General features: G+C 53.6%; 4 protein-coding genes across 5 annotated transcripts; all 4 read left to right on the top strand.

The window, feature by feature from the left end:
* Positions 1-11,822: 11,822 nt before the first annotated feature.
* On the top strand, positions 11,823-22,989 carry SLC26A9 (solute carrier family 26 member 9; the record flags this gene model as incomplete). The annotated part of the gene is made up of 20 exons (XM_080632793.1): positions 11,823-11,947; positions 12,566-12,705; positions 13,003-13,113; positions 13,377-13,552; positions 13,775-13,939; positions 14,472-14,624; positions 14,968-15,050; positions 15,297-15,444; positions 16,139-16,252; positions 16,643-16,720; positions 17,304-17,399; positions 18,664-18,770; positions 19,271-19,340; positions 19,589-19,681; positions 19,859-19,975; positions 20,494-20,796; positions 21,001-21,055; positions 21,445-21,590; positions 22,271-22,348; positions 22,942-22,989. 20 exons carry the CDS (start codon positions 11,823-11,825, stop codon positions 22,987-22,989), a joined length of 2,406 nt encoding a protein of 801 aa, XP_080488919.1.
* Positions 22,990-25,308: 2,319 nt separating this feature from the next.
* PM20D1 (peptidase M20 domain containing 1) lies at positions 25,309-34,539 on the top strand (the record flags this gene model as incomplete). Its single annotated transcript, XM_080633129.1, has 13 exons — positions 25,309-25,510; positions 26,291-26,377; positions 26,633-26,865; positions 28,052-28,138; positions 28,909-29,042; positions 29,480-29,599; positions 30,128-30,203; positions 30,414-30,475; positions 30,719-30,797; positions 31,894-31,965; positions 32,687-32,855; positions 33,524-33,623; positions 34,410-34,539. 13 exons carry the CDS (start codon positions 25,309-25,311, stop codon positions 34,537-34,539), a joined length of 1,551 nt encoding a protein of 516 aa, XP_080489255.1.
* An 8,156-nt stretch (positions 34,540-42,695) lies between these two features.
* On the top strand, positions 42,696-56,341 carry SLC41A1 (solute carrier family 41 member 1; the record flags this gene model as incomplete). The annotated part of the gene is made up of 10 exons (XM_080633109.1): positions 42,696-43,073; positions 47,427-47,534; positions 51,287-51,358; positions 51,638-51,782; positions 51,877-52,023; positions 52,741-52,888; positions 53,277-53,356; positions 54,062-54,196; positions 54,767-54,915; positions 56,156-56,341. 10 exons carry the CDS (start codon positions 42,696-42,698, stop codon positions 56,339-56,341), a joined length of 1,548 nt encoding a protein of 515 aa, XP_080489235.1.
* Positions 56,342-59,690: 3,349 nt separating this feature from the next.
* RAB29 (RAB29, member RAS oncogene family) lies at positions 59,691-67,461 on the top strand. Of its 2 annotated transcripts, XM_080633030.1 has the most exons (5): positions 59,694-59,825; positions 60,410-60,481; positions 62,124-62,305; positions 63,454-63,575; positions 64,225-67,461. In XM_080633030.1, exons 1-5 carry the CDS (start codon positions 59,702-59,704, stop codon positions 64,340-64,342), a joined length of 618 nt encoding a protein of 205 aa, XP_080489156.1. In that variant the 5' UTR covers positions 59,694-59,701; the 3' UTR covers positions 64,343-67,461. The 2 variants fall into 2 exon arrangements, with proteins under 2 accessions (XP_080489157.1, XP_080489156.1); XM_080633031.1 differs by lacking the exon at positions 60,410-60,481 and having other exon boundaries at positions 59,691-59,825.
* Positions 67,462-68,456: the final 995 nt, after the last annotated feature.

The following is a 68,456-nucleotide window of genomic DNA, read 5'->3' as shown; positions in this document are numbered from 1 at the left end:
CCCCACAGGGCTGGGACAGGCAGCCCCATCCGCCCTGCGGCACCGAGTGCAGGGTGGGATGGAATTCTCCTATGGAACCTGTGATCATTATAACCAAGGCGCTGGAAAGTGGCTGCAAAAGCTGGGAGGTAGCTTAAGAGGTTGCAAAGCAGACTTTGAGAAATTGGGTTTTTGATGCTCCAAGGGATGCTCTGGAGCCAGGCTGAGAGGGCTGGGATAGTGCAGCCTGGGGAAGAGAAGGCTCCTGAAGAGGGGACCTTAGAGCAGCTCCAGTGCCTAAAGCGGCTCCAGGAAACCTGCAGAGGGGCTTTGGACAAGGGCCTGTAGGGACAGGCCAAGGGGAATGGCTTTAACCTGCCAGAGGGGAGACTGAGATGAGCTCTTAGGCAGAAGCTCTTCCCTATGAACATGAAGAACAAGATCATGGCATCAAGCAAAGCCGTTCCTCTGCCCTCCAGTGTCGTGGGGCAGCAGGGATGCAACCGCATCCAGAGGGTGCCAGCAAGAGGTTCTGCAGGGCACAAATGCTGTGCCTGGATGCTCCTTGTCCCTCTCATGTGCCAGGTTTGCTGTTGTGGCTGCACATGGAGCAGCATCCAACGCACACCAGCCCCTCTTCACATGAGCACCGCTGCTGCTCTTTGTTATTTGAATGGCTCTCCTTTGTCTCCTCAATCAAGGCTGCTTTATTCCACCTCAACAGCGAGCGCACTGCAGGTGACACTCATGGGGTTTGTGTGACTTTCCCCTGCCAGGGACGCACAATTAGGCCTGGCTTAAGCACAGTCAAGAGGGAGCAGACACCGTCCTTCACTCTCTGCCTCATCCTCCACCTGTCCATGGCAAATATTGATGCTTCTCCTTCAAAGCCATCCCATGGGCGCTGCTGTTGCTGTGTCCCCGCTGCACTGAGTGTCCACATGCGGGGCCATACGGGGCCGTGGGGCTGCGAGCAGCACGTAGGGAGGACTAGGGGCTGTGGCCAGGCACCCGTCAGCCAAGCACATGCTGAGGTCAGCAGCGAGCTGAGCCTCAGGACACGGAGCTGCCGGGCAGGTCTGCTCCAGCGCGGGCCCTGTGGGGCACCAGCCAGGGGATGCTGTGCTTGGAGCAGCTTCCACCCCTCCTTGGGGTCAATGGGCATTAAGCAAAGCCCTCCAGAACTGCTGAGTGCTGTGGAGGGCGTCCTGAGCACAGGGGTTGGAACTGGATGAGCTTTAAGGTCCCTTCCAACCCAAACGGTTCTGTGAATGATGACTCTATGGGATGCTCAATGCCCCTGTCAGGCAGCTCGGCATCCCGAGCTGGCTCCTGGCCGCGTGCCACCAGCACCCAGCAAACCCCTGCCTAAACCCCCTCTGAAACAGGCGAAGCAGCTCTTTCATCTGGAATCTGGCTCCTGATCTCTGACCAGGGGCGACAGGAGCTCCACTGAAGCCATCCTGCCTTGAAAGCGTCTTCTGCAGATCCTGACCTCAGAGCCATGAATAATGACACGTTTTATTTCAGTGACTTATCTCCCATCACCCAGGTTTGAGCATTTGGGCCTTAATGAGTTGCCCAAGGCCACATAGCAGGCGAGGGAACTAACACGATGCTCCAAAGGGACCACGTTCGCTTCTCACCCACTGCCCCCCTGCTCCCATGGCTCTGCACCACCTTGCACGAACACTGGCGTTAAGGAGGGGGAAGCTGTTGCTGAGCTCCTCCTCCCTCCTCCAAGCAGTTCCCACATTTTTAGGCCGAAAAATTCCTCTTTTTTTTTCAAACTGGAAAACCTCCCTTGACTGGAATCCAATTGTTCGAGTGAAAAAGCCTGATTTTGCCTGGCTCTCCTCACTCGGAGTGGGCAGAAAGCCTGGAGGGGGGAAAGCAATGAGTGTGGGGGAAGGCAGAGCCTGGATTCCAGGCGAGCGGGATGCTCCGCACGCCCGGAGCCCGCGGGCTGGGGTGATCCCGCTGCAATCCCTGCGCGTTTGACTGCACCCAGCCCCTGGGAGCTGCCGAGCACCGTGCGCATTGCTGGGCCCTGGGCAGCCCTTGCTGAGCACACGCATGCTCCCCGCTGCAGGCACCGACCTCGCAGCCCCTGCGCAAACAAGATAACGGCCCTTGTCCAAGAGCACCCAAGGCAGAGCCGGGATGCGGGACCTCAGCACCCTGCCGAGGACAAAGAGCCCCGCGATGCTCTGCGGAGTGCCCCTCTGTGGGCAGGGTATTCTCAGGGTGACGTTTGCTCTGGAGGCTTCAGAGGGAGATCAGAGCCAGTGGGGCTGGCTCCAACCAACAGAACCCGCTCTGCTCCTCAAGCAAGGGTGCTCAGCACAGCAAAGCCTTCACTTCGGGATGCACTCGTGTGCTGCGCTCATGGGGATGCGGTCCAGGGCTCTCCCATGAGGTCTCCCTCTGAAGACAAGGGTCAGCACCAATGTGAGAGGGCTCATTCCATAGACCCATCAGGAGGAGAACCCTTCCCTTGCCTTTGGAGACGTTTCTGCAGGGCCAAAGCAGTTTGTAAAGGCCATGAGCAGGTGAGACACAGCAATTCCCTCGTCAGACAACCAGGAAGCTGCAGTGCCTCTCCCCAGCTCTGAGTTCACACCATTAAATAAACTTCATGAAACATCTACATGGGGCTGAACCACAGGGGCAGCTCGGAAGCTCCTAGCACCTTTGAGCATCCCACCGCCGATCCTGGTGCTGTCAGTAACCCCCCTGCGTCCCTGCAGGACACCGTGTTCCTCACTGCTCCCCTGATAAAGCTGCTGAGCCCGGTGCCAGCTCAGACCTGCAGCAAAGGGAAGTGTGAGAAGCTGGCGGCTCCCTTTCAAGTGGGACCTGGGTCTCCATCGCCTGGCACCGCTCCCCTGGGAACAGCAATGACTAGCCCAGCACAAGGATCTTATGCTTCTAAGCAGAAGCTCTTCCCTGTGAGGGTGCTGAGGCACTGGCACAGGGTACCAGCTGCATCCTTGCTCCAGCAGCGGCCACCTCATTCCTGTGGGAATTTGGACCCCAAATCCCTGCTTCCCCTTGAGGCTGAGGCACACCCCCGACCTCGAAAGCTGCTGAAGGGATGGACACACAGGGAAGCAGCAAATCCAGCCCAGAGCCCAGCTCCTGCCCATGCCCGCGGCTGCATGAGCCCTGTTTCAGCGGCAAAACCGAAAGCGAGCAGCAGCTCCGGCTGCAGGTCCGAGGGAGGCGGGAAAGAAAGGAGGAGGAAGGGAGGGAGGAAGGCTCCGTGCAGGTCCCACCACGGTCAGAACCCCTCTGCCCCGGGGCATGCGCTGCCTTTCCCCTCTGCCCCTAACCTCAGGCTTCCAAAGCAGCTTTCTCATTGTTTCCAGCAGTAAATTACCACGGAATTATTGCCCTCATTAAGCGCAATTTATCTGCTAATATTAATCATCTGCAAATAAATCCACACATTCCAGCACTCGGTATGCGCTTATCGGAGCACAGATAAACAGCTCAGCAGTCCCCGCACCCAGGGCTCCCTGTCTGACTCCAAGGAGTCCCTTTGGTGTCTTCCCATCTCCCAGAACTTCCCAGCTTTCTGGGCAGCCCCGGTGCTCCCCAGGCACCATCCATGCCCTGTTGACCACATCCCAGCAGAGTGCTTTGGGCCACACTTTTGGCCGGAGCAGAAGGAGGTGGCATCGGGGTTGTATTTACAGCTACAGCAAGTGGAGTTTGACCAGGAGTGCACCTCCCATTGCAAGACACACCAAAGGACCATCGGTGCTGCATGGGGCTGGCTGTCTGCAGAGGACAAGACCTTGCATCTCCCCGATCACACCCTCTGGGACTTTGGAATAGCAGCTCTTGCAATGGGAGCCTCTCCCCACGCAGCAGCATCTGTCCCCATGCAGCAGGAGGGATACTGGCTTTGAAGGGCACAGAGCAGCTTGTGCAAGGCAATGCCCCGGCCCAAGCACCACCGGGTCCCTTTGGCCAGGTTGGTTTTGCACCCTGGTGTACCTGCATTTAGTGCGTCTGCCAGGGAGCAGCGACGTCCCCTTTCGCCCTTTCTCCATCCTTTGTGGTTAGGATGGAAGCAGGGCTCTGTGGTCCTATTCCAAGCTGAGGCACTGATCTCAAACTGGTCATTCACCCTCCATGCCCCAGCCACTTGTCCAGCTCCGCAGCTCTGCCCACATTGGAATGTCAGTTTGGGAAAGAGAGGGAGGAAAAGGATTCCATTGGTGGAGCTCCGCTAGGAAAAGCACCAGCTCAAAGGTGGGCAAAGAAGTCCCTTTTAGCATCAGCTGCTGGTCCAGGCAGTTTCGCGATGCCAGCACCACCTCTGCGGCACAGATGCTGTTTCCTCTGTTCCTGTGGTGCTTTGTGAGCAGGACCCCTGTGGCTGGGACCTTTGGGTGCTGGTGCTCCCAGGATTTGCCCCGTGACAGGGACCACACTGGGCTGGCCCTGCCATGTCACGCGTTTCCGTCTCAAAGGGCTCCATGCGTATCAGGCTGCCCTTTAAAAATCACACTTGATAGGGGTTATTAATGATATTTACAGGATAACTGCTTGGCAATGATTACCTCTGTGAGAGCGCAATGAATCAGCCCCCTTTCCTCTGCCACCCTCCGGCAGGGTGTTCCTTTGGCATGCTCCGACACAGCGATTGATTGCCGGAACATGAGGTTTCTTGGCAGTAAATGCTGATGCCTTCTACATGCACAAGGTACCAGAGATCAACTCCTTCCACAGCAAGTAACTCCCCACAGATTCCTTCTGGTGGCCTGTTCCTTTGGTGACGTTCCTTGCTGATGTCCCTGTTCCATCTGATCATCCGCAACATCCTGACTGGTACCCAGCTCCTGCACTCCTGAATCCCTCTGGGAGGAGAGGAGGCCACGAGCCCAGGCACAGCTCAGCGCAGTGGTGCCAGTGGAGGCTGGGAACAGAAGGGAATGGAGCCCACACCTTCCACATGTCAAATAGAATCATGGAATGGTTTGGGTTGAAGGGACCTTAAAGCTCATCCAGTTCCAACCCCTGGACGGACAGGGACACCTTCCCCTAAACCAGGTTGTTTCCTCCTCTAGTGGAAGATGTCCCCACTAGGCCAGGAAGCGATTCTTCCCCATTCCTCTCATCCCTTTGAACCTGGAAATAAGACAGAAACTGCTTTCCACTGCCAAGCCCCTCTTCAAAGCCCGAGCTGCGGGGTCCAGCGCTGGCACAAAGCTCTCCATTGTCCATCCCCGAGACAGAGCACAAAGGCCGGGAGACGCTGCCCACCGTGTCCAGGCCAACAAAAGCATCTTCTCCCACCCCGGGTCTGAAGCAGGCGAGGGAGGGGGCTGGGTGATGGTGAATATGAGCTATTGTCACCGGGAGCACAGAGGGACCTGCAAAGGTGATCAAACAGCCCCAGCCAGCGCGGGAAGGGGTGGGGTGGAGGGGGACATCCAAAAAAGCCCTTGTCCCTCTTCAAATCTCCCCTTATCTCCATGACTATCTCCCGGGCTTAGCCTGGGTGCACTCGCTCGCAATTACCTGCCCCAAGCCAATCAGGCGCCGAGCACAGCCCTCGGTCCCCTTCACCGGGGTGGTTTATAAGTGACTCACGGGCTGCTTGGAGCACAGCCCTGGCGCGGCTCCTCGGCTGCACCTCTCGCCACATCGCGGCTCCCCTCCAGCATCGGCCCTTCCTCGGCGCAGGTAACCCCGCTCCAACAATCGTGCTCTTTGTCTGGGTGGGCGTGGGGGATTTGCACAGCTCCGGGTGGGAGCTGCATTATTTGGAGAACCGGTACTTCTATTCCCCCCCCCCCCTTTCTCTTTTTCTCCCTCCTTTTGCAAAAAGGGGGTTTTCCAGCAGCAGATTTACTCAGGAATTAGCAACACCAAGGATCCAAGAGCTTGATTGATGGAGAGGGGCTGGAAGAGCCAAATACGTGACTTCATTATTGCTAGAATAAATCCTGCCATCTTATCCTGGCTGGCTCCTGCTGTGCTCCACTGGGAGGGGGTTTGCCTGGGGTAGGAGAGGCAATACTGATGACAGAGTATTTATATATATATATTACATCTATATTTATACACTGATGTACCACTTCACACCAGTTTTACATATTTATATACCATTTATATATATGTTTCTGGGTCCTTGTTATCATCAGAGCTTTCTGTGCTTGGCACGATGGAAAGTGGTCCCTGCCCCGGAGATGCTGCAGGCTTTGCACATGCAGGCACCTGGAGGCAATGGGCGAGGAGCAGTGTTTGTGAGCTGGAATCCAACCTAGGCAAAGGGTCTTAGCTCCCGGTGCATGGGTGCGTGTGGGCATGCAATCAGATGAGGAAGGAGTATTAAAGCTGGGAATGAGAAGTGCTCCCAGACTGGGCATAGCGTCTGTCGCTGCTCCCAGCATCACTTCATGGGATGTTTGGGTCCCGTTTGGGCAGTGGCCCTCATGCGCAGATAATAGAAGATATCCCCATAAGCCTGCTCCACTGGGTAAACTGGTGCTCACGCAGTAGGGATGCTTCCGCTCTGCCCTGATAAAAGTCGTCCACACCTTATTTGCAAGCAAGCTGAAAAGCTGGGGACCTGTCCTACTATTTCCCTTGAAGATAAGCCCTTGCAGTGACATTTGTTGCTGGCCACACTCTTTCTCTGCCCCGAGCCACAGATTTCCAGTACAGAAACGCTGTCTCATCCTCGACCGCTGGGGAAGGATGGACTGGGTGACCCCAGAGCTGCTTTTCCTTCCCAAAGGAGCATTTGCAGCCCACATCCTGGAATGCTGCAGTCTGCAAACCTGGTAATTCCTTGGGATTTGCATTGCCCACCTACTCTTCAAAGGCAGAGGGCAAGGTCCGTGCTGGAGGCATGTGGAGAGCAGGAGGCTGCAATGGGTCCATCCCTACAGCCCTTCACCCCAGGCTCTGTGCCCACTGCCTGGCCCCAGCCCAGCCCTCCCTCACCCTGGATGCAGCAGCACAAGCAATGGGGAGTGAGGATGGGGTGGGGAACAAGTGGGTTAATCAAAGCACACAAGGAACAGGCTCCATCACCCCTGTGTCAGTGCGGGGCAGATCCCCCATGCCCCTGGCATGTGCTGCATTGAACAGCATACAAAGAGCTGCTGAATACAAGCATTTTACTTCACAAACAGCCTTTGGCTTCACCTGCAGTAGATGGCAGATGTCTGCAGATCCCATTATGCTGGTTACCAAGTGCAGAGCTAGTTTGGTTAGAAACTCATGTGAAGTGGTACATCAAACATTGGCACCGGCCCAGCTACAGCAGAACAAGAGTCCAGCTCCTGCCCGGTGCCTGCACTGGGCTGGGTCACTTAGAACCAGCAAAGAGGCATCTGCCCGATGGAAATCACCTACTGAACACGCCAAATATTTGATCTAAGCAAAGGAAGAAACCACTGATTTAATGCCTGGCTGCCCCGCGGCAACAGTGCAGGAGTGGAGGAACTCGGCTGCTCCCAAAGGGGGATGTTAACACCGAGGCTGCAGCACGGGATGGAAAGGTGGGAGCTGGAGGGAAGCAGGGATGTCTCCTCCCTGCCCTGCACCCGTGGTGTGCGGATCCCTCCGTGCCTCCCCACATCAAGCAGGGCCAGTTAACACCTCCCAGCACCCGTCTCCCTCCTTCTCCATGTCCCCCTCTGCCTGGAGTTCATTCCATCAGCCATCGTGATGGGTCCTTGCGTGCTGCTCGGGGTAAAATGGATCGAAGCAGCTTTGCTTTATGAACCTTATGGGCTCTGGTGTTTTGCCTTTTCTGAGGCTAAAAGCCCTCCTTGGGATAGGATGTTTTCCATAACTGATCTATCTGCTCTCCCAGCACCAGCCTGTGCTAAACCCCAGCTCCAAATGTGAGTATTCAATGTGTGGCACCGCGTGTGCCGGCTGCTCTGCTCCCTGGCACAGCCACCACTGCCCTGCTGCTGCCTCTTCCCCTTCCCCACATCACCAGGAAAGGTGATTTTACCAATATACTTGTGCCAGAAACCTGGGATCCAGACCTGCCGTTCCCACTGCAAGGTGCAGTCTTCCTGAATCAGTTCAGTTGCAGATGAACCCTATTCAGAGCCACAGGGAAAACGAAACTCAATTGGATCAGAGTGATTTTAACTGTGAGGAAAGAGGTGTGAGCAGTGTCTGGAGACACTAACCCCTAGGAACATGCTGGGGGTCCCTTGGCGACAAGCTCGCAGTGTGGACCATCATCCACACTCAGTCCTGCCTGGTCCCTGATGCCAGGAGGTCGGAAAGAGGGAACAACCCGGGGGCACCCAATAGAGGTGAATTACACAGCATCCCCCTGCAATCCCTGAACTGACTGACAGCAAAACCTCCTCTTCCTCCTGCCTGTGTGCTCTGCGGGCCCAGCTCCAGACCAGAGGTGCGAAAGGGGAGGGAAGTGGGTCCGTGACAGGACTGCAGCATCTGACCCTGCAGAGCCCAGCAGTGCAGCCGCCCTGTCCCATACCCCGGTGGGAAGCACAGCGCAGGTTCCAGGGCAGGAGGTGACAGGTTCCTCGCTGACCTTGCAGCACTTGGGCCCTTTCACCACCTTGCCCCAGGGCATCCATAGCACCTGCAGCCAGAGCCGGGAGCGGGAGGCTGGGAATCGCCGTGGATTCAGTGCTGAGGGCACTGATTGAGGGGACCAGGAGTCAAGACCTTGTCCTGGTGTCGCAACCGAACCCTTGCACCTGCGCTTGCCTTGTGCAGGCAGACCTTGCCTCCTGGGGCAGGGGGGAGATGCTTTTTACAGCCGGTTCTTGGGCAACTTTGCTGGGAAAGAGGTGTTTTTGATGAGGATTCCCCCAGGATTTGGAAGGGAGCAGACCTCCATCAGCTGAGCAGCAATCAGCTGGACCTGTGCGTGCATCGCCTTGTGCAAGAAGGGGGATGGAGAAGGGGCAAAGGAGGAAATGTTATTTCCAGAGCACTGACTTTTGCTCCCTAAACCATAGCAGAGGCATTCCCTGAACGTCCAGCTCTTGCACTGGGATCAATCCGGGCTCTTGTATCACATGTAAGGCCGTGAACAGATTGCTTTCCCACTCACGCTCCTCGGGCTGGAGCCCCTTTTCCATGCCTATGCCAGCGAAGGCAAGAGGCTTTATGCCAGTGGCTCCTATCAGCACTGGCCAGAAACCTCAATGTGACTTTCCTCTTCCCAAACACAGCTATCACCAGCGCAGGGATGGAAGATAAGAGCTCAGTGAGTGCACGCGCAAGAACACTGGGAAAAGGTCCATGCCTGGCATGCCCAGGCTGCTTTGAGGCTGGAGGGGCAGGGATCAGCCAGGCAGGAGCCGATGGGTCTCTTAGCTGATGACCTACTGGGACAATACCTTTCACCTACGTCATGTTCTCGGAGCTCAGCAGCTCTGCCTTCATTCGCTGCCTGCTCCAATGTCCTCAGCCTGCCACAGTTTCTCAGTGCATTTATCAGTGGGGCCAAACTTCACATTCCTCAGCATCCCCCACGGGGGAATGGGCTGCCTGGGTAGCTTGGAAGAGGAGCTCTGCACGTGGGGCTCTTCCCCCAGAACTTGTCCTTTCATTGCCACACCACTCTGGAACTGAGCAGTGAACACCCTGGTCCCTGGCACTCTGCTTCTCCCTCCATGCCCATAGCATTGCTCCAGGGACCTGCAGCCTGCCCTGCTCTTACCCCATCACCACCAGCACAGCTGGGTTTGCCTTTTGTTCAAGGAGCAGTCCCCCAGCTCGTTCCCTTTAATTCTGAAATCTCAGAGGTTTAACCTGCTGTTTGATGTAGGGCAAGGCCAGTGATAAGGCAAGGCAAGAACCTGACTCTGTCCGAGACGCTGACATCATTAGCCTGTTTGTTTAAGATGGAATTTAATCATGGGGATATTTTCCCCTTGATACTTGCCTTGTTTATTATTTTCCCTGATTGCCAGCACTTTTGCTCAGCAGGGGAAATTCATTAAGGAGCTGGGATAGAATTGGCTGCTCCAGGCTGGCTGGTGGCAGGCAAGCGATGGAGCTCAGAAAGAACCCAAGAGAGACTTCTTGCCCCAGAAACTGGGGGGGTTTCTCACCTTTCAGATGCCTGTTCCTGAACCTGGACCTGGGCTACACAAGGTTCACAATGGGAACTGGCAACGGAGAGCAGAGCTGTGGGGCTGGGAGCTGGGAAAGGCTGGGTATGCCGGGAACCTGCCCAGCAATAGGAGCGGGAGGCAGAGACAAGGCTCCTGCAGCCTGACGTGGGAAAAGCAGGGAATGACTGGTTATCAGATGGGCTTCTGGTGTGAGCGTCGGGACTGGGAAAGAGCCTGGGACACTGCTCAGTGTTGGCCTGCACCAATCTTCTGAGAGGTAAAGCTTGGAATTGCTCTTGGAAGGGTATCTCTAGCTGAGAGGGAGCAGCAGGGACTCCAGAGCCTGCAGAGGGCACTGGATTCAGCACCTGCTAATGCAGGAAGAGGGACACAGGATCATAGCATGGATTGGGTTGGACACGTCTCCTCTTTGCCTTAGCTGCCCTCCAAAAACATAGGCTGGGGTCTCTCCCAGCACCTGGAATCAGAACCACAGCATTGCTGGAGCTGTTCTACAGCAAAGGCACCGGATTGCCCCCAGGATCACTGCAGGAGTGGGGTCCATGACCTCCCTTTCGGAACCCATTAGCTCCTATTTGCATAATGATCCTATTGACCTAAATTCTCCCAAGTTTCAGCTGCCTGCATCATCCTTCCCTTCCTGCCCTGGACTGTTGGGCCACTGCTCCCTGTTACTCATGTCTTCCAGCCGCTGGTCCGAGGTAACTGCTTATCAGCGAGGGCTGACATTAGTCCTGTGGATGGGCATTTTGCCAGGGCACTCAGTGCCTTCACCGCCTTCAGCAGTGCCAAAGGAGAGAAGAGGAGGATCTCCCGCATTCAAATCACTCTGCAAGCTCTCAGCAACGGGGATGTTGTTTCTTGGTGCATTCTCCTGCCTGAATCACCAGCTTTTTCCACCCCCTCTTCCACTCCTGTGTTGGGCAATGACCCACTTAGATACAAGCCATACCACAAATAATTACCAAGATCCCTGGTTTATACCTGACCGCTTCCTTCCTCCACTCCCAGCCTCTCCAGACTGATTCTCCCCACTTCCAGGGAATCGCTGGTCATAGTAAAATGAGGGTTCTGTGGAATTTATCATCTTTGGTGAGACGCAGACACCAGGCAGGACTAGCGCATCCAGACAGTTCGGCATCTTCCTCACTGAAATGACATAGCAACAGTTATCCTTGGGCGCATCACTTCCTAGAACAAACCAAGGGCTTGTCTCATGGCAAGTGAGGAACGGGACGGCTGCCGGATGCAAATGAGCCCCTTTGGCAGTGGAAATGAGCCCTCGGGTGGAAGCTGCCTTTAGTCAGTATCTACTTTGTCTTGCAAAGCCCGGCCAACCCGATCGTCAGATGGGGAAACTGAGGCACGAGAAAGGTCAAGTGATCTGCCCAAGGCCAAAAGGCAGTGACTGGCGGAGCTGAGCTTGCCACCCCTGCTCCTGGGCCACACAATCCAGGGCGCGCTCCGGTCCCCTTCCCGCTCATTAGCATCACCTCCACAGAGCTGGGGACGAATCCCAGCGCGGGGAGCAGCAGCCCCTGGTGCCGGGAGAAGCCACTCCCAGGACCTGCCCCTGCGCCACAGGGAAACTATTTAGGGTGGAGATGTGTGGGGAGGGCTCGCAGGCGCTGGAGGTGTCCGGTCTGTTATAGCGCAGGTGGGGCCGGCTCCACTCACATTCCTGCCTTTGCTTTTCCCTCTTGTTCCGCGCCGGGAGCAGAATCCAATGATCCAGAGATGAACCAGGCCAGGCCTCGCTACGTCATCGAGCGTCCTGCCTATTCCCTCAGCCTCTTCGATGAGGAGTTCGAGAAGAAAAGCAGAACTTACCCTGTTGGGGACAAACTGAGGAACCTCTTCAGGTAACGGAGCAGGGGCTGGCCGGAGACCAGGCTCGGTCTGGAGCTGGGCTGTAATTCACACCTGGGGATGTAGTTTCCATTTCTATCCTGGGAAGCCTCCATGATGTTCAGGGCTTGGGTGGATGAAAGGCACAGGAGAAATGCAAATCGTATTGAAGCAAGTGGAGCTGGTTACTCACAGCTGGTAGGAAGGGTTTGCACTAAGCGCAGGTGGGAGGCGGGGGTCTTTTCCAAGATCTGTTTAATAGGGATGTCGGGATGAGGGCGGTGGGTTATTTCTTTCAGCTTTCCAGCTGGGATATCCTTTATCAGCTTCCTGATTAAAACCAGCACTGCCTTTCCTTAAAGGAAGATTAATAATTGTGCAAATAAAGATGAATAAGCTGGCTGAGCACTGTCTTGGAAACCTAGCTCTACTGCTTGGGAGAAGGGAGGCAGTAGCGCAGGGAAGCAAGACCATACACGTTAGCTGGCAGAGACAGTGCATGTGCCAGCCCAGAAGCAGTCCGGGCTTAGCATTTGGTGTGGGAGAAAGACTGAGACATTCCGAGGACAACCCTTCCTTGCTGCCTTGCTTCCTCCCTTCTTACTTGCGCTTGTTTTTCCCATCTCCTCCAGATGTTCAGCGTCCAGACTCAAGCTCCTCCTCTTCAGCCTCTTCCCAATCCTCGTGTGGCTTCCCAAGTATAAAATCAAGGAGTACATTTTGCCTGATGTTCTCGGGGGGGTCAGTGCGGGGACGATCCAAGTGCCACAAGGTGAGATGCGATGACTCGGGGTCACCGAGGGGGGACAGCCCTTTGCCAGCTCAAGGAGAAGTCTGCACAAGTCCGGTTTGGGAGGGATCAGCTGCCTTTATTGATGATGTGCATAAACCCAGGCTCTACCTCCAACCTGATTGCCCCTGTCATCCTCTGTGATGCTCTTCCCTGCCCTCTTTGGCCTCCTCTGCCCAGAAGGCAGCAGCCACAGCACCTTCTTGGAGCTGACGCGAGTGTGAGCATGGCAAGGGGCTGACACCATCCTCACAGACCCATTTCCCTTGTGTTTTCCAGGGATGGCCTTTGCACTACTGGCCAATCTGCCTCCTGTCAACGGGCTCTACTCCTCCTTCTTCCCACTGATAACATACCTCTTCCTTGGGGGTATCCATCAGATGGTCCCAGGTACGAGTGCGCAGCAACCGCTGCAATACTGGCTGCGAATACTCAGTGTGTTCCAGAATAGAGATGTTTGGGCACATTTGGTCTGCCAGGGGTTTATGGGATCCCATATTCTGGCTGCACAGCAGGATCTCACCCCAGCGACCCACGGCCAGATCCCGCCACCGGGCTGGTTGTGGTGATGGGCTGGGTGACTCGGTCCAAGCGCCTTCCAGGACAGGATGCTTTCTAGAGAAAGCCACTGACATCACTGTGTTGTGCTGCAGGTACTTTTGCAGTCATCAGCATTATTGTTGGCAACGTCTGCAATGAGCTGGCTCCGGAGTCGGACTTCCAGTACTTCAACCACACCACTAATGAGACCAGCGTGAACACCACAGCCCTGGAGGCGGCCAGGCTGGAGATCTCGGCCACCTTAGCCTGCCTCACCGCCATCATACAAGTAAGGACTTGTGTGGCTCCCACAGGGAGTCAGCCAAGCAGAGCTGGTGGCAGGAGGTGCTGGAAGAGGCCCCATTTGGAGCGGGTGATGCCTCGGAGCAGAGGGTTTGGGGGGATCCCAGGTTTGGTGTGAAAGCCCCAGAGCAGAGCAGGTTCCCACCGCAGGCTCTGCAGCGCCCGAGGCTGGCAGGCTCCTAACAGCACCCTGTCTGTCCTGCCCTAGCTCTGCCTGGGATTCGTGCAGTTTGGCTTTGTTGCCATCTACCTCTCCGAGTCTTTCATCAGGGGCTTCATGACAGCAGCAGGGCTGCAGATCCTCATCTCCGTGCTCAAGTACGTCTTCGGCTTGACAGTCCCGTCTTACACCGGGCCCTTAGCTATCGTCTATGTAAGTGGGTGCCTTCCCTGCACCTCCTTCCCCAGTGACCACCCCACCGCAGGCACCCGGGCAAGGGGCGCTTGGAGAGAAGGGAAGGGTGGAGGGAAGGGGAATACGGATTTCCCATGCTGCTGCCATTGTATTTCCTTACAGCATTATCTGTCTACTAGTTTCTAATTAGAACTAACGAAAGGGGCCTGGGATTTGGGGAGAACATGAACCGTGTTTTACAGCAGGAGTCGTGCACAATTGTGATCAACAGAAACTTTTCCTATGAGCAGGATTCCCCATTCCTGGGCTTTCCGGCATCTCTCATGGATGCACCCTTCACTGATGCAGCTACAACTGCATTTAAGTGGAGAGCACAGCCCCAGGGCTGGTTGCTGATCTCAGCAACAGGGTTTCTAGCACTTCTCTCACCCTCGTCACATCTCGGGGTGTTTGCAGTTGATTGTGGTAACAAGTGATCTCCATTCTGCTGTCCACGTTGTCCAGAGTCTCTGGTTCCCTTTGACACCTTCTCCTCTTCTTTCCCCTTTAGACATTCATTGACATTTGTAAAGGTCTGCCCCAAACCAACGTGGCCTCCCTGGTCTATGCCTTGGTCAGTGCTGTGCTCCTGATCATTGTCAAGGAGCTCAACCTAAAGTACATGAAGAAGATCCGGATGCCCATCCCCATGGAGATCATCATTGTAAGTGACACGTGAGCTGCTCCTTAGGTCCTGCAGGAGCCAGTCTCTCCCCTTACCTGACAGTAGAGCATCAATAGAGTGACTATGATGTGGTCCCCACATGTCTTGGGCCATCCCCACGGAGGATACCTCTGATGCCCGTCTCATCTCTGTTAGACTGCACCTGCATCCTGGTGATGCTGAGGATGAGGAACATAACTCCTCATGGAGAAGTCCTCTCCTTTCCTAGCCCAAATCTGGTGCTAATTCTGCGCTCTCAGACCCAGGAGCAGAGCAAGCTTAGTGCTCCTGAGAGAGCTCACACTCTTTCTGCTCACTGCTCTGTTCTTCTCTGTACTTCCAGGTAATAGTTGCCACTGCCATCTCTGGCAGCTTTAACATGCCTGAGAAGTACGGCATGCCAGTAGTTGGGAAGATCAGCATGGGGTAAGTGCATGTGCGGGTCTGACTCAACTTCCAGTTCATTTTCCTTCCTCCTCCTCCTCCTGCAGCCTGGAGAACACCTCCCTCTTCCCTGCTGTACAACAGCCCCCTTCCAGGACTGCCCGGCAGCACCGCTGCACCTCCTCACACAACCGGCACCATCCATCCGAGCCGTCCATGGGTTATGGCATTCCCAAACACCCACTCCACTCGTGTCACAACTGCTTCCCTTCTCTGCTCCGAGCGCAGGTTCCCAGCACCTACCCTGCCCCTGGTGCACAAGTGGAAGGACATGATCGGCACAGCCTTCTCCCTCGCCATCGTGAGCTACGTGATCAACCTGGCCATGGGGAGGACGCTGGCAGCCAAGCACGGCTACGACGTGGACCCCAACCAGGTAACGCTTGGCCTGGGAGGACACAGGCAAGGAGCTCTCAGGCGTGAAGGGAAAAGCTCACTGCAGGAATGGGAGGCTTTCAAACGTGCTCCGCTCAACGCAGCCGTGCTGCTCCCATGCAAGCAGGCTCGCGTGGCAGCTTGCCATGGAGGGGGGAAAGGACACGGCAGATCCATCTCGTGTGCACTGGAGAGAGCCTGCAAAGGGAAGGAAGCCTCAGGCTGAGCTCTCTGCTTTGCTTTCCCTGCGGAGCTGAGGCTCCAGCCCTCAGTGCTGGCAGAGGCCGCGTGTTTGCAGTTGTTGGAGCACAGCGAGCACGTGTGTTTCTCACCGAGCAAAGGCCTGGATTCCTGGTGTGTCACCCAGAGACTGCGAGAGGCAGGACATTAAATAATCCTCTTTTGTCATCCCTGGCACAGCGGCAGCTTTCAATAGCAGCCACACATACCGCATGGAGCCCTGCCCTGAGTGTGTCAACAGATGACAACGTGTTTATATGGAATCGGGCTGCCAGGTTTCCCTGCTATAGCAGAGCCCACCTCAGCTCTTACTGCAAGGAAGGGTCTGGGATACGCCACAGGGTCCCTTCCCTGGCCACGCGATGCCCAGGCTCAGGCAGCAGCTCTCCTGCCCGGCAGCTCACACACGCTGTGGCTTCTCTCCTTTCTGATGGCCGTGCTCCCTGTCTCCATAGGAAATGCTGGCCCTGGGCTGCAGCAACTTCTTCGGATCCTTCTTCAAAATCCACGTCATCTGCTGCGCTCTCTCGGTCACTCTCGCCGTCGATGGGGCAGGAGGGAAATCACAAGTGAGCACCTCCTCCTCTTCCTCTCTTCCTCACCTGGACCACAAAGCCCTGCAGGAGCTGCGTGTTGCCAGCCTGACATCGCTGCTGCAGCCCTGGAGTGCTCCACGCTGCTGGGGTTAAAGCACAGCTTCCTCCCTCGCAGCCCCATTTCATTCCCGGGAGGATTCTCTGGATTGGTCACTGATGCAGGGCTGTAAATCTCAGCCTGGGCTCCCTGACGGAGCAGCCTGAGGGAGGGTTGGGGTTATCGGTGGGATCTGCAGAATCCTCACCTCTATTTACTGCAGAGGGCAGTTATGCCACGGGCTGGAGCAGCAAGGGACAAAAGCCCGGGGGGGTTAGGAAGCCCCTGATGTCTCTGTATGTGATTTCTTTCCTCCTTTGCTGCAGGTGGCAAGTTTCTTTGTGGCCATGGTGGTCATGGTGACCATGCTGGCGCTGGGCATCTACCTGGAGCCTCTTCCAAAGGTAACAAACATCCATGCAAACAGCGTGGCCGCTGCTCACGCACTCCACACACCCGAGGGAAGGCAGAGGCTTGCTCCAAGCCCCCTGATACAAACTGCTGCCGGCACCGGGTGCTCCTGCCTGTTTGCACTGAGGCTCCGCAAGCAGGACCAGTCTGAATGATCCCACCCAGAGCCAAATGAGACCTTTGTATCGCCCTTTCCCATCCAGAGAGAAGGCTGGAGCAGCTCTGCTCTGGAGCCAGGCTGAGAGAGCTGGGCTGGGTCAGCCTGGACAAGAGAAGGCTCCTGAAGGGGAGACCTTAGAGCAGCTCCAGTGCCTAAAGGGGCTGCAGGAAACCTGGAGAGGGGCTTGGGACAAGGGCCTGTAGGGACAGGCCAAGGGGAATGGCTTTAACCTGCCAGAGGGGAGACTGAGCTGAGCTCTTAGGCAGAAGCTCTTCCCTGTGAGGGTGCTGAGGCGCTGGCCCAGGGTGCCCAGAGAAGCTGTGGCTGCCCCATCCCTGGCAGTGTTCAAGGCCAGGTTGGATGCAGCCTGGAGCAGCATCCAGGTCCAGGCTGATCCAATCCCCTCTCCTCCTCAGTCTGTCCTGGGAGCCCTCATCGCAGTGAACCTGAAGAACTCCCTGAAGCAGCTGGCGGATCCCTTCTACCTGTGGAAGAAGAGCAGGCTGGACTGCGTGAGTGCTGGGCACGGGAGGCAGCGCAGCCACGGCCACGCAGGGCAGAGGCTTCGGGGGGCAGGAGGATGCTATCAGCTTCCCTTGATCTCTTGGTGTGATGTTGGCTTCCAACCCTTCAGCACCAAGGTCGGGAGCAGCAGCAGAGCCCAGCTGAGCACTGTCACGCTCAGCGCACGGCTCACAGCGGCCTGAACTCTTCCCTGCTCTGGTTAAATGCCAATCAAGCGGGAGCCTGTTTGCCCAGAACTAGCCAAACCGGCCCTGCTCGGTGCCGCGGAGTCCTGACTGCAGAAGTCACACAATAGCCCTGCAGGGTGAGGAGAGCCCTCGGCAGCGATAAGGACTCCAGGCAGGGGTTGATGGATAAACCCAGGCAGGGGGTGAGGGGGGCGAGAGCGCGATTTGGAAGCGTCTGACATAAACCAAGAGTGTTTGAAGGGCTCCCACGGCCGGGTGCTGAGCGCGGACACGGAGCCAGCATCCTGACAGCGCCTGGCACACAGCCTATGGGGGGAACGAGGAGCGCAAGGGGCTGGGCTGAGTCGAGAGCTGCGTTCAAACAGGGCTGGAGATGGGTGAGCAGAGCAGGCAGAGGGCTCACGGGGGTGGGATCATGAGGGAAAGGCACCCTCCATCCACACACGGAATCATGGAATGGTTTGGGTTGGAAAGGGCCTTAAGATCATCCAGTTCCAACCCCTGTCACGGGCAGGGACACCTCACACCAGACCGTGTCACCCAAGGCTGGGACCAACCTGGCCTTGAACACCGCCAGGGATGGAGCATTCACCACTTCTCTGGGCACCCTGTGCCAGCGCCTCAGCACCCTCACAGTGAAGAACTTCTTCCTTATATCCAACCTGAACTTCCCCTGTTTCAGCAGTAAGTGCAGGGATCCCTCACAGCCCAGAGTGAAGCCTGGATGGAGGGAAGCCCTTCTTGTCATTTATATGCACAATGCATGTAAATGGAGATGCTGAAATCAAAATTACCCTGATTTGTCCAAGGTCAAAGTTATGTTTTATCAGGGTTGAGGATGGGATTATAATAACCTGATGGTGATTCTCAGAGGGCATGGTTGCATGGATATGGTTATATGAACCGGATGATCTTCAGGTCCTTTCCAACCCAAACCATTCCATGATCCTATGAATTCAGCTCTTGGTCTTTCCACCCTGAGCTGTGTGGTTCTTGGGGTGCAGGATATCAGCACAGAGCCATTCTCCATCCCTCGCCATGCCATGCTCTTCTCTCCCTGCAGTTGGTCTGGCTGGTGAGCTTCCTGTCCGCCTTCTTCCTGAGCCTTCCCTACGGAGTCGCTGTGGGCGTGGGATTTTCCGTGCTGGTCGTGGTTTTCCATACCCAGTTGTAAGTACCGGGAGCAGCCCCAAAGAGCAAAAGAGAAGGAAAACCTCACGACAGATTCCTTTTATGAGCGACCTCTGGCCCGTGCGGGGCAGGAACGTGCGGCAGGAGCCCGGGGGAGTGCAGGTGTCCTCCTGGAATGTGCAAACAGGAATGGCAGGCGCTAATTTACTGCACATCCCAAGGCAGGGGAAGGCTGAAGGTATTTACTCCAGCTGCCTGCATAGCTCCCAGCAGAAAGTCCTGCTCTGGAAAGGAACGATGCCTGTGGATGTGTGCGAAGGTTTCACACCGGGTTTAATCCATTAAAGCCCTTTATTAACATTGCCCAGCCTGGGATCTCAATCCGCTGACTCTGTGTTTTTTACCCTATAGACTCTGCAGGGATGAAATTGAGGCGTTTTCATTAAGCCAGTTTTCATCCCTTGCTATGGAATGTGGAGCGAAGCAGTTTGCTTCCCCTGCACCATTTACTCTAACGCTGATTGCCTTTTCTCTCCCAGCCGAAACGGCTCTGCCCTGGGCCAGATCACTTCCACTGACATCTACAAGAACCCGAAAGCCTACAACAAGGTAAGCAGAGCCACAGAACGGTTTGGGTTGGAAGGGACCTTAAGATGATCCAGTTCCAGCCCCCTGCCACAGGCAGTTGAGCATCCATTCTTTGCCACAATGTGGTGAGGACACTCGAGCCCATGAGGTTGGTTGCTGCTGGTTTCAGGGGTAGCAGGAGAGCTGCTGCTCAGTTACCTGCTGCCCAAAGCCCCTGTCACCCTGCTCCACCCCAGCAGGCCTGGGCTGAGCTCTTGTCTCTGTTGCAGGTGCATGAGCTTAATGGCATTAAAATCGTGACCTACTGCTCTCCACTGTATTTTGCCAACTCGGAGATATTCCGGGAGAAGATCATAGCCAAGGTGAGCGCTGCCCTAACACACTTTTGCTTGCAGCCAGCCCCAGTGGCCCTTGCTCCCTCTGGCATCGCTGCATGGAGTTAACCCAGCCTAGGATGGCCACATGCAGCAGGCAAGCACCAGCAGCCCCTGGCTATGGGGCTGAACAGACTATGCCAAAGCAAACTCTCTTTGCCACAGACAGGGGTGGATCCTGGCAAAGTGTACTTGGCCAGGAAGAAGTACGTGAAGCGGCAGGAGAAGGGCACAGCACAGCCACCACCGAACCTACCCAAACTCTTGCTGAGGCAGAACAAGGTAACTCAGTCTGGGTTCCTGTGTTGATGAATAGGACTCCAAGTCCCCATCAAACAGCTCCTCTTGGCATAGGATTTTCTGCACTGTCTTCCTGACCACATTTTGCTTCCTTTGCTTCCTGCCTACATCTCCATTCTTCCCAACAGCCAAAACCTTAAGATGCAGGAGAACTGGGAGCGGCTGGGATTAAGAAAGCTGTAGAGATGGAAACAGGGTGAATGATCTGCTAGGAACTGGGCTTGCCCTCTTTCTTTAAAGATGCCCTTTGTCAGCATTTCAGTTTCGAAGTGCCCTTCTGAAGCACATTTCCCAGCTTCATTGGAGCAGCCTTGAAGCATGTGAACAGGAATAACTTGAAACTAACTCAACGTACTCCAACCCCAAGGGACATTCAGTCCGGCACCAGGCTGGAGTTAGTCCAGATTAAACCACTTCCTGCCACTGCCTACTTGAGGTGCATTCACATGTCAGGATCTCGGCTTGCCCTGCCCTGACTGCGCATTTCTGCTTTGCTGTAGACCTTGTCTTTGCAAGAGCTCCAGAAAGACTTTGAAAGCAGCTCTCCAACAGACACCAACAACAACCAGACCACTGCTAACGGGGCCAGCATCTCCTACGTGACCTTCCAGCCACCAGCCACCAGTGGTGCTGGCTCCAGTGAGCTGGGCAGCACTAATACTGTACAAGGAAGCGCTTTCCTGCCTGCAGCAGAGCCTGACCCTGTGATGACAGCACCGCCCTACATCAGCTTCCACACCATCATCCTGGACATGAGCGGAGTGTGTTTTGTTGACCTCATGGGCACAAAGGCACTGGGCAAGGTCAGTTCTGTACTGCAAACACAGGCAAGCAACAGGCACCTTCTGGGGCAGCTCAGATACGAGTGTTTACCCTCCTCACCAGAGGCTTTCTCCTTCAGCATTCCCGGGACACGTGGAAAGCCCTGGATGAAAGACTTCAGGTATAAATACACAGCTGGAGCCCAAGTGTTATTAATCTGCTCTCTCCCTTCTCATCCCTTCTAGCTGTGTTCCAGTTACCAGAAGATTGGCATTAAAGTGTTCTTGGCAAACGTGCAGGGTAAGAATCCACACAGAACATCTTTCCATGTGATCCTCCCCATTCGTGTGCCCCTGGCAGACAGATCTTTTTGTGTTCCTTGTGCAAACCGTGTGAGCTGTCAGCCTTTTGATGGACCAAACTAGCCCAGATGAAAGAAGAGAACAGAAGAAAGGAAAGAGAAACCCTGTTCTCTGTGTGTGCAATAGCTCCTTTCACTTGGGAAGGGATACGACGGGAACTCCTCCATGTTTAGCACATAGGAAAATAGATCCCTGCACTAATTCCTGCAGCAAACCTGTTTCTTCTCCATGCATCCCAGCCCTGCTTTAGCTCAGAGGACCACTGCCAGCCTTCGGACGCTTCCTTCTTTGGTTTCCTTCTCGCTCATGGGCCTTTCCTTTCCTCAGCCCAGGTTTACAATGACATTAGCACAGGAGGAGTCTTTGAGGAAGGAGGCCTGGATCGAAGCCACCTCTTCCTAACAATCCATGATGCCGTCCTGTTTGCACTGGCAAATATCAAAGAAGTTGTCCACCCGCCCATCTTAGAAGAGGTAAATTTGCTCCCCAGGACTTCCTCAGCTCGCAGGACTCTACTATGAGGTTTACACACTGCACAGAGGCACAATAACCCAGTACTGCACCAGTCTAAATCCTACAAAACATTTCATCTCCTAATTCTGATGTATGGGCTGGCACCTATGGACTGAATTGATTCAATCCCTCTCTGGGAGACGAATGTTGTCCCAGCCTGGAGAAGCCAAAAGAGCTGTTCCAAGACTATGCTCCCATTTTGGTGCTGGCTGGGATATGCATCTGCATACAAAGGCAGAATTTGACCCCCAGAAATGAAGGCAAAGCACATTCCCCAGTCCTGGAATAGCCCCAGCATCCCTGAATGCTTCCCTTGGTGGGAGGAGGAAAGGCTGAGGCAGGGACGCGGCACATGCTCACAACACAGGCGACTTCCCCAAATACAGGTTGGTTTATTGCATGGTAACTGGAGCTGGAAGCAGGGCAGTGTCAGTCAGCTATCCCCTGAGAATAAGTGAAGGTATCTGCTGTCTCAGCAGAGAGATATCTACGTGCCAGCTCAGTCAGAGGAGATAAACCCCTGAATGGGATTCCTTCTGTGCCTCTTCTTCCCGGGCATTTCCCTGGGAGCACGTGGGATGTTTCATTCCTTTCAACCCCACCCTCTGCTAATTCATGGATTTGATTCTTTCCGGCACAGAGGCCAGACCAGACAGAGCTCTCCATCTATGATGAGTCTGCGGATGAAGGCAGCCCAGAGTTCAAGAACCTGGAGGAGGTGAGCTCTAGTGCCAGGGTCACTTGTTCAGCTGCGGACATAAGGTGGCAATCAGAAACTGTGGTCAGGATTGATGCGATGGGAAGTCCCCTGTGCCAGGCAAACTGCTAGACACAGAAATGCTTTAAATAGCTGAACATTGATTTAAAACCCCTGTCATGAGCTCTGGTAGGTACCTGGATGAGGAGCAGCTCTGGCTCCCCACAGAGCAATCCTTCAACCCATTCTGGGTCACACAGTCAGACCTGTGGTCTCCATGCACTGGGGTGAACTTGAAGAACCAGGTTTAGCTCAAGCCCAGCAGTGCCTGGTCAAGTTTTTCAGCACCCTTTGTTAATGCTGAAGTTATCTGCACCCACTGAACCCCGGTCCATGGGAGGAGACACATTCCAGCGCTGACCTTCCCCATGCTATCCATGCATGGCTGGAAGCACAGTGACCTCCCTGCCTTCGGCTTTCCCTTGTGGAGCAGGGCTGGGAAGTGCTGGAGTTTCTGCCCTCATTCCCCTGTGTGACCAAATGACTCCTGAGCTGTGCTGCTGGTTATGTGCCACGCATCAGCCCTGACCCAGCGTGTCTTGTGTGCCCTTTAGGAGATGTTCGGAAGCATGTTCCACTCAGAGACCCAGACAGCTCTGTGAGCATACAGGGAGCCTCAGCACAAGGGCAAACCCTCCCAAAGAGCCTCCTCTCTCCCATCCCCTCGTGAAGAGCTGCACTTCTACCTGGGGGATACAATAAGTTTGCAAAGCAAGAGGCCATCACACCTCTTGAACTGGTACATTCCTCCCTCCATCCTGCTCTACTTCTGGTCTTGAGAGCAGGCTACAGAAACCCTGTGGAACCAGGAACTCAGGAAATGCCATCCCATGAACTACAGAAGTGCAGTGAGTTCGTTTCAAGGCAGGTGCCTTAACACAGAGGACAATTACTCACTATTGCCAAGGGACCCAGCAATCAAACTGAGATCTGAGTGTATTTTATGCCTGCAACTGGGGGGCAGCCCGAGTGAGACCAGGACCATCTCAGGCAAAGGAGCCTGCCTCACTAACGCAGAGCCAGGCAGATGGGAGCTTCATCATCCCCAAGTCTGACGTTCTCTTCTATTGGGGTGATGCTAATAACAACTGCTGTTCCAGTTTCCTTTTCTGATGCCTTCCCTTCTTACCCAGTGCTGATGTTGTGACAGTAACGACAAGATGACAATATAAAGCCTGGAAAATCAAAGTGTAAGCCAAGGCTTAAAGCACCCCTTCTTTCTTCAGTGCATTTCAACCTCCAGTATGGCTTTTACAGCAATAAGATTAGAAGAGATTCAAGATAAAGACACATTGCAATGAAAACCATTTCTCTTGTTTGAATTGCAAATCTTCCTATAGAGTATTGCCAGCACTGAGATAAAATGCAAGAGTCAACAAGAGAAAGTGAACAGTAATGGAAGTAAAAGTGGACAGTTTGTGATCTTCCCATGAATGCAAAACATAATGGCCTTAATAATGAAAGTAAATTATAATTTAAGAAGCTATTTCTATTTTATTTCTCTATTAAAAATATTAGCAAGCTTTAATGTACAGGTTTGAGCTACCTATCCATTATTGAGCTGATTCCCCAGCACATTGCTAGAAGGCTTTGGGGTGAAACTGGGGCTTTCCTCCAGCTCCCAGATGCCTCATGTAAGGAAACCAGAGCTTTGTGCACCATCACAGACACCCATCCAAGGAAGCAATAGCAGGACCTTGCCACTTTGGTTTTAGGTACGTAAGTCACCATTTCTCTACCTCAGTTTCTGAATACGTGGTGCAGGAGAGAAATACAACCAAAGAGGGTTGGTTTCCAACAGGAAAACCCCACTCAGGAATGGTTATTGCTTATTTTAATCTTAGACAGCAGTGCTTTTCCCAGAACCATGTATATAGCTTGTTCTAGAGGTAAAATAGAGATGAATTCTCTTAAATTACCCACGGTAATGAGTATGGTAACGGTAATGGTCATAGTGATTACTCATGGTCTTTTGCTACTGCTCGAGCGCTGCTTTTACTTGCTCATTGAAAGAAAGCAACCAAGCAATTGGTGCAATGGAACAAGAAACTCTCCTGCAGCAGCAGATCAATGTTTCTGTACCTCTGAGATGCAATCGCACAGCATCAGTGGGCAAACGACACAGTCTTCATTTCCAAGTGCGTGCGGAAGGGAATAAGGGAAGCTGAAATCAACGCCGGGGTCGGAATATTTGCATTTCCAGTGTCTCTTTATTGCTCTCGAAGCCAGCGATGCTGATGTGCAACGGCTCCGAAGCCTCACTTGCTGAGCGTGGATGTGCAAGCAGCCCAGAAATGTTTGTAATTTATTTAATTTAATGTTGGTTTCATCCTTTCTTTTTTGATAATAAAGAACGTGCGAACCCCCATCTGCTGCCGCTGAGCTGAGAGCAGGCTCCCTACAGCACCCATCCAGGATGCGGCACCTCCGTGAAACCAGGCAAGGAGGAGCATGGATTGAAGCGGGCCAGCACCGTCCCCATCCCACCCCACTGACCGCTGCCCTCCTGCCTAACCTGCGTCCCTACAGCCCCTCCTCACGGGCACCTCTTTCACCCTCAGGCACACTGCGGGAGCAGCATCCCGAGCCCCTGCGCTGTCAGCGGGCTCCGGACACGCTGTGGGCCTTGTTGAGGGGACGCTCCCGTTCTTGCTCGCTGCGGTGAGGACGGGACGCGGTTCACCACGTCCCCAAACCGTGCCTTTGGCATTAGAAAGACGCGATTCCATGCACAGAACCGAACATCCCCATCCCCGATCGACGCCCCCCCATCTCCAACGCGCCCACCAGCGGCTCCCACGCGTGCGCGGAGGGGGCGGGCCCAACGCGCCCATTGGCCACGCTCTGGGGCGTCGTGCGTGACGATTGGTGCTCGTCCGCACCTCAGCCGGGGCCCGGCGGGAGGGTGAAGTCCGCCGGGGATGGCGGGCGGGAGCGGGCTGCGGCGGGCGCTGTGCGCGGCGGGCCTGGCGGTGCTGGCCGCGCTGCTGGCGCTGCTGGGCGCCGTGCTGCTCCGCGCCTACGTGCTGCGGGCCCCGGCCGTCCCGCGGCTCTGGGCGCGCCGCGGAGCTACCGCCGCCTTCGGTGCGGGCGAGAGGCTGGAGCTCAAGGAGGCGCTGCGAGGTGAGGGGGCCCGGCTGGGCCCGCCCTCCCGTGCACTGCACCTCCTCGGGGCCGTGGGTGCCGCATCCACCCGGCCGAGGGTTGCCGCCGGCCCCTGTTTTCATGGGGTGTCCCAGGGCTGGGCGGTTCTCTCCTCAGGGAGAGAGCTTGGCAGCAAGGGCCGGGCAGGGCGCATGGGGAAGGCGAGCAGGGCAGCAGTGAACAAGGGCACTGTGTCTGTACCCTCGGTTGCCAGATGCTTTTAGGAAAGCTGTGATTAGGACCCAAGTTTTGCATGGCAGTGATTTGATGTTGGAGAGTGGCCTTGTCTGACCCTGTTTAAACGACACAGGAGGCTAGAAAGACAAACAAAAGACCTGTCTTTATGAAACAATCTGTTATCACAGCCTCACTATTGAAAAAGAACCTTGAACTGCCATCTGGCAGCTGCCAGAATAGTCTGTGACTATGAGGAATTGGGTCACCCAGCAAAATGCAGCTGCTTCTGGACAGTGGCGTTTGTGACAGCACCATTCAACACATTAGGATGACGAATGGAGTTGAAGTATCTAGGGAAATACCTTGGCTGGAACTAGAAGGAAGTCCGGGTGTGCTGCTTGCACACAGCTCTGCTCAAGTAGACTCTTTTGGTAGTGGCAGCTCTTCCTGTCCTGTGAGATAATCTTTAAAGCCTGGAAAACACTCAGGAACATAAATATTCCTTTCCCTTTTGAAATGCAATTTAAGTCTTGTTTGACTGATTTCGGTGTCGAATGATTTCTATTTCGTATTCCATTGAAGGTGCTATTAAAATCCCAACTGTTTCTGTATCTCCAGAGGACTTGAATACAACTGCCATGGCAGAGTTTGGGAATTACATTCGGAAAGGTACTAAACTCCTTCTTAACCACCTCTGCTGCTCAGTTTTCTTTTAGTAACTGGAGGGTGCATATGGGGTTCTTGAATAGAATGGAACAGATTTTAAGCTTGGTTTTCCTCCAGAAAGGACTGGCAAAACCTCTGCACTGTGCAGTGATGTAGCATGGCCAGAGCTAGAACAGAGAAGGTTCAAATGGCTTTTTGCAATGGTGGGGTTTGGTTCTTGAGTTGGTTAAATGACCTTTTTAATTCCTTTCTTCACAGTCTTCCCAGCTGTGTTTTCTTCAGAGTTCATCCAACATGAAACTGTTGGTGAATACAGCCATCTCTTTACTGTCCAGGGTTCTAACCCTCAAATGATGCCCTACATGCTGCTTGCACACATGGATGTTGTGCCTGCTCCCCCGGAGGGTTGGGAATTCCCTCCTTTCTCAGCAGCAGAGCATGAAGGATTCATCTATGGACGAGGAACTCTGGATAACAAAAACTCTGCCATAGTACGTCGCCTTGGTAATATCATTTCAGAGAGATACAGAGCCTGATAAAAGGTAGATTGGAGGAATCTGTTCTCTTGAAACTCACCGTATTGCCTCTCCTGCCCCTCTTTGCCATATTTAAATTGTATGTCGAATGCTGTGTTTGAAGTCAGGGATAGACCTTGTGCGCTTTCCCAGGTGTCATACGGGCATTCAGAGCCAAACTTGGCCCTTTGCAAAGGCTTGAGTTTCAAAATAAACGCTGTTGATTTAATATTAGAGTCAAATATCGTCTATCTAGCCTGTGGCAGAACAAAGAGCTGGTGTACGAAGTACATTTGGGGGGAATAAAGTACAGAAAAGATTGATCTGTGAGGGGTTTCTCATTTGAGAAAAGCCTGATGGAAAAATTAATAAGGAAAATAGTCCTCTGTGACTTGCAAAGATCATTTCCATGGCAGGCTTCTTTTTCAATTTAAATAGATGTTTCACAAAGCAGTGTCCCAGAGCCTGTGGCTGCATAGACGGTGTTCCTCGAAAGTTTCTTTAGGTTGTTTAATCATCAGTATCAAAGCCTTGCAATTTACAGCCTTGGTTTGATGCTTCCTTGTACTGTGAAGTACATGAGTAACTCTGCTTATTTGGAGGCAGTGTTATTTCTACTAGGAGAAGAGATTAGCTTAAATGGAAAAACCAGGCGAGATTATACCAATACAGCAAACGGGAGATTTCATTTCTTCTTCTGTTTCTGTCATCTTAGCACTTCTTGTACAAAATTGAGTTCTCAGTCATATAAATGGATTTGGAAGCTCAAGTTGGAGCCAAGCTGCGTGTTGGACAGGCAGCTTAAAGAACAGTGAGTTCCTTGGATAATCCCAACTGTGCTGGGCTTCCTGTGCAGTTTGTCCCTGACTTCACCAGCAGCAAGAACAAGCTGACACTGTATTTTGTGTATGCGCACTGTCACTGTGTAGCACACTAAGTCTTAAACATTAGTGATCAAAACTGTTGCAGTGTGTTTCCCAAAGAATGTGAACATCCCCAGTAGGAGCTGTAGAAATAAAAGCTCAACTGTGAACAGGACAAAGTCTCCTTAAGGGCTGTGAATGCATCACGTTTCTTTGACATCACATTGCATTCTTTCATGCTTCTTCTCCTTCCTAACACACTAGAATAGTATAATACATTCTGGGGTTTTTTTCTGCAGGGGATTCTGCAAGCTCTAGAGTTTTTGCTGCGGAGAAATTACAGACCCCAGCGATCTTTCTATGTTGGCATTGGCCATGATGAAGAGGTATTTTCTTTCACTGAAATAACAAGTTGTTTGCGTTGTTCATGTATGTAACAAGGCTTAATTTTAAAACATTGTTTACCTAGAAAGTCTTTCCTGTTTTTCTTGGTTATGTGGGTAGATCCTGTGTCAGGTACGTGGGCATAGTTAATATTGATTGTTTGGCTTTACGTGACATTGACAAAGGGGTTGGTGAGATGAGCAAAGAGAAAAGAACACAGGAGGGTGCTAGTGCAAATTCTTTTCTGCATGGAAGGTGCAGCAGCAGTCACGTTTTGGAGTCCGTGTAGTACAGGAAAAGCTGGCTTAAGATTTACAAGCTTGTTCCAAATGGTCAGGAGGAGCAACCAGAAATGTTCCCTGTTTGTTGTGGCAATGCCCACTGGTGCAAAGAGGCAGATGAGGTGGGTTTCTTTATTCATGTTCAAAATAGAAAGAATTATTAATACCTCTTTAAAAAGACTGACTTGTGGAGCTCATGGCTCTGATGTATCACCGTGTCCAAGAACCAGGGGTTCACAGCAATGTTCAGTAACGTGTGGATGAGAGCGTTCCCCAGTGTGGATATAGATTCATCTGCTACTGGGCCATTAATGGTCCCCAGTGAATTCTGCTGGGAAGGATCTCCTGACAGGTTGCTCTGGAGCTGCTCACTAGGGGATTTCTGGCATTCTTTGCATTGTAGCACTGGGCACTGTCAACAGCAAGATGTTTTCCAGTGTTCTTCCCAATGGGATGGCTTCACCTGATGAGTTCCTCTGTGATTCCCACAGGTGTTTGGTCGGAAGGGAGCGATGGAGATGGCAGCTCTGTTGGAAGCACGAGGAGTGAAGCTCTGCTTCTTGCTGGACGAGGGCAGTGCCATACTAGATGGCATCGTCACGGGGGTGAAGAAGCCAGTAGCTGTGTAAGAGAGAACACGTTGACTGTGGTGAAAATGATCCATTTTCAAGAATTAATCTGTAAGAAATGACCTTGCTAATGGCAATAAAATACGTTTTCAAGGCGTGTGGCAGTGTTGATGCTGCTAAAGCTACAGCAATGCACAAAGTGCAAGCAAAGGACCTTTGGTGTTTGCTTGCTGTCCATCACAGCTATGCTGACAGCAGCAGAAGGCTGCATTTAGCCAGGACATGCATGCTTTTGCTGTAGTGTCTACTCACTGGAGAAGCAGCCAAGACATCAGCCCTCCAAACATCTAAAGTTTATGTTGAGGATTTGGTGTTGCTCCTTCTTTAGTGTTTTTTATGATCCTAAAAATACACAGTGTAGATCTTTTTGCCTGTGGTCTGTGCACGTGTGTTTGGAGTTACATTAATCATTTACTTCTTTATCATTGGACAGAATTGCTATCACAGAAAAGGGCTCAATAACACTGAACTTCACTGTGGAAAAAGAGCCGGGACATTCATCCTTTCCTCCAAAGGAGACAAGTATTGGCATTCTTGCAGCAGCAATGACCAGGTGAGAGCTTCCCTGTCATCTGACATCCAGGAGAGTTCAGCAGGCTCCTAAGTCACTGATGGGTGAATTCCCAAAATACATTGAAACTTGTAACTCCCTTTTGCAATGCAATCCTGAGCAAAGGGACAATTGCCAAGTAAAATAGTCAGAATGTGACTGGGGAAGTCATCTCTGTACATGTCTGTGTAGGTAGCAGATTGGCTCATAAACATGTCTTTTAGAAAAACTTAATACATGAAGATGTGATGGAATTTGGTGTGATATTTTTCTAGATTTCCATGTATTCCTTATAAGTGTCAGGCTTTGGGATTTTTTTCAACTGTTCTTCCAAGAAAGTCTTTGTATGGGACTGGAATGCTCAGACATCAGTCAGGGAGCTGTGCTTGCAGATGTACTTTCCAGGAGAGGACAGTGCAATTGCATCTCAAATCCATGGATGCATTTCAGAAATCAAATTCCTATCAACCTTCTGGAGTGATAATAGTCAGAGGGGTTCTAAATGCCACATGTTGATGTGCTTTGCTGTAGACTGGAGCAGAATCCCCTGCGCAACCTGTTTGGCCATGGGCCAGAACTCATGACTATGGAGCACCTCGCATCAGAGGTGAGGAAAGAGCTATGATTTCATTCCCAGATTTTCATATTAGAAAGTGAAGAGCATCTGAATTTCGAGTGTAGCTACATAGTTCCTGGAAAAAAGGAGGCTTAAGCTGGCCTTTCCCCAGATCATTGTTTCAACAAGTGCTGAGTGACTCTGCGTTGTCCTGAAAACTAGAGAAACTTTCTGATTCGTGGTTTTATTTCTTCCACTTAGTTCACATTTCCCCTCAATCTCATCATGAGCAATCTGTGGCTGTTTGCCCCTGTTGTCAGCAGGTAAGAAAATACATTCTTGATAAGCATTCCCAGACCTCTCACCCTTCAAAGATGAAGCCCATGAGCCATTTCTTGTCTTCCCAGGAAATACTTCTACCACTTTGTAGCTTAGACAATGTCAGTGCTTTCCTGTTAATAACCACTTTGTTAACTGAATAGGCCATTACTCAGCTTATTGCCTATGGAATTGTGGTGCTTCTGGTTTACTGATATTAAACTTCTTTCTTGTTTCTTTCTTGTAAGAGTTCTTGCCTGGAAACCTTCCACCAATGCCTTGATTCGAACGACGACAGCGGTGACAATGTTTAATGCAGGAATCAAGGTAGCTTCACTTTGACCTTTCTCCATGTAGTACAATGAGAAATTGAGGCATATAGTTTCCACCTATTTATACCTAGTTATAAGATCAGTATGGGCCCTGGTCTTGGACCCTTTGCGGTGTCACACCAGTCTCATTTTCACTCCAGGTGTGGCTTGGTTTTAGCCACAGTTGAATATTAGTTCCTTTCAGAAGTATCTGCTGTCTGTCACAAAAAGATCTCTGTGAACTAGTGTCAAGATTTTAGGGTGGAAAAGACTATTTTCTGTGTAATCGTACAAAGTATCAATGTCAGTATTTGAAACTCACTGTCCTAAACACTTCCCTAGCCCAGATGGGGTTGTGTTTGTGAGCACAGGTCTGGCGTTTACCTTTGGTCAAGTATGGAGTGTGCACCTTGGACCGAGTGATAACAGGTTCTGGCTGATACAGCCAGATCTTGCCCTGATAAGGAGGTGTAGCTATCCAAAAATACTGTAGCCCTGGAAGATAAGCAGGCTGTTTGGTGCGTCCCTGAAAAATGTGTTACTGAAAAGCATCACTGGACAAGAAAACAAGATGCAGTGGCTGAACAGTGACACTGAGTGGCCAGGAGAGAAGTGACACCCTGTTCTCGTCTTTTCTTTGTTGGTTTGGGTTTTTTCCTTACAGTTCATACCTTTTTTGTGTAACAGAAGTATAAATATTGATTCTGTAGAAAAAGAGTCTTCAGTAACATCATTTAAATGACTTACGTGTCTCATACTGGGGAAAAGTAATATGAGGATGAGGTACAAATAGTGCTTAAAAAGACTTCCAGGATTTCTCAGTATAAAGTTTCTGAAGGGACAGGGCTTGTCTCAAAAGGAAAACTTCTGTCTATCAGCAAACTTCATTTTTTGTTGAATTGATGAATATTTCTTTGTGGATTTATCTACATCCGAGATGAGATTTACAGTGTTTTAACAGAGAGTACAGAAAGAGATCCCACATTTCATGTTAGTGGAAACAGTGAAGCATTAGGCTGGAGTTGTCTGAGCACTTTCTGAGTTTGCACTTGGCATTTTAATCTGGTTTGAACTTCCTGTGAAGTGCTGGTTCTTCCTTTTTTTCTTTCTAGCTAAATGTCATCCCATCTTCTGCAAAAGCAACTGTGAACTTCCGCATCCACTCTGCAGAGAAGGCCACCGAGGTACTTCCAGCCTTACAGCGACACTTGGCCATTTCATCTCCCCCTGTATTCGTACAAGCAGTAGAAGGGGACGATTTGGGAATTGCTCCTTTATGGAGAAACACAGCTTTATGTCAGAAACACAGCCTATCAAATGCCTTTTCTCCTCCTTTGAGATGGATTACAAAGTGCATTGTTTGCTGTGGCTTCTGAATGTGGAGCAGAGCAAGAGGCAGGCCAAGCTTGGAAGCGTGGCTTGCAGTTATATCGAGCAGGCTTCAGAAGCCTTTTTGTGCCAAAAGAGCACATGGATCACACGTGGTTATGAAATGGAAGCGTTAAGGTTTGTGACCTGTGAGAATATGGGAATCTTACACACCTCAGTGGGTATGAAACATTGGCAGTAAATAACATCTTCCCTTCCCGAACTTCTGCTGGAAGTTTACCTCTGTGGAAGCTTTTCCTGGATTAGTTACTTCAATGACCTAACTACCAAGTTGTCAGGACTGATGCAGCCCAGGAATACCTTGAGACAATGATGCGCATCTGGTTACACTGAGGTCAAAACCAATTACCTTAAGTATCAGCCATTCACTGAGTGAGAGGAAGAGAGGCTGCCCTACAGTTTCAGTCCTAACTCTGCAGCTATATTTGACTGACAAATGTTCTCTGGAAAGTGGAACATTTGTGGCCATCTCTCTCATTTCTTTGGCTTGTTTAATGCCTGCCTTTTTACCCACAGGTGCTAGAGACAGTTAGAAACATCATTGCTGACGACAGAGTGAAGATTGATGTTGTGGAGGCATTTGACCCCCTCCCCACCAGTCCTTGGGATGACCAGTCATTTGGAGTCCATATTTTCCAAAGGACCATTCTGGATACTTTCCCAGATGTTGACAGTGTAGTCCCAGGTAACAGCAAGCACAGGATGATGATTGTTTCCTCTCCAGCTTCCACCCTGCTTTGCTCTCCCTCATCCCCCACTGTTGACTTGTTTCCATGCTGCATGTACTCCTCCACCCCAGCTGTTAACTGCTGGAAGCAGCTGGTTTTTCCTCTTGATTCCCTTCCCTCTTTATGTTTTCCAAGTTTTCTTGTTGTTTTTTAGTAGTGGAAGTACAAAAAGCAAACAGGAAACTGACAGGAACAATGAGCCTTCCATTTAACTCTGCACATACAAAGGAATCTCTTCAGGGAAGAAAGGAATTGTGAGGGAGAGTAGGAGGTCTTCTTGCTTTAGGTCTTCTTTTATTGTTTTCATAGCTGGCAAAGCCATTCCTGCTCTTCTGTATTGTGATCCCAGCCCCTTCCCTTCCTCACAGCTCCTTCCTAGTTCAGTACTGTTTGTTTGACTGCAGTTTGAAGCTTAAGCTTCAATGTCTTGGGTGTTCTTACAATGACTGAATCATATGTTCAGCTCTTAGCAAATGTTCTTCCAGGATGTACCAATAAGCTCTTCCCAGTGCTTTTTTGGAGGTTATAAAGAACTGTTATCAGACACCTTTCCTTTCTCCTGGGAAAAGTGGGGCTCATGAAATTGCTGCTGTCATGCTAAGTAAAGCTGAGGTTTGTGTTCCAGGCACGTGCATTGGGAACACGGACAGCAGACACTTCACTAACGTCACAAATGCTATTTACCGCTTCAACCCACTGCTCCTGAGCTCAGATGATCTCCCCAGGTACTGTATCCATGTGCACATGGGCAGCAGTTCGGGGTGGAGACCAGGGAAAGAGAAGATGATCAGTGTTTGGCAGAAGGAAACCCAACCTTGTGTACCTTGGCGTGGTGGCGGTGCTGCTTCACGTTCCATTAGGCCACCCATTTCCTGCAGACCTGGGTGCTGCACAGAGAGGGAGGGATGGTAGTTAATGCTGGGAGAGCTTTAGCACTTCTTCTTCACTTCACATGCAGACAAGACCTCGTGTAGGTGTCCCAGTGGGCACTGCGGCAATGCTGGGAAGCTCACTGGATCCTTTATACAGTGCAGCAGAGTGGAAGGTGGTGTTCTGGTAGTTGGCCTTGTTTAAGAGTTGTATCCATCTGTTTGGACACATGCCACTCTGAACTTACTTGCTCCTTAAAGCTGGAAGTTAGGTTTCCTAGAGCAAAGTGACAACAAAGAACATCATCATGCAAGGGATTGTTTGCTTATTTAGCATGTACTGGATTTGTTGGTTTAGTGAGGTGCGAACGATACAGGAGGAGAGCTCTTGTAGCCAGGACAGTGACATAAATAGGCAGGGAGCTGGAATACTATTTTTTCCTTTCCACATACACCATGATCTGTGCTCTGAGCCTTAGAATCAGTCAATTTGGTTGCCCTGAGGAACAGATATCGCAGTATTTGGTGTATTTTGCTGTTGTGCATTGCATTATGAGTGAACAAGCAAGTAGGGTGCTGGGTGCATGCAGGTGGGTCACAAATACACCCTGGACTGAAAAACATTCTTCTTTTTACTTCCAGGATCCATGGGTTGAATGAGAGGATCTCAGTTGAGGGTTACGAGAAGCAGGTCGAGTTCCTCTTCCAGCTCATTCAGAACTGTGACACTGAGAAGCTGCCGGAGCCTCACGCCAGCTCCCACGAGCTGTGAGGAGCACCCCTGAGAAGAGCAACTACTGAGGTGGCTGAGGGGATGGAGGGGTCTGTGCTTGTGTTTCATAGTAAGCTGCATCTGGAATTTGGGGATTGTACATTGTGATTTCCATACAGATGGAAAAACTGCTGGTTGCTGCTTTAGCTTGTGGTTTGCTGGACACAACACAACAACTAACCCTGATCCCTGCTCCTCCTCTGACATCCAGCCATTAATAATGGGATTCATTTTTTCAGCACTTTCTTTAAGCCTCTGAAATTGGCAGTCACTTAAATCTGAGCTATAATCAGCAGTCACTCACCTGTCAGTAAAAGAGGTGAATCTTCTGCGGGTGCTTTTGTTAACTCATTTGATGCAGTTAATGGATTCCTCACAGATGACGTGTGTGTCAGAAGCTCACGTGGAAGGGCTGTGCCACGGTGTGGGTTTCATGTGACTGGCAGAGTTACTGCAAGGGTTTGCTGCTCTGCTGCTTGATGGGGGCTTCTTCCCCAGGTGATGCTTTCAGCCAGTGGTAACTTGCTCCCACTGAGTTCTCCCATGCGTGCACTGATTTCTGCCTCTAGTTTAAAATGAAACTGAGCTCCAGAAGTTCCAGTGAGTTGCTTTAACTGTTGTCGCCCTGATCTTGGAGGTGCCGAAAGCTTTTCTCCCTGTCTCTTCAGTGACTTTGTGTCTGCCTCTCACTCCTTGGCATGGCCATGGGTGTGTTGTGTGGTGGGTGGCAGAGCGAGGAACAGCAAACTACATCACTGTTGCCTGCTCCTGAATCACCTTCTGCAGTGTGTCTCTTGCTCCTGTGAGAACTTGCTTGGGAAGGCTGGTGAAGCCCTTCAGTTTCTTCCAGTGCAGCAGGAGCCTTTGTTCCTGCACTGCCTGTGCCAGCAGTTTCACTTCATGCAGCACTTGTGTTGACTCAGCTCTTTGGGATTCCCGGTGTAGACATTTGATGGTGCCTATTTCATCTTGCACTGTCATGCCTTTGTTAGCACTAAAAGCTTAAGCATTCTTTTGGCCTTCAGAGTCTCTTTAGTTGGGGTTACCGTTATTCATTAAACTAAGAATTAACAAGTAGATGTGAGCCAAAGACAAGAGTGGGTGAAAGCTGACCTGCAGGTACTAATGCACCTCCTCCTCTTGCACTGCTGCAGAGGTGTATCTCTCTTTCAGAACTTGAATTATACACTGGAATGGGTGGTGTTTCTGCTCTAAATTCACAGTGTAAAAGGTACCGGAATGGACAGGAAACACCCTGAAATGTATCCTGAAAAGCAGCGATGGAACTGTGATCCCTGTTCTTTCCGTTCCCCATTCTCTTATTTATTTGCAGTCTGATCTTATCAGCCAATGAGCTCGAGCTGTGTCCATCTGCTAAATCACTGAAACCAGATTGGCATCTTCATCTAATAAAACAAGGAATGCAGACTCTTTCCTGATGATTATTCAATCTTTTAATGCAATACAGTCATTTCCACACCTGATTCGACACGAGAGCAAGTCCTAAAGTTTCCATCAAAACAGATCCACATATTTTCCAGCCTGCTTTAATCTTTGCACCCTCCCTGGTGCTTCCCTTTCTCTACCAAATGAGCTCACTCTGTTTATGCATTATTGGGTAGTAAATAGCTTGCATCTTTTAGGGTTTATTTCCCTTTGACTGTTTGCCCTGATGTCATGGATTTGTTTAGCCACGTGTCTATGGCTCTTTTGTGAAGGTGTCAGTCCTCTTGCAAACTCCTGCTGCAGACACAGCAAAAGCCATGTGTCAGAGTACAGCACAGCATCAAATACACCCCTGGCAGTGAGAGGGGAAGGAAGATTTTGTTGTTTAGTTTGGGTTTTTTCTTCTGGAAAGTGTGTATAAAGATGACTGAGTCTAAAGCCATCACTTTGCCTCTAACGGTATGGGGTTAACACTGTTCAACATCTTCATTCATGACCTGGGTGATAGGACAGTGTGTCCTCTGCAAATGTTTGCAGGCTTTAACCTGCCAGAGGGGAGACTGAGATGAGCTCTTAGGCAGAAGCTCTTCCCTGTGAGGGTGCTGAGGCGCTGGCACAGGGTGCCCAGGGTCCTAAAGACATAAAACATCCTTTCTATTTGTAATCTCCTGTCCCCAACCCCAAATCACTCCTGTCTCTGCTCTGTGAGGACTGTTTCTTTAAAGGATGTTCATCTGAAGATTCATTTTGCTGCTGAAAGGAGAGTGAAGGGCAAACAGCCCTGGGAAAGCAGGGTTGGTTTGGCAGGTCCTGTGCAAATGTGTGCCATGAGGTTTTGCTAATGCAGCTTGTTGCAGAGCCTCACCGAGCGCTGCTCATCAGCCTGCGCTGGCATCGTGCAGTGCCTCTGCACCAAGTAGATGTTCAACAGAGCTTTACTACCTATCTTGAGCTATCAAAACCCTAAGAGGGATTTGAATGCTGTTGGTATTCGTGTAGCATGTTCCTGTGTTACATCCACAGCAACTTCCTTTCCTTCCCTGCCTGGAGCCAAGTCTACAAAGCTGCCATTCTCCTGACAACAGTTACTCAAAGTGTCCCATCTGTAGCTGTCCAGCCAGAGCAGGCTGCTGGGGAGCAGAGCAGCTGATGTAGGGTCATGAGGGCTGCTACACCCTGGAGAAAAGGTCACGTTCCACACCTGCATTTTCTAAAGAAAGCTCTGTTGCTGGCTCCTGTTTCAAAGGGCTTGGGTTATTTTCAGCTCCGGGTGACCATGGAGAGCTCAGGCACAGAGCTGGAGGAGAATACAGGAACAAGGTGTTTACAGGGTTGTTTCCTCCAGCCTTGCATTTGACATTTGCATTCTTGGCTCCTTTGCCATATTCCTGGTGTTTCAGGGAGCTGGTAAAATCCATTTTCTCAAGCAAGTGCTGGGAAAGCTTCTGCACTGTGCTCAGCCCACCGCTGAGCCCTAGAGCTGTGAGTGCTGGACAGCAAGGCACCCACCGAGGAGCCTTGAGGTGGCTCAGTCATAGCATCCTTTGCCATCACAGAGCAGCAGCCCTCACCTATTGCTTGGCCTGACCTTCAGTGCTCTTCACTGCTGCCTGCTGCTGCCAGATTGAACCCTCAGGGGTTCTTGCCACTGCCTTGCATCCTCTGCAGCTCCTCACAGAGCTCCAGGAGCTCTGGAACTTGTCCTTTTAGTCCCCAAATTCAGGCTCTTGCAATAACTCTTTAAAGGAACCCCACTGCTCTGACCTGCGAGGTCTCCAGTGCAGCACTGGCAGTTGCCTGCCAGCATCTCCCAGTGCCCATAGCAAGGCCGGGGCATGGAGAGGGCTCTGTATGTGTGTGTGTGTCAGCTTTGCTGTGCAGGCGCTCGCCTCTGCTTTCCTGTTCCACAGCTTCCCAGGGCGGCCGAGATCAAGAGCTCAGCATGGTGGGGAAGGGAGTGACCTGCTCCGCTCAGGAGGGATCCCTGCGCTGAGTCCAGAGCTGGGGAGCTGGGCCCCAGAGGAAGCTGCAGTCAGCTCTCAGCAGGAAGGAAAATGACCGCATGGAAGGGTGGTTATGCAGAGGGTAGGGACAAAGGGTAAATGCTCTGTCACTGATGGATGTACCTAGGAGCGGGTCACAGCCTGGGCAGTGGGGTATGAGACACAACATGCAAGTCATGCAGCACATCCCAGGGTGCTTCTCACTCAGCTTGGGATTTCTCTTTCTAATCCAACACCATTGTGTGTTTTACTGTAGCTCTGTAAATCCTTCCATCACTTGGACCCTCTGCCTGCTCCTACTCCAGGAAGGCAACCAAATGGCAGGGCCTGGCTGCAGCTCCACTATTTCATCAAGTAACCAGTTCCTTGTTCATGGCAGGAACACTCTGCTCAGGGACTGTGCTGGGTCAGTGCTGAGGCTCTCCATGCACTCTGCCCAGTTACCACAGCTACAACAGGTTGTTCTCATGTTTTGTATGGCAAAGGTGATGAGAGAAAGGCAGCAGTGAATCACCACCAGGAATTGATCCAGTGGCCAGAGTAAGGGGTATAAACTCCTGCTAGTTGTATATAGACATCAAGGCCAGCTTGGACAGGGCTTGAGGCGACCTGCTCTAGTGGAGGGTGTCCCTGCTTGTGGCAGGGGGTTGGAACTGGATGAGCTTTAGGTCACTTCCAGGCCAAATCATTCCATGACTCTTTGATGATCAGAAAAAGTCAATCCTCTTTGGAATTTTGGGGTTCATGCTATCACTGGGGCAGCAGCTGCTGCCTTGTGGAATGCAGGAAGCAAAGACCTTCCAGCTCCTCCCTGCCACATGCTCTCACGTGGCAGAAAGCCCTCGGGATGGACCTGCCTGAGCTTGACCTGTGTTTGTCACAGCAGGCACAGCACGTGGGGGACACACGGATTGGGAGCGGTGGTTATCTGGACCTTGGAAAAAGGATGGTGATGGGATTGTTTGCTTCCAGGCTGGTAAAACACAACTTCCGTGCTCCCCATGGCAGGACCAGATTAGGGTCAGCTTCTGACGTTGTTCCTGCCCTCATGAGCTGTGTTTGCCCTGGACTGACCTCTGTGGGGAGAAGTCATTATCCACAACCTATTCAGTCTTTGAGTTTGCCTGTTGAGATTCCTGGATACAAGTAACTAAGAACCAGGTTTCTTCAGCATCCTTGGTCGGAGAGAGCTTGGGCTCCATCCTGACCAGCATTAGATGGGTGACACACAGCAGTGGAGCTCAGCAGAGCAAAGGGACCACTGTGACCACTGTCAGAGGTGGATTGTTTGACTGTGGCTGAACCAATGGATTTTGTTGGACTCTTGTGTGAAAAGGGGAAAATCCTCCTCTCGCCATTGTGGTCCCCTCGGTCGGTGGTGAGTGCTGGGACAGCTTGGGAGTGCCAGAGTCAGGTGTGGAACACGTGGGCACAGAGTGCAGTGGTAAACTCTTTCCAAGCCTTTTGTTGCCCTTGGTACCTGCTGCCCTGCAACTGGAAACCTGTTTCCTGCCCTTTCATCCTCTGCCTTTCTGATCTTGGGGGGGGGATTTTATCTGTTTCTGCTTCCTTGTCTCAGCAGCTTTTGTCTCTGCGCAGCCACTTCCTGAGCGCACAGCTGGGCCCTCTGTCATCAACAAGGTCACGTTCTGGTGCACCATGTTTTTAGGGAGGTGGGGGAAGAGCAGTCACCCTGGGGGAGATACGGCTTTTCCAAGGCAGCAAGGAAAGATGGAGGCAGAAGGAGAGCCTGACAGAGCAGGTTTGTGGTGAGTGCCACAGAGTTTATGGTGAAGGCTCCAGGGAGACCTTAGAGCAGCTCCAGTGCCTAAAGGGGCTACAAGAAACCTGGAGAGAGGCTTTGGACAAGGGCCTGTAGGGACAGGCCAAGGGGAATGGCTTTAACCTGCCAGAGGGGAGGCTGAGATGAGCTCTTAGGCAGAAGCTCTTCCCTGTGAGGGTGCTGAGGCGCTGGCCCAGGGTGCCCAGAGAAGCTGTGGCTGCCCCATCCCTGGCAGTGTTCAAGGCCAGGTTGGACACAGGGGCTTGGAGCAAGCTGCTCTAGTGGAAGGTGTCCCTGCCCGTGGCAGGGGTTGGAGCTGGAGGAGCTTTAAGGTCCCTTCAACCCAAACCATTCCATGGCTTTATGAAAAATTGAGCTTAGGAAGGTTTCTAGATCAGGTTGCTCAAATCGAAGCAGAAAGAAATGAAGCAGCAGAGCCCAGAGCTTCAGAGGGGTCTCGATCCCAGTGGATCTCTTGCTGCCATTGACTGCCTTTGTTTCGATGTTTTAAGAAATGAAGTCAGCAGCTCTGGTCACACTTGACTTGGTATCTGGGGTTGGGGGGGAGGATTCCATTGCTGCCTCCCCCTCTTCCCCTCACACATGTGCTGGGTCACAGGGCCCATTCCTGACTCATGAACTGCCTCCAAGGCTGGGGATGCGTCATGGCTCTGGGTAATCACTTGCTGGTGAGCATTTCCTGGGAGGAAAGGAAAGGCAGGAAGGAAAAACAACTGGTCAGAAATTCCGCTTGGGCAACAAGGCAAAAAAACAAGTGGGGAAATAAGAGGAAAACATGAATCAGAAGAGCTGGTTTCATTCAGGAATTGAGAGTTCTATGAGTCACTCACTGATCTTTGTAGCAGAAGATGCTGCTGTTTACGTACGTGTTTGTGTGAGTCGGTTTGATGTAAGGAGATGTGACACCATTCCCAGCTTTCTTGGCTGAACTGTCTCAGAGAACCCTTGGAGCCGGCTTCTCTGAGACAGTTTCATAGGTTGGAACCCATCTCTTCAGACGGCTTCCATGGTCCCTGGCTGACAGATGAGGTCCCAAAGCTGCGTGTCTGTTCCGTGGCCATTCCAAGCCGGCCTGGCTGAGCCTGGAATAGCCTTCTCTGTGGAGGTGTGGAGGTATCGAGCCCTGGATGGGGGACACCAGACACCGCTAGGGACGGGAGCACAGCAGGGTTGTGCCCAGCGCGGCTGCCCCGGTGGAGATGGGAGCACCCCTGAGCCGGGATCCCCGCTCCCAGCAGCACCCCATGAACGGGAGCACCCCCGGACCGCTCCGCTCCCGCAGCCCCTCCATGTGCGCCCAGCGCCACGTGACCCTGGGGCCACGCCTCCCGCGCTGCGAAGGGGCGGGGCCTCACCGCTCACGGTGGGGCGGGGCCGGGCGTGACGCCACGCTCAGCCGGCCAATGGGTGCGCCGCGCGGCGCGCTGGGCAGGGCTACGATTGGCGGGCGGTGATGTCAAGGCGGCGCGGGGCAGCCCGGCCCGGGTCGGGGCATAGCGCGGCGGAGCGCGGCGGGCAGCGGCGGCCCCGCGGAGGTGAGCACCGGGACACGGCGGCACCGGGGGGGAGCCGGGACCGCAGCGGGGGCTGCGGCAGCGCCTGCCGCAGGGAGGGGGCCGGCAGCGGCGGCGGGAGCTCCCTCCGCTCCTGTCCGCTCGGGGCAGCGCGTCCCCGGGGCCGCTGTAGCGGTGGTGCTTGGGGAGCGCGGTTCTGCGGCCCCCGGACACCGGGGCAGCCTCCGGGCCGCGCTTCTCCCGCAGGCCCGGCTCCGTGCTGGGCTCCTTGGGGCAGCGCCGCTGCCCGGGGGGTCCGGCGGGGTTTGGCCTCCGGGCAGGGCGCGGTGTGTGGGTACCTCCCGGGTGTTCGCTTTGGGGGCGCGGGGGGCAGAGAGCGGGCCTTCCCCAGCACCCCTTACACAGCCCCAGAAGCACTCGAAGGGCTGCAGGGGTAGGTCTGGGGATCCAGGGGTTGCAGGGCCGGTGGTTGTACCCTCCGTGTGTGCTGGAGGAGGACGTGTTGGGATGAATGAGCTGTGAATGCTGAGAGCCAACGGGGTATCTGTGCTCCTCCCGTGCGTTTCAGGTGAAAGAGGAGCTCTTGGAGAGCGCCCTGAAGCCAGCCGGAGGCTGTTCCGATGCCAGCTCCCACCCTGCAGCCTGCTCAGCCCCGTGAGTAACCTGAACTGGGAGCCTGCTGTTACTTTAAATAAGAGCCCTCGCTGGTGCTGTGAGGTGAGAAATCCTCCTGGAAGGGGCCAGCGGTGACAGTCGGAGCGCGTTGGTGTTGCTGGGTGTTTGGCAGAAAGCACAAATCAGGCTGAAGCGACTCCCCCCCCAGCTTCCGACTCCAGTTCTGCAGTGCCGCTGGAGCAGGTACCAAAGCCCTGGTAGCAAGAAGAGCTCTTCTCAGTTGTATCATCTCGGAAACCCAGCCCCTCGTAGCTGCTCTCTGCTTCCTCATCCCTCTGAGCTTATTCACTGGTCTTCATCTGTTTTTCTCTCTGCCTCGCATACCCCATCACAGCAGTCGTGCTGCTGGAAGAGGGATCTGGAGAAAGATGCACTAAAGTGTCACACACCAAGGCAGAAGAGCTTGGATCCTGTCTCAGTGGCTGCTGCACCACACAGTGCTGGGGAGGAGGAGAATCGAAGTGAATCTGCTGTAATTCCCAGTTCCTGCAGTGTTCCCTCCGTGTGCTTGGTGTCCTCCATTCCTGGACATTGCTTGATGGGGATCTCTGCTGCAGGAGCAGTCTCTGCACTCCAAGGCAGGCAAGCAGGGATAGGGGAGGTTGCCTCTAGATGCCGGGAAGGCCATTTGTGTAAGCTCCTGGCAGAAGATCTCTGGAATAGCTGCTGGCTGTAGGCCCACCAAGCCAAGGGTCAGGATAGCCTCTCTGCAGCATGTCTTCCAAGCCAGAGCAGAAGGAGACCCACCAGGCCAACGGGGCTGTGCTGCCCGTCGTGCCCGTGGGCTGTCTCGCCAGTCCGGAGCGAGGGCAGCTGGTGGAGCCCTCGGATCTCCTGGGACCTGATGGAGCTGGGGTGGAAGTGGTGGTGCTGGAGTCCCGTGCCAATGCGAAAGGGGTGCGGGAAGAAGATGCCCTGCTGGAAAACGGCAGCCAGAGCAATGAAAGTGATGACACCAGCACGGACCGAGGCCCTGAGCCAGCCTCTCCCCTCAAGGAGACCTCCTTTTCCATCGGGCTGCAAGTCCTCTTCCCCTTCCTCCTGGCAGGCTTTGGGACAGTTGCTGCTGGAATGGTGCTGGACATTGTGCAGGTAGGATTGCTCTTTCCCTGGCAGGCACTGGGCTCTGAATCGTGTCTCTGTAGACCATGGCTTAATCCCAAACCAGGAGAGACGGGAATGCCACAGCTAGTTCAGCAGATAGGAGCGGGGAGGGATCAGTTACCTTGGATGCTGGGTGGGTCAGTGGGGACTTTGGTGATGCCTGGGGCAAGGGAAGGAGAGGCTGTGTGGTTTCCACCATATGTGTCTCTGGCAGCACCTCAGCTGCTTCACCCCTCTCCTGTGCTCTGGAGCACGGAGCTGGTTTGATGCCCACAGCAGTGGAGGGTTAGGAGAGGATTTGGATGGAGGAGGCAGCCATTTTGGAGCTGTGGCCAACCAAAGCCCCTCTGCTTGCTGAAGTGGGGTAAAACCTCACTGTGTTGGCAAAGAGACTCGAGCTGTGCTCCTGCAGGGTCGGTCAGGTTTGCGTCACTGCGTGGCCAGGCAGGCGTTTCTCTTGCTTTCTTTTCCCTGATGGCTGTTTCCCTGCATGCCTTTGCTCAGTGGTCATCCTTGCGGCTGCTGTTGATGCAACCTGTGGAGTGACTCAAAACAGGAAAGGCTGGCTGGGCTGAGTGAAGCCAGGAGAGGTTTACCAGAACAATCTGCTGCAAAAGAGCCGCTCCGAGCGTGTTTGCCTTTGCCGGCTGCCCGTAAACTCATCGTGCCTCTGGCAGGGTCCCAGAGCCGGGGATCTGAACCCAACCTAACGCCTGTCCTGGCAAAGGAGCAGCCTTTGTGCTGAGGAGGAGGTGGGCAGGGGTGGGATGTTGCTGGGTTCTCATCATTCCTCTGTCCTACAGCAGCTCAGCACGTGGCTCTGCACCGTGTCCTGCCATCCCCTTACCCTGGCACTAAATGAGGCATTTAAATGCCATAGGGTGGGAAGGGGAAGCGTGTGGTCCCTGCCTGCTTGCCTGGGGAGCTGATTTGGAACTGGCTTCCCGGAGATCCAAAGCCTTGGATGAAAGGAGGGTGCATGTGGAGTGGGTTGCTGGTGCACCGGGGTGGCTGGAGCCCCGTTGTGTTGGATGCAGCTGTGGTTAGTGATGGATAGAGGGCTCCATCCACTCGGGTTCCACTGTTTTGGCTACACAGACTAATCAGGCAGCAGTAATTGGTTCCCCTCTGTGAACACAGCAGCCCCTTTAGCCGTGCTGTCCCACTGGTGTGTCCCTAGGGATTTGCCTCTGCTCCCTTTGGGCCAGGTGACTGCTCCTGTGTGTGCAGTGCAGGACTATTGGCACAGTCCCCCCTCCCAGCAGCGCCCTGCTTGTGCTCCAGCCTTGCCTGCTCCCTGCAGGTGCTTTGCATGGGATGGACTGTTCAGGTGGAGGCTGCTCGTGGTGTCAGCATCCCTCTGGAGCTGCACCTCTTGCACTAAGGCCTCTTGTTCCTTGGCGTTGTGGAGAGGGAAGCAGCCAGAGCTCCAACCTGCAGCATCCCCTCCCCTCGGAGCTGCTGTGAGTCACCACCCCCTTATCAGCTGAGCAAAACCACGCTCCTGACTCCTGGAAACCTAAATGACAGCAGGCAGAGGCATCTGCTACCAGGAAACAGCAGGGTGCAGGTGCAGGGCCTCTGAAAGCAGTGAGATGGAGGCAGCTGAAAGCACCATCTGGGGTTGATGCTGCTTGCAGAGCCTGTAGTGGTGATGGTCACTCTGCTCCCTGTCCCGGAGGGCAGGAGGAGATGCTGGACATGAAGCCCCTCTCCCTGTGGTTCTCTTCCATGTCTTGCCAAAAGCCACCCTGGAGGCTCCCATGTGCTGTTATCTTCCCTCCTCACCTTTCCAAAGAGCTTCTTTCTGTGCTTCTCAGAGGGGCTGAGATGCAGATATCAGAGAGATACAGGGAGGGAGAAGGGGATTTTAACAGCTCAATGTCCTGAACTGAAATCCCTGTTTCCTCTTCTCTTTCCCTGTTTTGTGTTCCCCACGCAGGCTGGCTCTGGTTGTCCCCTTGGAGCCACAGTGTGGGCACACGTCTCTGCAGGAGCTTTGCTCTCTGCAGGGTGCCCTTCAAGCCCTACTGAATGCCTGCAGACCCTTGTTGTGTAACATGGTAGATTAAGAAAGCTGGCAGGAGCCCATGGGGCCTGCTCTTTGCTGTGAGCGAGCTGCTGATGCCTGCACAAATCTCCTCGTTTTCCTTCGCCAAAGATGGTTTTTATTCCTTTCTCCAGGAACACCCCTGCCTTGCGCAGGGAGTTCCAACAGCACCAGCTTCCAGCACAGCCTCCTTTAAAGGGTCATTTACAGCCAGCCTCTGGGCTGACCAAGGCTGATGGTCCTTTCCTAGTGATGCTGGTGACCCCCAGCTCGTCCTGCTGGGAAGTGGGAGCGTGTTGCTTCCTCCTTGATTTCCAGATACTGCAAAGGGAAGCTGTGGCGAAGGGTTCCTGGATGCAAGAGCAGCCAAAGAACCAGAATGCCTGCAAACAGGCTGAGGAGAGCCCAGCTCGCCCGCCTGGATGTGAGCTGAAAGGAAGCACAGCCTGGAGTGCTGCTGTGTTGAAGTGTTCCAGGCGGATTCTCCCTCCTGCCTCTCTCAGTGAGCACTGAACTCTGATGTCCCCTGCTTGGGGACTCAATGGAGGGGCCTCCAGAGCTCAGGGGTTGGATCCAGGACCCATCTTGGTTTCCTGATATGCCCATCACAGCATAGCAGAGAGGAGACCGCGTACATCCTCAGGAGCCGTGTCCTCGAGCACAGAGAGGGTTGTGGCTGTGCCTGAAGGGGCTTGGAGCACCCTGCTCTACTGGAAGGTGTCCCTGCCCATGGCAGGGGATTGGGACTGATGAGCTTTAAGGTCCCTTCAGCCCAAACCAGGCTGGGGCTCTGCGACACATCTGAGCAGCTTCCACCCTTGCCTTGGGGGCTGGCCATGGTCAGCTTGTCTTACCAAGCTGTCAGAGGCGTGAAGGAGATTTACAATGACTGAAACCCAGTTTTTCCCGTGGAGAAGTGGTCCCAGTTCATCCCCATGAAGCATTTACCTATCTCCTGTGATCACAGTTCGCTCCCAAATGGCTTTTGGGGCGAGTGCAGCTTGGCTGTGGCGTTGCACAGGACCTGGCAGGAATTGGTTGGCCGGGTGGGTGAAGGCAAGAGGCACAGAGGCTGGAAAACCAAACACAGATAAGGCCAGCCCTTCCCCGCAGGAGTGACTTGTGTGTGCTGGAAGGTGTTGGCCAATAGAGTTCCTGGTCCCGAAGGGAATACGTGTCCTGTTGGCTCAGTGTCCTGGTGCGTGGCACTGCCAAGGAGGGAGATGGAGCCCTGCACCGGGACCAGGAGGCTGTGACCATGCTCTGTGCTGCTGGGAGCACCATTCCTGCTGTGCTCAGTGTCCTTCCGGCAGCGTGGCACCCAGGCAATGTGGGAAGCAGGAGTTATTTTGGACGTGGGGCCTTCTTGCAAAGCCTTCCTGCCCACAGCGAATGGGGCAGGGAGGTTTGTGCGGCTGGGGGGGGGTTAAATGCAGTGGTGTGGGTTTGGAGTGGGTTTGTGTTCTCCTGGGAGGCTGCTCACCCTGTAATTACCCTTCCCTCTTTCCTAACTACCCACGGCTGCCTCTCCTGCCTCGTGCCCAAGGGAGCTGGCTTGGCTGCAGAGCCAGAGGGGTCAGCGGATACCTGGTGTAGGGTGAGGTGTGCTGCCCGTGGCAGGGGGCTGGCACCGCATGATCCTAAGGTCCTTTCCAACCCAAATGATCCTATGAGTAATGTAGGTGCAGGTGGGGGAGGCTGAGCAGAGGCCATAGTGGGGTTCTGGGAGCTGGCGGGATCGGGAGCAGAGGTAATTGCTCCAAAGGGTATTTGTAGGGAATGGCTCCTAGCAGAGGCTGAACAAGCTTCAGCACTCGCTTCTGCCACCGACTGCAAGTATTGGGCCAAATCTCTTCATCCTTCCCTGTTTTGGCTTCAGTTTGTGTCACGTTTTGCAGTGATTCATCTCGGGGGGTTTGAACTGGAAGTTGAAGGCTGAGCCCCCGAGATCCTGGTTTTGGGCTCAGGAACGTGTGGTCACTGCTGCACAAACACAGGAAACCACTGCAGAACCCAGACTGGGGCAGAGGAGGGACCGGGTTGTGTGCTCAGGGCCGCGCACGGGCTCTGGGTCAGTGACACACGGTCCAAAGCAAAGGATTCCAACAGCCGGGAATCCTGCCCCGTTCCTGGCAGTGTTCAAGGCCAGGTTGGACACAGGGGCTTGGAGCAAGCTGCTCCAGTGGAAGGGGTCCCTGCCCGTGGCAGGGGTTGGAGCTGGAGGAGCTTTGAGGTCCCTTCCACCCAGAGCAGGCTGGGGTTATTTACTGGCCTTTGTTTCACTCTTGCAGCACTGGGATGTCTTCAAATACGTGACTGAGGTCTTTATCTTAGTACCTGCATTGCTGGGCCTGAAGGGGAACCTGGAGATGACGCTGGCATCTCGCCTGTCCACAGCTGTGAGTATCCAGGGCAGGAGGGAGCGGGATACCCGCTTGGGAAGGGCTGGGAATGGCGCTGCGTTGTGGTGGCTGGGCAGACGCATCTCCGTCAGTGACCGCGGTTTCACACGCAGGGAAGGTGCCTTCATTCCACTGGCCTGATCCGATTTGAAGGTTTAATAGTCCTTAAGCTTTGCTGGCAGTTCCCTTCCCTGTCCTGGCTGCTCGTGGGCCTGGAAGCACAGTGTGTGAGCTGCCTTTGGCAGATAGAACTGTTCCAGGCTGGCTTGGATCCAGTTTTCCTCAGGAGGAAGCTGAGGGCAGGGATGTCATCAGAGCAGGCTGCGGGCAGGCAGGTTCAGGAGGGCTGAGAGGCAGCAGAGGGTTGAACAGCCAAGGCTGAAGCAGCAGGGAGCTTGCAGTGAGAGCGAGCAGGGGGACCGGCAGCCTCTTGAAGTTGATGGAGAGGCATGGCTGGGCATTGCTCTTGCTAGAACCCAGTCTGATTCCAGGGAAACAGTGAGCTCCCTGTGAGAGAAGGGGCAGGCGCTGTTACTCCTCAGCGTACGGGGTTAGTCCAGCTGAAGATGAATTGCTTTGTGTTTAAATGCCTCTGTAACACAGCAGCCTGTCTGTGGAGCTGAGCTGAGCCCGCCATCCTCTCCTCTCAGGGACAATAGCACTCCTTCCTTCTGCAAACCGTCTCCTGCTGGAGCATGACAGCAAGTGACTGCCCGATGTCTCCGTGTTTCCCGTGATGGGAGCACGCGTAGCTTTGAGCCTGACATCTGCAAGGTGCTGGCTGCCTGCTGCCAAGCTCTGCCTCTCTGCTGTGGATTGCCCTTGCAGCAAGCACCCTGGTGCAAAGGAGCTGATGTGCCTTGGCCTGAGAGCACTACCTAGGAAGTGGACTGAGGTGTGGGGATGGAGACCTGTCTGCCTGTGTGGCTTAGCTTAGCTTAGGTTAGCTCCCTGCCTCAGCATTCCCCTTACCAGCTGCTGCAGGAGAAAGCACTGGAGAGTGTTGTCGAAGGTCTCTGTATCTGCTATCCTGGGTCCTCTCTTGTTCTTTCATCTTGAGCAATGGGGAGATCCCAGCTGTGACTCTGCTCCTCAGGAGTTTCTTGTTGGCCTCTTCTTGAGATGCATTCCTTGATGGCAGCAGAGCCAGCATTTTGAGCTGCTCAGCCCGGCTCTGACACTGGTCTGTGTATACCCTATGGGATGCTGCTCTTCTCCACTGAACCAGTGGCACATGAGCATCGTATTCTGTAGAGTCTGAGGCTGTCCCTGCAGCCCTGGGGAGCAGGGATGCAAACAGCATTTCCCTTGGCTTGCCCTTGCTGCCCAGTGAGGGGACCAGCTCCTTGATTCAGCCTCATTCTGTGCAGGAGCAGGGTACTGGGGATGCCTGTGCCAGCATCACAGGCAGGAGCTGGGCCATGGCTGCATCCCCTTGGTGCTGGTCTCCTCTCCCCAGGTACTGCTGGGCAGGACAGAGCTGCTGGGAGGCTTCGTGCTGCCCCAGCCCCGCTGTGCTCCGGTGCCAGGGCTTGCAGGGACAGAGCCTGAGCTTTGTCCTGGGAAACAAACCCCTTTGTTTGATTCCCTCTCTGTTGTTCAGGGCCCTGCTGTCCCAGACACAGGCTGCTCTCCCTCATGGCCAGCTCGCCCTTGCTGAGCTGCGGGGGTGCTTGGCTCTCCTGGGATGAAGGCCTTGCTCCATCCTCTTCCCTATGGGGCTGGCAAGGAGCAGGATTGGCAGGGAACTGAGACTGGACAGAAAGTCCCAGGGATGTGAAACTTCCTGCTCTGGTGGCTGCAGCAGGGTCACGAGGCAGCTGGCACAGAGAGCACCCATCCGGCTGCGCTGGGTGGCTGCTGCCTCCTCCTGCCCCTGGGCTGATGGCTCAGGGGTGGCCTTAGCCCCATGGGCCGGTACCCAGGCTGTGTCCTCTGCTTTGCTCTGCCTCTACACACATCCCTTCCCTTGTGATCTACCTCTTACATCAATGCATGGGGGTTTGGGGTGATGAGAGCTCCCCACGACCCAGCTTCAGTGCATGCTTGAGCCCAGAACCCCTCCGTGTGCTGGGTGCACCCCCAGAGCCTGAGCAGCAGCTCAGGGAGGGGATCCTGCCCCTCTGCTGCGCTCTGTGGCTGCCCCATCCCTGGCAGTGTTCAAGGCCAGGTTGGACACAGGGGCTTGGAGCAAGCTGCTCCAGTGGAAGGGGTCCCTGCCCGTGGCAGCGGCTGGAGCTGGATGGGCTGTAAGGTCCCTTCAGCCCACACCAGGCTGGGGTTCTATGGTGGGATAGCACAATCTCTTGGGCTTTCCTGTTTTTCCTTTGCCCTGTTCTTCCCTCAGCATGGGGAACCCTCCTGGGGCTTCACAGTGTGAGCCTCGTGCTCCTGCCGCAGGGAAGCAGCCCCAGGTGCTCTCTCAGCCTGTGGCTTTCTCATTAGTGCTGCATTAAGGTACCTCAGAAATTCCTTCACAATTAAGGATCAAAACTCTCCCATTAGTTAAAGGATTACGGTCCTGTTGCCAGGGACTGCAGCTGGGGTATGTTAATCCCAACCTAATTGCCATGGGGCTGGAATTTTAAGGTCAGGCTTCACATGGAGCTCAAATTCCTGTGCTGGATGTGCTCAGGGCTACTTCAGTGAATATTTTGTTGGCTTTCCCCCAATCCCTTTCTCCTTCGCACTAAACTGAGCAGGATAATTCCCTACAGAGATGGGCACATCCCGGTGCTGGTTGAGAAGAGCTGGCCCCTCTCAAGAGCATGCAGTGAGGAGAGCAGGAAGACGAGGTGTTCACAACCGAGCCTCTCGCTTGTTTCCTCGTCATGTTCAGCTTCCAATAATCCACAATTAGATGTAAGCTTCTCCATTCTTCCCACCATAAAGACCTAGAAGGCGCTGGGGAAGAACAGAACCCTTGTGCTCTGCCATAACCAGCAGCGTGCATCACCCACCAGGGAGTCAAAGCAACTCGTGGCTGCTCCGAGCCTCTCCTGTGGCTGCAGCGGTGCCAGGTGCCCCGTGTGCCACGGCTGCTTCCCGCTCCTCTGCAGTCTCCACGTGGCATTGGCCTTGTTTACCCAGCCTTTAACTGCAACGGAGCCGTTGTGCCAGCTCCCTCTGCCCATGTGCTGCTGCTCTGGCCTGGAGCCGTGCGCGGGGTCCCTGCACCCCTCTTTCCCTCCTGGCTGAGTGACCCCAGGGGCAGCGTGACCCAGCTGGGCCCAGGCCAGGCTTGGCTTGATCACCAGTGGAGTGAATGCAGTGAGTAAATAAGCAGCAGTGCGTGACTGTGCCCGGGGACAAAGTGGAGCTTGTTGCTTTTGCAAGGTTGTTCATCAGACGTTCTATTGAGGTCGATTCCCCTTCAAAACCCCTTCTGTAGTGGCTCTGGCTCCACTCCTGGGGAGTGTCAGCCCCTTCCTGCAGCTGGGAAGAAGATGCTGATGCTGAAACTGGAACCAGGTTTGATGTCTGATGAGACCACAGTAACCTGGAAGAGGCACTGTCCTTACCCAGGATGTGCAGCCCGAGTGACGTTCACAGGCTGGGCTGTTAGTGCAGGACACACACACAGACACAGCCTATACCCAGTGAACGGCTCTCCCCTGAGAGCTGAGGATGCGAGGTCCTTGTTCTTTGCTGTCCCTGGCACAAGCTTGCATAGCTGGAAGGCAGGAATCTGCCCGGTCACAAGTGCTAAATGCTGTCAGTCTTTACTGATGATTGATGTCCTCTCGCAGGCTAATATTGGCCAAATGGATACACCCAAAGAGCTCTGGAAGATGATAACAGGGAACATGGCTCTGATACAGGTAAGAAAAAGGAGAACAAAGTGGAAATACGGGCAGCTGGTGCAAGCCCAGTTTCAAAGCCTGGGATTTGCTATTGGCTGTCACTATTGCACCACTGATGGGGAGGGAAATGGCACCTTTTTGTCCCACAGCCACCTACCAGGACAGTTTGCCCTGTAGGTTAGGCTAGGTTAGATCCCTGCTAATCCACATGAAACAGTGCCCTGGGTGCTGTTTCCCTCAGCCCAGCACCATTCTGCTCTCCAGTCCCCTCAGTAAGTGCCTGGGTTTCATTTGCAGGTTCAGGCCACCGTGGTTGGCTTCCTGGCCTCCATCGCAGCCGTGGTGTTCGGATGGATCCCAGATGGGCACTTCAGCATTGACCATGCTGTCCTGCTGTGTGCCAGCAGCGTGGCTACTGCCTTCATTGCTTCCCTTGTTCTGGGTGAGAGACAGACCTTGCACCCCCCACACCCCTCTTCCTGAAATGCTGGGTTCCCCTTGGCCTCATCCCGTTCTCTCCCTCTTTTTGGTTGCAGGAATGATTATGATTGGAGTCATCATCGGATCCAGGAAGATGGGGATCAATCCTGATAACGTCGCCACACCAATTGCTGCCAGCCTGGGGGATCTCATCACCCTGGCTCTGCTTTCAGGGATCAGCTGGGGCTTGTACAAGGAGCTGGGTGAGGAGCAAGAGGAGGCCTTTGTCTCTCCATGGTGCTTCCATTCCCTTCTGCATCTCCCTCTCTTTTCACCCTTTTCCTTTATCCTTTCTGTTCTCGGGGGGTCTGGAAGCTACCTCAGTCAGTGAGACCCAGTCAGGGCTGATAAGGGGAGGAAAGAGCCCTTCTTACGGCCTTTTAGCCGCAGGCAGTCCTGGCAGTGCTCTGCATGCTTCCTTCTCACCAGGTGAAGTGGTAAGGGAGAGGTTGTCCCCTTCCAAGTGCCAGGGGCTTCACTGTGGCTAAAGCAAGGGGGAAGGCAGCTTTGGATCCTGTCCTCTGTACTGTGAGCGCCAGCTGGGGCTCCTCAGTGCTGAGCTGCAGCTGTGGGCTCCAGACTTCCTCCTCCCTCCCCTCCACCTTCCTTCCCTGGCACTGGCCAAGGGATGTGACTCAGCCAGGTTCAGCCAGAGGTGAAGCAGCCCTGGGAGGTCTTGCCCAGGAGTGGGAATGAGCGGTTGAAATGGAGGAGATCTCACTTGGAGCTGCTGCTAAAGCCCCTGGGGAGCACCAGGAGAAGGAAATGCCACGTGCTGCAGAGCTGAGGTCCGGTTTGCCGGCCTTTACTGGAGTCCCTGACTGGCAGCAGGGTGTAGGCAGGTTTGGGGAGCTCAGCGCCCCACCTCGCCGCAGCAGGATGTGCCCTTGATGTGTTGCCTCTGTTTGTTTCCCCCTCAGAGAGCAAAGCCTACGTGAATCCTTTGGTATGCGCCTTCTTCATAGCCCTGCTGCCCATCTGGATCATCATCGCCAAGAAGAACGCAGCCACCCGGGAGGTGCTGTACTCTGGCTGGGAGCCTGTCATCATTGCCATGGCTATCAGCAGGTAGGGATTCCTGGGAATCCAGGGCCTTAGCAGTGTCCCGGCTGCTGCACATGGCATGGCCAGGGAGTAAGCACGGATCCTGTTTAGCACAAGAGCTCCCTCTGCCCTCCGATGGGCAGGATTGCTTTTGATTATTGCACTGCAGTGAGCTGCACATCGGGGGATTTAGTCTTGGATGGGGTTTGGCAGCAGTGAGAGAAGATCCTGCTCAGACTGGCTTCTCTTACCAAATACTGGCACTTCCACTCATGTGCAACAGCCACCACCGCAGGTGCATGTTAATGGGTGTCTGTCTCACCCCTGGGTGCCCACGCTGAACCCCCTGTGCCTTGTGTGGGTGATTCCCACTGAGCTTTCAGCACTGAGCTCTTCATCCTTCCCTCTGCAGCGTTGGGGGTTTAATTCTGGACAGAACAGTCTCGGATCCGAACTTTGCTGGCATGGCTGTCTTCACTCCCGTCATCAACGGTGAGCTCTTCCCACTCTGGCTCTGCAGTGCTTGGAAACCACTGGAATCCTCCCGTGTTCCTGCCTTCAGACACACTCAGGACACTGCAGCAGCCCGGCTGCCCCTGCTGCCAGCCCTTCCCTTGGGAGGCTGCGGCTGCGAGGCATTTCCCAGGGGTCCAACACAAACTCCTCATTCCCTGGTCCCCCCTGGCTGCTGGAAGACCCCCATCCCCCAGGGTTGTGCCTTGTGGCACCTGGTGACACAAAGATTTGTATTTGCTACTCAGAGCCGGGAAATCCAATTGCGTTTGACCTCCCTGCTGCATAAAGAACCAGGAAAACTCCTTTATTCCATTACCTATTGCAAGAAATGGGGTTAATTCTGAGCCAGTGCCTCTTGGGGTAGTGGCTTCCGCAGCTTCCTACAAAGAATAGTAACTTTAAAATTCCCGTGTCTGTTTGGGTGCCTGAGCCATCATTTTGCTTCACCTCCTTTCTTGCAATGAAAGCTGCGGTGCTAGAACTGCATCTGTGTTACGAAGGGGCCTAAGGGGCAGCTGTGGAACAGGGTCCTTTGTGCCAGCTCTTCACATCCTGCGGAAGAGGAATTCAGGTCAAAACCAGACTGGGTCGCGTGCTTCCAGCACCTGGCAGTTCCAGGCTGCTCACAACGGCTCCTGGCCGTGGCTGGGACATCTGCTGACTGCTCTCTCCTCTCTGCAGGTGTGGGTGGCAACCTGGTGGCAGTGCAGGCGAGCCGCATCTCCACGTACCTGCACATGAGTGGGATGCCTGGAGAGAGCCCGGACACAGCCCCCCGAAGGTGCCCCAGCCCCTGCACCACATTCTTCAGCTCAGGTACCTGGAATGGCTTCGCTTCTGGCTGAGCTTCGTGCGGCTGCTGGAGCAGTGCCGTGGGCAGTGGCGGCTGGAGCCTGCTCAGAGGCAGTCCTCAGCTCAGGGCTGGTCGGACCTCAGCAAAGCTTCTGTGCGAGAGGACGGGGCTGTGCTGGGTGTCCCCTGCCCTGCCGGCCACAGCCCTGCGAGTCCTCCGCCCTCTAAATCCTCTCCAGATGGGTCCAGGATGCTGAAACCTGCCCTGAGGCTGCTGGGCTGTGGAGCTGCAGCGCCAGGAAGCTTCTCGCTGACAAAGGCTCTGAGCAGCTCTGATTTGAGGCACAGCCCAGCCCCACGTTCCAGCACAGGGGCAGCCAAGTCCTGGCAGCTCTGCCTGAGCGCTGCTGAGGTGTCACCACTCAGGGCCCTGCCTTCGGCCACAATCTGCAGGGCAGGGCTGAGGGTCCAGTGTGCAGGTCCCTGCTTTGGATTTGGCCGTAGCTGCGCTGCCTTGGCCCCCGGAGCCCAGGGAGGCCGCAGAGTTGTGCTCAAGCCTGCCTTAAGCCTCAACTCATCTTTGTTCCCTTGCAGATGTGAATTCTCGCTCTGCTCGTGTGCTCTTCCTCCTGGTGGTGCCTGGACACTTGGTTTTCCTTTACACCATCAGCTCCATGCAAGGAGGACACACGACGCTCACCCTCATCTTCATTGTCTTCTACATGACAGCAGCACTTCTCCAGGTAAGCTGGAATAAGGGGACACTGCCGTGTCCTTCAGTGGTAGCTGCACTCTTGAAGGCACAGCCACAAACCCTGTCCCCAGGTAAGTGATCCATGGGCTAGGGAGAGCTGTGCCAAGTAGGTTCTATTTGCCAAATAAGCTGGTATCAAACTGAATAAATCCTGCTTTGTTGATACCTGTGCACACAATTCTTCCTTCCTGTCATTCTTGGCAAGTTTGGAATCTCTCTTTTGTCTCCTTTAAGCCCTTCTGCTAGCACAAGTGTTTAACACACAAGAGGTGATCTATCCTCTATGGTGCTTTAGCAGGTTTAAACCTGCTGGTGAGGAAATGAGGCTGTGGAAGGAGCAGGGACCCCTGTGCCTTGTGTGGCTTATCCAGCCCCATCGGCAGGGCAGGAATCCAGCAGCCTCCTGCAGGAGCCTGTTTGCCTGTGCTGGAGGGCAGGAAGGGTGCCCTGGTTGGGGCCTCTCCTACAGCCAGCTCCACTCATGGGAGCTGTGCCTGGTCCCAGTGTCCCCTCACAACAGCCCAGCGTGAGGAGGTGACTCAGAGCATCCATCAGGGGCAGAGCTAAGACTTGAGAGGATCCACTCCGGGTTTCTTGTCTTTAGATACCAGTACAGCCTCATGGCACTGATGGGGAGGAGCATCCCTCCCGGGTGGTTCCTGCTGCTGGGAAGTTGCTCTTTTATTTCTGGATTAAATATTTCCTGTGCTTCTGAGTGCCCTCTTTGCCCAAATCTCTTTAAGCTTGTTCTGGTTAGAGCTGAAAACAGAGAGGCAAAACTTAGACTTTCTCGTGTTTGAGTTCTGGTGTTCTCCCTTTTAAGCTTAAATTTGATGGTGGTGGGAAGCTAAAGAGGGATAGGGCAGAGGCTGGGAAGGAGCAGCTCTGCCCTGGAGCCAGGCTGAGAGAGCTGGGCTGGGTCAGCCTGGAGAAGAGAAGGCTCCTGAAGGGGAGACCTGAGAGCAGCTCCAGTGCCTAAAGGGGCTGCAGGGAACCTGGAGAGGGGCTTTGGACAAGGGCCTGTAGGGACAGGCCAAGGGGAATGGCTTTAACCTGCCAGAGGGGAGACTGAGATGAGCTCTTAGGCAGGACCCAGCAAGGTGGTTCTGAGCTCCCACCAGCTCTGATCCCTCGGGATGAGGTTGTGTCTCTGAGCTGCCCCCATGAATCCCGGGGTTGCAGCGGTCTGGATTTGTGGCTGATGTGGCTCTTTTCTTCCTGCCCCCCAGGTTCTTATTCTCCTCTACATTGCTGACTGGATGGTGCACTGGATGTGGGGCAGGGACCTCGATCCTGACAACTTCTCCATCCCATACTTGACCGCGCTGGGGGACCTCATTGGAACAGGGCTCCTTGCTCTCAGCTTTCACATCCTCTGGCTCATTGGTGACCGGGACTCTGATGTGGGAGACTGATTCCCCCTTCTCCCAGCTCTCCTCCTCCTCTCCTCTGTTGTTGTCATTCTTTTTCCTTCCCCCTTGCTCTTTGCTTCCTCCCCCCAGCCCTCGTCTCTCTCGAGACTTCCTCTTTGATACTGGATTCTCATTATTTTCAATGGGAATTTTATGTGGTTTCTATTTCAAGCCGAGTTTGTACAGAAAATAAACCTAGTTTTAGGAAGGCCGAAACCCCCAAGCGTACCGAGACAATCACCAAGTGCAATTTCATCTTAGTTATGTCTGAACCAAGGCTACAGTCAGGCTCCTGGTCAGTTGGGCCACGCAGGGAGCCCCCCCCGCCCCTGGAGGTGAAAAGCTGCTGCTTTCGCTCCATAAGCATGTCAAATAGTGGAGGGAAGGGATTGGTTTTACTCCACAGGCACCTCCTAGCACAGTGCAAGCTCATGGCTGAGGGTGCTGGGCATCTCCTGTTGCCCTCCTCTCTGCTGCCAGCTGCAGGCAGACCCTCACTGGGAGCTGACTCCAGCCCCTGCCACACTTGGTCTGCAGAGGCCGAGCTCTCCCCATCCATCCTTGTCCCCTCTGCCTGCCAGCGCTCTGCTGGAGCACTTGTGGATCCTGTGTCCCAGCTTCCCTTCGTGCTCCCATGGGCACAGCGCTGTTCATGGCAGCTGCGCTCCGCAGTTGACTTTCCCGGAGGGGTGGATGGAAAACTAGATCCTATTCTGCAGGTTAAGACTTTCTTGCGGTTGCTGAATGCTGCTGGGAAGAAGCCACCCAACGCCTCCCCTGCAGATCCATGTGAGCAGGTCAGGAGGCACAGCCAGGCTCCCAAAGCCTGGTTCTTAGTGCAGCTCTTTGTGTGGGACTGTCCATGCAGGGTTCCCTGCTCTGTTCCTTTCACCTCTGCTCTTTGTGTTGCTCAGCGATGGCTGAGGCTCTTCTCCTGCTGCTGGTGCGTGTTGGAAGGGCCCTGGTGCAGGAGCAGCCCTGCCCTGTGTGACTGAGGGCTCCGTAAGTGATCTTCATGAACACTCAGTGCTTTGTGGTTTGCCCATTTGGGTATGAATCAACTCAACCTGAGCCCAGGTTCGTGTGAGGGAGGTTTTATCAACTGGAAACTTCACCCATTGCACCAGGTTGAAGTGATGTGCTCAGGCAGGGCTATTAAATAGGCTCCAGGGCATGAGCATCACTTGAATGCCCAGGTGTGTATGTGGGGAAAGCTCCTCACATCTGTTGGGGTGGGCAAAATGCAGGATATCCCATGGGATGATGTTAGTGCTGCACTGCCCGAAGCCTGGGAGCTGCCAGCATCTTCCCAAGTGTGAGGGAATGGCTGCAGCACCTCGCATCCCAGTCCTGGAATGGCAGCCAAGCTCTGGTCATAGGTGGCTGTGCTGCAGCTCTGCTCTGGGCCCGGACACTGCCCATCCTCTTGTGCAGCTCCAGGGTGGAACTTGCAAGCTGTGGATGTGGTCTCTGCTTCCCCTTGCTTGAAGTGTGTTCCTCACAGCAGACCCCATCCGTGCTTGGCCTCATCTCCCCTTAGGTTAACTTCTGTGTCTCTCATGAACCAGTGCTTGTCTTCTCCTGTTGGCTTTGGGTCCCCCCAGCGCTGGGCATCTCTGCTGGGAGAGTGGGGCCATGCGGTGCTGGGAATGCTGATCCTCACCTGGAATGGGGCCAGGCTGGGCTGGAGCGCTCCTCGCTTCCCCATGGGGTGCTCAGCATTGGAACAGGCTGCCCAGGGCAGGGCTGCAGTCACCGTCCCTGCAAGTGTTCACACCCCGTGGAGATGAGCCCTCAGTGCCATGGGTTAGGGGTGGCCTTGGCAGTGCTGGGAATGCTTGGACTGGATGAGCTCAAACGCAACCGGGCTCGTGCCTGCTCCCCTCTGAAGCTGTAAAGGACCCTTTCCTGCTGCAGCTGGGTGTAAGTGGTGCTGCTGCTGTTGCTGTGCTCTGGGGGCAGAGATGGGATCCTCGGAAGAGGATCTGATCCATTCTGGGGATGCTTTCCCCTTCCCCATGCCCCATCGGGTCTGCTTTCCTCTCCCTCACCCTTACCCTTGATCACGCCATGGCCGTGGCTCTGACCCTCGGGCTCTGGTGCTGACTGCTCCCAGCTCTCCTTTGGCCACAGCTCTGCCCAGACCAGAAACCAAACCCCCCCCTTCCCCTGCAGCAGCCGCTGCCCCCCCGTTCTCTGCCCAATGCTGAGGAGCGGAGGGCTCCTTCCATTAGCACCTTTCTGTGGGTACAGATGGGAGCCTCTCCCGGTCTCTCGGGTGTCGCAGCGCTCTGTAGCTCCTCAAGCCAAGAACCCACTGCTTGTGGTCTCCTGCAGCCGGAGGTGGCTCAAAGCATCGCTGGGGAGGTCCAGGGGGGAATGTGATTGAAAGCTGCCTGTGGATGGTGAGAGCCCTTTCCCCCGATGCACTCCTGCTGCCTGCTCGCCAGCGCTGCGCTGGAGACACCGGGTTCCTCTTTCTGTTCCAGGAACAAAGACTTTGGTTATTTATGGTTCCCATGAGAGCTGTCACCTTCACTGATAAATTATATTTGGTTAAATAAAGAGGACGGTTATTTATGTGGACTCTGGTGCCTCCTTCCCTTGGTTAAAGGTCTCTATTGGGTGACACAGGGTGTGAAGTGCCCCTGCCCGTGGCAGGGGTTCGAACTGAAGGATTTAAGGCCCCTTCCAACCCAAACCATTCCATGATTCCATGTTTTGCATCTTTTCCTTACACTGGAGGTCTTTGGACACGCACTGGAATGAGTTATCCAATGCCTTGCTATGGGGTAGGAGAGCTGGGATGTGGGTAACTGATGGGGTTACCCCTGCTGGGACCCAGGGAGCTGCATGGGGGCTGTTTGCTGCTGCATGGGCTCCCTGCACGTGTCCTGTGCTGCTGATGGCTGTGAAGGATTCAGCGCTGCTGCAGCCCTGCAGGGGCACCTTTAGGGGCACCCTGAGCCCCTCATTTGTGGCTGTTGAAGGGTCCCCATCCTCCCTAGTGCAGGTTTGGGGCTGATTTCCCTCCTAGCGCCAATCCTGACGCATGCAGGGGCCTCGCTGGCTCCCACTCCTCGCTGCTGTGGGTCAGCCCCAGACACGGAACATCGGGGCTCAGAGCTGCCTGGAACCAGGGGGGCACAGGGACAGGGTTTGGGATGGGGGGGGCACGGAGCTTGATGCTCTTGAAGGCCTTTTCCAACAGGGTTAAGTCTGGGAGTCCATGAGGCTGGGTTTGGGGTGCACGGGACACGGTTCCTGCGTCCGGTCCCGGCAGCGCCGCTTTAAGGCTGCCGTTCACGCGACCGTCACGTGACCGGCTCCACGTGACGGCGGCGGGCCCGGTGCCGGTGCGGGATGGGCCCTCGGGACCGCCTGTTCAAGGTGCTGGTGGTCGGGGACGCGGCCGTGGGCAAGACCTCGCTCGTGCGGCGGCTCGCGAGCGACAGCTTCAGCCGCCACTACAAGAGCACGGTGGGAGGTGAGGCCCGGACCTGAACCGACCCCCCCCGGGGCAGGGAATGGAACCGGCGGGGTCGTGACGGGAGGGGGGGGCCGGGGCCGGTACCGGTTGTTCCTTGTTTAGGGCCGGGGCCGGTACCGGTTGTTCCTTGTTTAGGGCCCGGGCTGTGCCCTGAGCACCCAAAGCAGCGCGGGCCGAGCACGGCTCCAGCCTCACCCTGACCTGAAAGCTCGTCCGGTTCACGGGGAAGAGCTCCTGCCTCTGAGCTCATCTCAGTCTCCCCTCTGGCAGGTTCAAGCCATTCCCCTTGGCCTGTCCCTACAGGCCCCTGTCCCAAGCCCCTCTCCAGGTTTCCTGCAGCCCCTTTAGGCACTGGAGCTGCTCTCAGGTCTCCCCTTCAGGAGCCTTCTCTTCTCCAGGCTGCCCCAGCCCAGCTCTCTCAGCCTGGCTCCAGAGCAGAGCTGCTCCAGCCCTCGCAGCAGCTCCGTGGCCTCCTCTGGGCTCGCTCCAGCAGCTCCAGGTCCCTCCGGTGCTGGGGAATGGGGGAGGCTGTGGAGGAGCAGCCCCTGACGCGGTTTCCTTTCCTTCCCGGGGTGCTGCAGTGGACTTCGCGCTCAAGGTGGTGCAGTGGTCGGAGTCCGAGACCGTGCGGCTCCAGCTCTGGGACATTGCAGGTACCTGCACCCGGCCCAGGGAGCTGCAGGGCAGAACCCGAAGCTCTCAATGGCTTCTTCCGTTCTCTTTTCCTCTCCCTTTTCCCCGTTCCCTTCCTCCAATAGGATTCTCCTGCAGGGGCAGGGCTGCTCTGCTCTGCGGGGCTCGTTTGCAGGGGTAATTTCCAATGCTCAATCAAAGCCCATCAGCAGCGCAGGTGATCGATCCATCACCTTTTCTTCCCTGTTTCAAAGCCAGAGCAGAGTGAATGGGAAAAGGGCTCATCTGAAGCTGGATTTGTTACATCTCAGCCACAAGGGTTGTTAAAATCCCAGTTTCCGGCAGGACAGCTGGGAATCATGGAATAGTTTGTGTTTGAAGGGACCTTACAGCTCATCCAGCTCCAACCCCTGCCATGGGCACGGACACCTTCCACTAGAGCAGCTTGCTCCAAGCCCCTGTGTCCCACCTGGCCTTGATTCTTGTGTGGAACAGCTCCAGGCACTGCTGGGATCCAGATCTGTGCAAGCGGAGCCAGCGGATCCCTTGGGAGCACCCTGGGCAAGGGGAGACATGGGGCTGGGTCGGGAGCAGGGACTGCTCCAGGAGGCAGCATTGGATGCGATGAAGCAGAGCGAGGAGCACCCGCTCTAAAGCAGCAGCTGTGGATGGGGAGGGTGAGGAACACGGGGCCGCGGTTTCCTCTGCTCGGCCACATGCTTCTGGAGTCCTTAAAAAAGCAAGCAGGAAGGAGAAGTTTGCAGCAAGGAGCTGGGTTCAGCTTCAGCCCCAAAAAGGCATTTGAAAACATGGCAGCTGAGGGCCAGGGGGGCACAGAGCTCTCGTGGTGCCCTGAGCAGCAGGGGATGGACACAGCGATGGTCCCCGCACACTGCTCCCCACCCCTGAGCTGTACAGAGGCACTCAGGTGGCTCAAGAGGACTCAAAGTGCAGAGCAGAGACAGGGCTGGATGAGAGCCTCAGGGAGCTCAAGGGGAAAGAGGTCAAGGGAGGGGACTGTCCTGCTCTGCTGCAAGGGCTGGAGCAGCTCTGCCCTGGAGCCAGGCTGAGAGAGCTGGGCTGGATCAGCCTGGAGAAGAGAAGGCTCCTGAAGGGGAGACCTTAGAGCAGCTCCAGTGCCTAAAGGGGCTGCAGGAAACCTGGAGAGGGGCTTTGGACAAGGGCCTGTAGGGACAGGCCAAGGGGAACGGCTTGAACCTGCCAGAGGGGAGACTGAGATGAGCTCTTAGGCAGAAGCTCTTCCCTGTGAGGGTGCTGAGGCGCTGGCCCAGGGTGCCCAGAGAAGCTGTGGCTGCCCCATCCCTGGCAGTGTTCAAGGCCAGGTTGGACACAGGGGCTTGGAGCAAGCTGCTCCAGTGGAAGGGGTCCCTGCCTGTGGCAGGGGTTGGAGCTGAATGAGCTTTAAGGTCCAATCCAACCCAGTGTGGGATGCTGCTGTCAGAAATGCTGTTTCTCACCATGCTCCTGACCCATGAGGTGTGACACGAGCGCTCTCAGTGCCCCCATAATATCTCCCCATTATTTAAGTGGAGGTTTAGTGCCAGCTGAGAACATGATGTTCTGGAATAAACGTGTTCTTTGCATGAACAAACCTGGAAATGGCACCGGGGGGGGTAATTTCTGTTCCCTTTTGATTCCAAGGGCAGGAACGCTTCACGTCCATGACCAGGCTGTACTACAGGGAGGCCTCCGCCTGCGTGATCATGTTTGATGTCACCAACATCAGCACGTTCAGCAACAGCCAGAAGTGGAAGCAGGATTTGGACAGCAAGCTCCTGCTGCCTGATGGGAACCCCGTGCCCTGCCTGCTGCTGGCTAACAAAGTGAGCACCTCTGCGTGTGCTTTGTGGGCTCGGGTGTGCAACAGGGGTGCGAAAAGGAAGGAGACCCCTTTAGCAATGAGCTGTGTCCACAGCTGCCCCATAGCTTGTGGTCTCTTTAATCCCTTCCTTAACTCCTCAGATGTTCTGCCTCTCTGAGTGTTCTCCTTGGACACTGGTAGGACTTGATGTGAGAGGCACCAAGATGTTATCAGCTGCTCTGTCCCAGGAGGCAGCGCCTTGTGCTGCTGGAGCTCGAGCTCTGCAGCTCCTGGATTAGGAAGCTTTTGTGTTGTGCTCTTTCACTTGCAGTGGCCTGGGCGGGTTGTGTGTGGTGCTGTGGGTGCTGCTCAGAGCTGCCCGAGGGATGCCTGGGTTCATGGGGATCAGGTTTCCCGGTGGGGATTAGCTGCTGTCTTTCCATCATCTGTTTTCCTTTCATTTCAAGCCTACCTTTATGTTCTTCCCGTGCCCGCGCTGGCTCAGCAGCTTCCCAGGTGCAGCCTGAGATTTGCCTGCTTTGAGAGAGCCTAAAGCTGGAGCTGACTCAAAAACGTGATGGGTGGGCAGGAGAGTGACTTCTCTCCTTCACAAGGACAGCATTCCCTGATGGCTGTTCTGAGGTTACCAGTTTGCTGTGTTAAGGAAATCTGTGTGACTGACACACTGCACTCACCTAATACAAGCTGTTATCATCTGTATTGAATCCCAGCCTGGTTTGGGTTGGAAGGGACCTTAAAGCTCCTCCAGTTCCACCCCCTGCCACGGGCAGGGACACCTTCCACTGGAGCAGGTTTTCGCCCTGCCCCTTCCCAGCACACAGGTAACACACGTTACCTTTACAGGTAACACGTTTCCTTGCTACCCAGAGGCCAGGCAGATTTTGGATGAGTGACAGTGCTTCCCTGAACTTCCATTCCGTGCGTGCTTGACTGAGGCGTGTCAGCATCTCCGAGGAGATAAATGGATGGGTGCTTGCAACAACCCATTAAGAACCTTGCCGTAAGAGCTCTCTATCGGTTGTGATCTGGGAGCTGTGATGGGCTGAGCCTGCTGCCTGCCTGCACACGGGCAGTGTTTGCTGAAGGGCACAACTCCCCTCCCAGCTGAAGAACCAAAAGGCTGAACTTCAAATGGTTCTTATTTTCCAGTGCGACCTCTCGCCATGGGCAGTGACAAGAGAAGAAGTGGATCGGTTCAGCAAGGAAAATGGCTTTTCTGGCTGGGTGGAGACGTCTGTGAAGGAGAACAAGAACATCAATGAGTCCATGAGGTAGGCACAGTGGCTGGTGATCGACCAAAGAGCAGATTCCCTCTCTCAGACACAGCTGTCTTTGAGGTGAGGGAGATGCTGTCAGCAGGTAACAAACAGCAGCAATAAAATACAAGTAAATCTCCTAAGGGAAGCTAAATTCTGAAAGGTCAGAAGCTTTTTTTCTCCTTGGTTAAGCTCTGATGTGCTTTTGGTGACAGAAAATCATTTGAACAATACCAGGGATGTTTCTTCATATGCTGGCCTCTACCAAGAGGATGGGACTTGTTGTGCAAAGGTGTTAGAAACTCTTTGGTGATGTACCAGTCCTTCAGGGGAGGATTTCGTCCTTTCTGAAAGGTGTTAGACTGGGGTTTTGCACCTTGAGGGTGGGCAGTCAGTATACAGGGAACCTCTTGCTGTGTCCCAGTCCTAACCTGGACCCAAGGTGAGGTGGTTGCTGTGTTATCTCCTATGGCAGGGTCTTTGATGCTGGCAGGTAATGGCAGTAGCGCTGTTGTCAGTGCTCTCAGGTTCCTTAACCTGCTTGTTTAGTGAAGGTCTGGAGTTCTGTGTCCTGCCGGAATGAATTGCTATTGATTTTTGCTGTAGTGCTGGCCCGGTGCCTCCTGTTAAACCCAAACCAAACTCACGTGTGTTTGTCTTCTAGAGTCCTCATTGAAAAGATGATGTCCTCATCCGCTGGTGATGGAAGTTCCTCTGCTGCTGGCAGCGGGGATTATATTAACATAAAAGAGCCAACCCCGCCAGGCTGGGCTTGCTGTTAGAGCACTGACGGGGCCATCTGCTTGGCTCTAGCAGCAACCTCCTCCTCTTGTTATCACCATCATGTTTTCCTAACCTGGCTGTCAGTGGTTTTGGGGGTATTTCTGTTCCATGCTCACGAGCTGCTTTGTGTTCAATACAAACTCCTCCTCAGCAGAGCATCGCTGCAGTGACTTGGAGCAAGGAAAGAAGAGGAGTGAGAAGGTTCCCCTTGCTCTTGCGTAGTAGCAACTGGGAGCACTGCTGCTCGTAAAGGAGCACGGTCCATGTTCAAGCATGTGGCTTGGATTGATTTTAACTGATTTGGAGCACTTCATCCCCTGCCACGTGCTGGCCTCGAGCAGGGCAAAGGATGGCAAAGGTATATTTTTAATACTGTTGCACCTTTTATTCCCCACTACCTGCACCCACCATACCCAAGCGCACCAGTCCCAAGTGTTGTGACCTTCATTCCATGCATGCTCGCTATGCCTCTGGATTCCCAGCGTGGGATTGCAGCAAACTCTTTACTTTGTGCTTTGGAACTGCAGAACTCTGCTTACATGTCCTGGAGGGACCAACACAGCTCTTCATTGCCAGTAACTGCCCTTAGAATGGGAAGCCAGATGTGGATGAGCTGGTGTCCTGTGCAGCCAGACCTGTGAAATCACTGGTGTGATTTGAGAAATGGGGTAGCACAGCCCTTACTTTTGTACATCCCAACTATGGTGCTTTACAGCAGAGACCTCAGGCTTTCATCAGGAATCACCCAGTTGCCTCTGTTCGTCCTTTTCTCACTCAGCCTCTGCCTAGCACTCTGCTGCCACTTTATTAGGGCATGGATAGCGGAATGAGGAATAAGTTGTAAACTCCTTTGTGTGACAAAACAACATCCTTTTCCCTCATAGCGCACCCTGTAGCTTGCCATCTCAAATAGCTTTGCCACTGCTGAGGAATTGCTTCCCCACAACTGTTCTGTAGCCAGGAGTGACTTTGGTGGCAGGGCTGATGCAGGATAGGGGGCTCCCTGAAAGCCCTCCCGCTGGGTTTAGTGGTGCAAGGGGGGAGCAAAGGAGAAGACTTAGCAGGACAGGAAGGAAATGAAGAGCACGTCCCCAGGTACTCACTGGTGAGAGTGGTTCTTGCCAACAACACGAAGTGGGTAAAAGCTCACTAGATAGTTACCATGTTAAATTGGCTTGTCCTGATCCCTGCTAAGGGAGAACTGTGTTTCTCTGGCAAAGTCTTCCTCCTGTCTCTCTTTGCTGACTTTCTATCATCTGTGGAGGGAGAAGGTGATAAGAAGGTTGGTTGCCTTCACTGAGCACATTGAAATGCGGGATTTCACTCTCTGGAGTTGAAAAGGATTGATTAGGAAAGAGTAAGGGCTGAGAAATGGAGAACTGCTGCTGTGTTCCACTGTGTTCATGTCTGCGCTAGCGTTCTGTCATGCAAATGGTGCCAAATTTGGGGTTATAGGCACTTAAACATACCCTTCTCTGTGCTGTTGTAGAAACATGTGAAACATGTAGAACTGGTTAGTGACCCAATGGAGCTCTCTGGTTGAATTCTACTTCCTAAATATTGTGTTAAAAAGAAAAAAGTCATTTTTTTAATGCTATATTTCTAGTTCTTTATGGAACATGGGGAGAAGGGTCTGGTTTTTTAAAGGATTTCTCATGAAACCATTTAAGCTTCATGTTTTATTTATTGCTTTCTCTCTATGCACCTCTAAAGTGTTTCAGCAAAGAGACCAAGTGTTAGAGCTTACAATGGGGAAACTGAGGAATCTCTGCCCAGGACCCAGTCCCTGAGGTCAGAGCTTGGCATTGAAGATTCCTAATTCCTGTCTCCGTGATCCAGCTGCTCAGCCCTATGTCCTGAAGGAAAGTGCCTTTATACCTTTTGCATGTTGGTGTGGGACGTGCCAGTGCCTCTTTGGGGTCTGGACCTTCTCACCTGGATTTCTTCTTCCTAAGTGCCTCTCAAAAGCAAGCAAAAAGCCAAAGAAAGCTCTTTCAAGGTTTTAGAAAGCCAAAGAAAGCTCTTTCAAGGTTTTCCTCTATGATACATGACTCCTGCTCAGCCCGGTGGGTACCAGTGTGTGCCTTGGCCTTGGTTTTCCTCCCACACTGATTGCTGCTTGTTCGCATCTCAACAAACACAGCAGCCAAGTGTCCGAGAACAAGCGTGCACAACGGAAAGAGCCGTTGGTTGAGATGGGCATAACCCAACCAGACAGGAAAAGGGTCTGACTGTGCACGTGTGTGTTCTCAGAGCACATAAGGTGCTTGAAAAGGCAAACCAAACCAATGCCCCTTTGATTCAGTGCTGTGAAACAGAGGGGTTCAGAAGTGCTCCTTGCTGGGGCAGGTGGTGTGGAAAGAACACTGTGAGATGGGTTGTGCCCAGCTTATCCTGGTGGAAATAATTCTGGCTTTTCAAACACCTCAAAGGGAAAAGCCAGCTTGGAGCAAAGCTGTTTCTAAAAGTATTTTAACCCAAGGGAAGTCTTGCTCGTGCACATGGAGAAAAACTTGACTCTTTCAGATATGAATCAGAAAAGCCTCAACTCGATTCTGATCAATGTGCTCGCTGCAGCAGGAATGGAAATGCACTCGAGCTCCCCTTCTGCTGTGCCTGCTTTGACTTTGTACTCGCTGGGTGACTCTGAGCCAACTGCACCTATTTCCTTCTCTTCTACGTGGTGTTTCTCATGCCTGTAACTTTCATTTGTGGTCGTGGCACTCCAAACCACATGAAGTATAAAGGTGTATTTTATACATTGATGACAGCACCCTGGGGGCCACAGAGCTGGGAATTTTCACTGTAATTGAATGGGTAAGCGTGAGGGCAGACTATAGTGCAGAAATAAGCCAATAACAGTAAAACTTCGCCTTGTTTTGTCTGGTTAAACCACTTGCTGTTACACAGAAGTATTATAGAGACAGGGTTCTGATTACCGTAGCGTTGCATATTACCATGTTGATTATAAAGAGGTTTTCTCCGTCTCAATCAGTCACTGATGCAGTGTTGCAGGGGGTTGAAATAAAAGCTTGATGTTGCTTATGGTGGTGGTGGTGCTTTCCTGTCTCCGCAGTCCAAACAATTGGGTTCACAAGTTCAGCCTAGAACCAGGGTATGTACAAAACACAAAGTGTGAATGGCTCCATGGTGCCAGCAAAGCAAATCAGATCCTTGCCACTGAAATCCCTTTCTTTCTCCATTACCCTATTCTTACTGACCTGCAGGCAGGACATCAGCTTGCAGACCTCATCTCTGAGTCAGGCCTCGTGGCTTTTACTCCAATCGAGCCCGCTCCGAGGAGGAGGAAGAGGAGTCCTTGATGTGGTTGTTGGTAACACACCTTGCTTAGGGCTCAGGAATTCCCGCAGCGTGGTTCGGGGCTGGCTCTGCAGGCAGTTGCTCTGAGTGCTCCCCTTTCTTTCCTGGTCGCTTTGTCACCAGCATTGACTTGCACCGAGGACAGAGCACCTCTGAAGTGATCAGGAAAATAGCAGCAATTCCAACGGAGGAAAATTAAACTCAAGCAGGGCATTAAATGAACCCAAATTACTCCTATAATGAGGTAAAAAGCTGGCCTCAGTTGTACTGTCAGGTAATGTGACATCTTAAAAACATGGGTTAGGTAGTTTTTAATGAAACAGAGGAATGAGCCTCTCTAAAGGCAAAGCAAAGCTAACTTGCAATGGCAGAAGCTGCCGTTTTAATGGACTGTGGAATAAGTTCTATTTTTCCATGGCCCATGGAGCTTCTTTTCTAAGCAGAAGGAGTAATTTGGGGGTTTAGGGAATTTAAAGAACCCGAAACCTTCCCTGAACCTGGTAGAAGTCATCACGTTCTTTGTATCTGTGGGGAAAAGTGATGAAATTGATGCTGGGAATGAAATCACCCCCTGGTGAAGTTGATGTTCTGTATTTCTTCAGAAGAAAAGGATTTCCCAGCGGATCTGTGTAACAAGGAAGTGATGTGCTATAAAAATAAAGAAATCTGTAGATTTATTGCAGATTCCATCACACGACTTGATAGGGGCCTGTAGGGACAGGCCAAGGGGAATGGCTTTAACCTGCCAGAACAGGGGAGACTGAGCTGAGCTCTTAGGCAGAAGCTCTTCCC

Source organism: Psittacula echo, assembly GCF_963264785.1.
Source record: "Psittacula echo genome assembly, chromosome: 22".
NCBI classification, from domain to species: domain Eukaryota; kingdom Metazoa; phylum Chordata; class Aves; order Psittaciformes; family Psittacidae; genus Psittacula; species Psittacula echo.
The sequence above is the reverse complement of the archived record's forward strand: the minus strand, read 5'-3'. Positions and strand labels throughout refer to the sequence as shown.

Bases quoted from the DNA above. Each gene is read 5' to 3' on its own strand.
- RAB29 (XM_080633030.1), top strand. From the start codon at position 59,702: ATGGGCCCTCGGGACCGCCTGTTCAAGGTGCTGGTGGTCGGGGACGCG. The intron at 59,826-60,409 runs GTGAGGCCCGGA...GGGGTGCTGCAG, and splicing joins CTACAAGAGCACGGTGGGAG to TGGACTTCGCGCTCAAGGTG. The intron at 60,482-62,123 runs GTACCTGCACCC...TTTGATTCCAAG, and splicing joins CCAGCTCTGGGACATTGCAG to GGCAGGAACGCTTCACGTCC.